A 72,089-nucleotide genomic window follows, 5' to 3' on the forward strand; every position below is an offset into this window, starting at 1 on the left:
TATGAGGTGAAAATTGTTCTTTTGAGGCCTGTGAAGAATTTTGTGGGGATTTTGATGGGCATTGCATTGAATCTGTAGATTGCTTTTGGTAAGATTGCCGTTTTTACTACCCAAGAGTATGGGAGGTCTTTCCTCTTTCTGGTGTCTTCTTCAATTTCTTTCTTCAAGATTTAAAGTTCTTGTCATACAAGTCTTTCACTTGTTTGATTAGAGTTACTCCAAGATATTTTATGCTATTTGTGGCTATTGTGAAAGGTGATGTTTCTCTGATTTCTTTCTCAGCCCATTTATCATCTGGCTACTGATTTTTTTTACAGTTAATCTTGTATCCTACTACATTACTGAAGGTTTTTACGAGTTAAAAAAATTCCTTGGTTGGATTTTTGGGGTCGCTTATGTAATCTATCATTTCATCAGCAAATAGTGAGAGTTTAACTTCTTCTTCTCTGATTTGTATCCCCTTGATCACCTTTTGCTGTCTTATTGCTCTAGTTAGAATCTCAAGAAGTATATTGAATAGATATGGAGAGAGTGGACAACCTTGTCTTAGTCCCGATTTCAGTGGAAGCACTATTAGTTTCTCTCCATTAAGTTTAATGTTGGTGGTTTGCTTGCTGTATATTGCCTTTAATATGTTTAAATATGTTCCTTGCATCCCTGCTCTCTTAAAGACTTTTATCGTGAAGGGATGTTATATTTTGTCAAAGGCTTTTCAGCGTCTAATGAGAGAATCATGTGGGTTTTTTTCAATTTGTTTATATCATGGATTACATTGACAGTATGTTGAACCATCTCTGGGATGAAGCCTACTTGGTCATGGTGGATGATTTTTCTGATGTGTTCTTGGATCCGATTTGCCAGTATTTTATTTAGTATTTTTGCATCAATATTCATGAGTGAGATTGGTCTGTAATTCTCTTTCTTAGTAATGATTTTGTGTGGTTTGTGTATCAGGGTAATTATAGCCTCATAAAAACAGTTTGGCAATGTTTCTATTGTGTGGAACAATTTGAGGAGTATTGGTATTAGTTCTTCTTAGAAAACCTTGTAAAATTCTGGTGCTGGGCTTTTTTTGGGGGGAGACGTTTGATAACTATTTCTATTTCTTTAGCAGTTTTAGGTCTATTTAATTTGTTTAACCAGCCTTAATTTAATTTTGGTAAGTGATATTTACCCAGAAAATTGTCCATTTCCTTTAGGATTTTCAATTTTGTGGAGTACAGGTTTTTGAAGTATGACCTAATGATTCTCTGGGTTTCCTCCATGTCTGTTGTTATGTCCCCCTTTTCATTTCTAATTTTGTTAATTTGGATATTCTCTCACTCTGCCTTTTGGTTAGTTTATATAAAGGTTTGTCAATCTTGTTGATTTTCTCAAAGAACCAACTCTTTTTCTCACTGATTCTTTGTATTGTTATCTTTATTTCTATTTTGTTGATTTCAGCTCTCAATTTTATTATTTCCTGCTGTCTAATCCTCCTGGGTGAGTGTTATTCTTTTGTTCTAAAGTTTTCAAATATTCTGTTAATTCACTAGTGTGGGATTTTTCCAGCTTCTTTATGTAGGCATTTAGTGCTATGAACTTGCCTCTTAACACTGCTTTTATTGTGTCCCATAAATTTGGCTAGGTTGTGTGGTCATTTTCATTGAATTTTAGGAAGTCTTTAATTTCTTTCTTTATTTCTTCCGTGATCCATTGATGATTCAGGTGAGCATTATTTAATTTTCATGTATTTGTGGGATTTCTGAAATAAGTATTGCTATTGAATTCTAATTTTAAGCCATGGTGATCCAATAAGATACATGGGGTTATTCCAATTTTTTTTATCTGTTTAGGTTTGCTTTGTTACCAAGTATGTGGCCAATTTTTAAGAAGGTTTATGAGGTGCTGAGAAGGTATTTTTTTATATTTGGATGGAATGTTCTATAGATTTCTGTTAAGTCCACTTGAGGCATAACATCTGTTAGTTCCCTTATTTCTCTGTTAAGTTTCTGTCTGGCAGACCTATTCAGTGGTTAGAGTGGGGTATTGGAGTCTTCCACTATTAATGTGTGAGGTTTAATGTGTGATTTAAGCTTTAGTGGTGTTTCTTTTACATATGAGGTGCCCTTGTGATTGGGGCATAGATGTTCAGTATTGAGATTTCCTCTTGATGGATATTTCCTGTAACTAATATGAAATGACTTTTTTGTCTCTTTTGATTGATTTTAGTTTGAAGTTTATTTTGTTAGATATTAGGATAGTTACACCAGCATGTTTCTTAGTTTCTTTTGATTGGAAATTTTTTTCCCAACCCTTTACTCTGAGGTGATGTTTGTCTTTGAGGTTAAGGTGTATTTCTTGTATGCAACTGAAGAATTGATTCTGTTTTCACATCCAATCTGTTAGCCTGTGTCTTTTTATAGGTGAGTTGAGTCCATTTATATTAAGGGATATTAATGACCAGTGGTTGCTATTTCCTGTTATTTTAATTTTCATTGTTGGTGATGTTATTGTGTTTGTTTTTTCCTTCCTTGAGATTTGCTGCTGTAAGATCATCTATTGTCTGTGATTTTGTGGAAATAGCCAACTTCATTGGGTTGGAGTTTTCCTTCTAGTACTTTGTATAGGGCTGAGTTTGTGGCTAGGTATTGATTAAATCTGATTCTGTCATGGAGTATCTTGCTTTGTCCTTCTATGTGATTGAAAGTTCTGCCTGGGCTGACATGTGTGGTCTCTTAATGTCTGCTTAACACTTGACCAGGACAAGGCTTCTATTTTTTCCATTGAGAAGTCAGATGTAATTCTGATAGGTCTGCCTTTATATGTTACTTGACCTTTTTCCTTTGCAGTTCTTAATATTCTTTCTTTATTCTGTATGTTTAGTGTTTTGATTATTATGTGGCCATGGAACTTTTTTTATTGAAAAAAAATTTTTCCCACTTCCTCCCCGCCTCCCATTTCCCTCCCCCTCCTCCCGCCCCTCTCCCACTCCCCCCCACTCCTCTTCTCCTCCCTCTCCAGTCCCAAGAGCAGTCAGAGTTCCCTGCCCTGTGGAAAGTCCAAGGTCCTCCCCCCTCCATCCAGGTCTAGGAAGGTGAACATCCAAACTGGCTAGGCTCCTACAAAGCCAGAACATGAAGTAGGATCAAAACCCCATGCCATTCTCCTTGGCCTCTCGTCAGCTCTCATTGTCCACCATGTTCAGAGAGTCCGGTTTTATCCCATGCTTTTTCAGTCACAGTCCAGCTGGCCTTGGTGAGCTCCCAATAGATCGGCCCCACTGTCTCAGTGGGTGGGTGCACCCCACGTGGTCCTGACTTCCTTGCTCATATTCTCCCTCCTTCTGCTCCTCATTAGGACCTTGGGAGCTCAGTCCGGTGCTCCAGTGTGGGTCTCTGTCTCTATCTCCATCCATCACTAGATGAAGGTTCTATGGTGATATGCAAGACATTCATCAGTATGGCTATAGGATAGGTTCATTTCAGGTTCCCTATCCTCAGCTGCCCAAGGAACTAACTGGGGACATTGCCCTGGGCACCTGGTAGCCATTCCAAGTTCAAGTCTCTTGCCAACCCTTAGGTGGCTCCCTTAACTAAGATATGAGTTTCCCTGCTCCCCTATCCAACCTTCCTTTATCCCCAATCACCCCGATTCCCCCAGTTCCCCTCATCTTCTCCTTCACACTTTTCTCTCCCCATATCCCCTCATCCCCATCCCACCCCACCCCCAAGATTCCAATTTTTTGCCCGGCAATCTTGTCTATTTCCCATAGCCAGAGGATAACTATATGTTTTTCCTTGGGTTTACCCTCTTGTTTAGCTTCTTTAGGATCACAAATTATAGACTCAGTGGCCCCTATCCATGGCTAGTAACCAATTATGAGTGAATACATCCCATGATCTTCTTTTTGGGTCTGGGTTACCTCACTCAGGATAGTATTTTCTATTTCCATCCATTTGCATGCAAAATTCGAGAAGTCATTGTTTTTTGCTGCAGAGTAGTACTCTAATGTGTATATATTCCACACTTTCTTCATCCATTCTTCCATTGAAGGACATCTAGGTTGCTTCCAGGTTCTGGCTATTACAAATAATGCTGCTATGAACATGGTTGAACAAATGCTTTTGTCATATGATAGGGCATCTCTTGGGTATATTCCCAAGAGTCATGGAACTTTTTTTATCCAGTCTATTTGGTGTTCTGTAGGTTTCTTGTAGCTTCATATGTTTATCTTTCTTTAGGTTGGGACAGTTCATCTATGATTTTGTTGAATATATTTTCTGTGCTTTTGAGTTGGACTTCTTATATCCCTATTATTCTTAGGTTTGATCTTCTCATGGTGTCCCATATTTCCTGGATATTTTAGGTTAAGCTTTTGTTAGATTTAATGTTTTCTTTGGCCATAGTGTCTATTTCCTTTATTGTATCTTCAGTACTTGAGATTCTTTCTTCCATCTCTTGTATTCTGCAGTTTATTATTGCTTTTGTGGTCCCTGATCACTTTCCCATATTTTCCGTTTCCAAAATTCCTTCGGTTTGTGTTTGTCTCTATTTTGGTTTTCAAGTCTTGAATAGTTTCCTTCATCTATTTGATTGCTTTTTCTTGGTTTTCTTTAAGAAATTTGCTGATTTCTTCCAATTCTTTGTTTGTGTTTCCCTCCTTTTTTTGAGGGAATTTTTGATTTCCTTTTTAAGGGCCTCAAACATTCCCTTAAAGTTATATTTTAGGTAATTTTCTTCTGTTTCGTCTATATGGGGTGTTCAAGTCTTGATGTTGTAGAGCCACTAGTTTTTGTTGGTCATGCTGCTTTGTGCTGTTGAGTGTGCTCTTACCTTGTCTACCCATCTTTTCCTTTGATCAGTATAGTTGGGTTTGTGTCTCTGGTAATCAATCTTCTAGATACCAGTAGATCAGAGGATCAGATGGTTGTTCCTCGTGGTGCAGTCTGGGCCACGGTTCCAGTCACCCCAGAGGTTATTAGGTGTTCCAGGTGGTTGCTCAGTGCTCTCAGGCATCACTCTGCAATCCCAAAGGTCATTCAGGCCTGCTCCCATAGAGGTTACAGACTGGGACCTGGTCCTGCAGAGGTGACTGTCTTGGACCACTCAGACTCCAGTAGTGGTCACTGGCTCCAACCTACTCCAAAAGAGGTGGCTGGCATTGACCTGCTCCAGCACAAGTTGTTGATTTGGGTCTGCTCCAGTGGAGGTCGCTGTCTCGGGCCTGCTCCCACAGAGGTCTCTGGCTCAAGCCTAGTCCCAGGGAGGTCTCCAGCTTGGGCCTACTCCCTTGGCGGTCACTCCATTATACCTGCTCCTATGAAGGTCATTGCCTTGGTCCTGCTCCATTGGAGGTCCACTGGATTGGGAATTTGTAATGGCAGGAGAAATATGATGGGAAGAGTAAAGAATATAGAAGGATAAAGAATGTAGGAAGAAGAAGAGAAGGAGAAAAAAGGATGTAGAATAATTAGAACAAGAATGAATTGGAACAGAGATTTGTAACAGAGAATTGGAATTGGAATTAGAATGGAGGCAGATAATTGGAGCTAAGAAATTATAGACAATTAGTATAAGAGAATTAGAATTAAAGAAAAAATATTTTAAAAAAATGACCCTCAGATACTGTGTAAAGTTGTTACAGAAAATTTTCAATCCTTGCTCCTGAGAATCATTCTCTGATTTACACTGGGTAGTGGTCAGGGAGATGGACTCCCAGATGGCTAAATGACCTTGACTTGACCCCAGGACCAGGGCCTGAAATCCCACCAATCCCTGAACTTGCCCCAGAATCAGGCTACAAATACCCACCAATCCCAAGTCACTCTGGAAAGCTCTGGGCCCTCCCTCAAGAATCCCTGTGTAAGCTCTGTACCTGTTCAGTTTGCAGGTGCTTCTCACCCTAGAGGCAGTTACTCTCCTAGATTCTTCCTTCCCAATAAATCTCTTGAGTGAGGTTTGTTGTGGGGTTGTGACACTCACACCTGAGCAGAGCCCAGCTGTAACAACTTTTCAGCTAGAGCAGAGAGAAGCTGAGCAGAACAGTAACACTGTTGCTGGGGAAACTCTCCCTGCTGGAGCAGAGTTCTTGCACTTGTGTTGGGGATCAGGGCTATAAAGTGCTGTGCTTACAGTGACTTTGTGGTATTCCTTGGCTCACAAATGCCAGGATACCTTTCTAGCCAAGCTGCAATGCTTACAGTTACTCAGTTGTGTGTTGTTTAATCTCTGAGTACCCAGAATTTTTTTAGTTTAACTACTCATTTATATTTTTCATTTTACTGGATGTTATGGAACTAGCTCTTGTAGACCAGGCTGACCTCGAACTCACAGAGGTCTGCCTGCCTCTGCCTCACAAGTGCTGGAATTAAAGGTGTGCGCCACCACCACCCAGCTTAGAATTGAGATATTATATGACTTTAATCTCTTTTAGTTTATTAAAACTTGTGACATAGCAGCTATCTTGGAAAATGTGCCAGATATTCTTAAAAAGAATGTATTCTACTGTATTAGGCAAAAAATGTGCTACCCAGGTCCAATTTTTATTATTTATTTTCTTTCTAGATTATCTGTCAATTGCTAGGATGTCAATTGCGAGATGTCCCATCCTGTTATTGTACTACTATGTCTTGTTTCAGGTCTGTTAATATTTGCAGTATTTATTCAGATTACTTAGTTTACGTGCCTATACACTTAAAGCTGTTATAAACTCCCCTGAATTAACCTCTTCATTACAATATGGTGATCTTTTCTATTGTTATTTTGGGCTAATAGCTATAATAAATGAGTATACCCATCCCTTCTCTCCTGGCTTTTATTCATTTGAAAGGTATCATTCCATTCCTTCACTGTCTGTCTAATTGCCCCTAAAGTCAGTCATGTCAAGGCACCACATGGTTGTTTACTGCTGGTGGGGGTTTTATTTATTTTTTTATTAATTAATTTATTTAATTATTAAAGATTTCTGCCTCTTCCCCGCCACCACCTCCCATTCCCTCCCCCTCCCCCAATCAAGTCTTCCTTCCTCCTCAGCCCAAAGAGCAAGCAGGTTTCTCTGCCCTGTGGGAGGTCCAAGGACCACCCACCTCCATCCAGGTCTATTAAGGTGAGCATCCAAACTACCTGGGCTCTGGTGGGGGTTTTAAAAATCCTACAAATCACTTCATTTCTTTTGATTAAATGGGCTAATGTAATTGTTGATGAAGCCAAGACTTCCTGTTGCCACCTTGCTCCATTTTCCTGTTGCTCTACTCCTTTGTAAATTGATCTTTCTTTGGCAGTGGTGCTCTTTTTTCCCCGTCTCTTTTGGGTAATTTTAATATTCTTTGTTATGGATAGCCTATATAGAAATTTGATATTTATGATCATTTTTTGAAGCTAGCTGCACATTTATTTTCTTTTAATACAAATTACTGCACTTTTACTCCTGTCTCTCCCATTTTTTTTGATCTGACAATTCAAAATATTTATATTACATATCATTAATATATTATCACAGCTATAGTTATATTTTATTACTTTTGTCTTTTAATCCTTATACTAGGATTATAAGTGGCTTAAACACCATAACGACAGCATTGGAGTAACCTAATTTTACTGGTTGTTATCTTTACCAGTAAATGTGTATGTTCATATATTGATGCTCCTTAAATTTTCAGATTAAAAATTCCTTAAACACATCCTGGAAGCTGATCCAGTGAAGACAATGTTCCTTAGCTTTGTTTTCTAGGTAGGACTTATCTCTTTTCCATTTCTGAAAGATAGACTTTCTGGGTACAGCAGTTTTTGTTAATAGATCCCCATCACCTCAAGAGTGTAGCATGTCCCATTCTACTCTCAAATTCATCATTTGTCCTGCAGAAAATCTGTTGACTTCCATCTGTGTCAGAGATGAGCTTTGGCAAAAATATCATTTACCTGGGGAGAGGCATGAGGATCAGAAAAAATAGTAAGAGGATGAAGATACAAGTAAAATCATAAAACAAAAAACATAGGATAGTTGTAATAGTCTTTCCTGTCCCTTTAAGAGACAAGCGACACCCACTCCCTCCCCCATCCACTGAGGCAAGCTGATTTTCAGCTTCCAGCCTGAGTCCTTTCCTTTCTGTCTCTATCTCGAAGAGGCAGCTTCTGTCTCTCCCTTCTCCCCACTTCTCCCCTTTCCCCTCTGTTTCTCTCTCTCTCTCTCTCTCTCTCTCTCTCTCTCTCTCTCTCTCTCTCTCCCTCTCTCTCTGCTCTCCCCCATTCTCCCCTTCCATAACCCACTAAATAAATATCCAACTTCACAACTTCACTATGCATGGCATGCATATCTGTCTCGGTCTCTCACCTGCCACATGGCTTCCTACCTGGGACCCAGCTGCCCTTGTGGCCTGCTGTGGTCTCAGGACCCACTGCCTGCTGCCTGTCACTACTCAGAGACTTGCAGCATGGTCTCATGACCCACTGCCCACTGCCTACTGCTGCCACTCAGGGACCTGCAACATTTTACTTAGACGATTACAATAGTATCAGGAAGGGGTTCCAGTGAATACTGAAATCCCATGTTTAATTTTTCATTCACTTTTATATCCCAATACAAAAGGAACAGTTGCTTCAACACTTTAAGACATCAAGCCATTAATCCATTCATTAGCAATCTGTTGTTTAGGCAGTGAACCCACCCTAGACCAAGTACCCTGAAGGCAGCCACTCCCAAGGTCAAACCTTCTCATTCAGAAGAAAGAGCAAAGTATGCTAGCATATCCTAACCATTAGTCAGGGTGGAGTGGAACTACCTGTATGGACCATCTTAATGTCAAAACAACCAAGCAATCACATCCTGGGTCAGGATGTGTAGTCCTGGTTGTTGTCAACAATTCTGAGCAACCTCAAACTCTCTGACCTTCAGACAAGGTGTAAATTGCCTTACATTTTTGGACCTTCACACATCTGGAATGTTTTTTGTATATGATGGGTTTCTTCTCATGGCTCCTTCAATATAATTGCAGCATTTGATTTTTGAAAGGTTAGTTATAATTTATATTAGTGAAATATTGTTGAGGTTGAAGCTTCCTGTGGACCTTTGGAGCTTCATGTACCTCTGAATGTTCACATCTGACCAGACTTCAGAAGGTATGAGCCATTATTTTCTTTGAATGGGCATTGTCCTCCTTTATCTCACTCTTTTTCTTCTATAATCCTATGATGGGAACTCTCTAGAGGCTACCCTGAGACCCTGTAGTATTCATGTGCTCCTTATGCTATTCCTGAGCTACTCTGCCATGCCTTACCACCATGATGGACTAGACCCTCTAAAACAAAGAAGAAAAATAAGTATTTCCTCCTGTAAATTGTTTATATCATGCATTACACCATAAGGACTTAAAAGTAACCAATACAGAAAGTGAGTACAAAATGAGCAGGGTTGTGGGTGTAAGTAAATCTGATCATTTGGCTTTAGGGCTTTGGAACTGGTTTGCAGAAAGCATTTGGAAGAGTTTGGAGATGCAGACTAGAGAAACCCTAGAATTCTGTAAGCAAAACTTAAGGAGAAATGCTGGTGGAAATTGGGCACCATTTTGTAGATGGAGACTACTCTTTAGTTTCCCAACCATCCAAACCCGAATAATCATACAGAAACTATATTAATTACTATTTGGCCAATAGTTTAGGCGTATTCTTAGCTTTGGCTAATAGTTTAGCATATTCCTAGCTAGCTCTTACATCTTACATTAACCCATTTCTATTATTTTACACTTTACCACAAGGCTCTTGGTTTGTCACCTTTTGCTTCTTCAGCAGCTACATGGTGTCTCCCTGACTCTGACTTCTCTCTCCCTTTATCTCTGCTTGGATTTTCCACCTTGTTATAGTCTGCCCTGCTATAGGTCAAAGGAGCTTCTTTATTAATCAATGGTAATAAAACATTCACAGCATACAGAGAGGAATCCCACATCACAGAATTTTAGTAGACTTGCAGTCAATGGAGGGAGCAAACTCATGTGGTTTTATATGGGGAAATTGACTCTTGTAGCTGGCCTTTTTTTTTTTTTTTACTCTTTACTCTTTGGTGGCCCACCACCCAGATCCCAAATAATCACATGGTCATTTAATCTTTCTAATGAATGGCCAGTATTAACTTGTCTTCTTTCCAGCCAGATTTTCTTAACTTATCTTGTCTTTCTGACTTTGGGCTTTTATCTTTCTATATACCTTTCTTTACTTCTTATTCTGTGATTTGCTGTGTAGCTGGGTGACTGACCCCTGGAGTTCTTCTCTCTTTCTCATTTCACTCCCTGATCTTCTCTTCCCAGATTTTTCCTCCTATCTTGTTCTCTCTGCCTGTCAGTCCCGCCTATCCTTTCTCCTGCCTAGCTATTGGACATTCAGCTCTTTATTAGACAAACCAAGTGTTTGAGGGAGGCAAAGTAACACAGCTTCACAGAGTTAAACAAATGCAACATAAAGGAATGCAATGCATCTTTGCATCATTAAACAAAAGTTCCACAGCATAAACAAACATAACAAACCTTCAACTAACATTTCACAACAGACTTTCTTGGAAAAGAAGACATTCGTGCTTCATTTGCACCAAGAATTTGTCTATATTTTCCCCATAACCTAAAAATTGGAGTGAGGCTGATTTAAAAGCAACAGATTAATTAATGTGATGGAGGACATTTCAAGATAGGATAGAGTTCAGGATATGACATTGTTGCTGCTGGATCCTTTCATCTTGACTTGACAGTGAGAACCGAGAGCAAAGGGGAGAGTAGAAAGATGTGTATGTGTGATTTGGCCCCAGAAGGAGATCATTACAAGTTGTAGGTGCACAAAAAATTAGATGGGTATGGTGGTACATACCTTTAATTTAATTTGGGAGGCTGAAGTAAGAAGATCATAATGTTGTCTTGGACTACATAGGAAGACCCTCTTAAAAAATAATAATAGATAAACCCCACAAACAAAGGGATGATAATTGTTAGAGAAATTGGTGCTGATAGAGAGGAATCAAGCACCCTTCACTGGGTCACTAGGAAAGGTGTCTTGAAGGCATTTGAGGAATTGATGATAAAATCACCTTCACTTAGAAGAGATTGACTCTGGGGCACATTGCTCACATAGATCACCCAGGGAAAGTTTTCTTGGGATCATCCCAAGCAAACATCAATGTTGGTTCAGGAGGGCCTGGCCACTGTTCAGGCCTGCTGATGCACTTATATTTTCTATGTGGTGCTGATTTGACAGGCAGGTACAGTGATATGGCATTATGGGAGCTTGCACTACGGTTTCTCAGGAAAGTCTGAGAGGCAAATCATTGTGTACCAGAGTCAGGTTACTTATAGGGGCCCTTGAGAGGGATAGGTGTGAAGCTGTGACCATCAAGCCTATGTTGCAATGGAGTCCTCAGCAGGTTGAAGAAGCCATCTGCCAAGGAAAACTGCAGACACTGAGTGGAACCAGCCCAAGAGTGAGGTCATTCAGGATGCAAATGACAAAGGCCGTAAGGAGGCCAAAAGGCTCTTTGGAGCTCAGATGATACCACCATGTGTCGATGCTGGACATGAAGATATAGAATGGACCGTTTGCCTTCTGGGTGTGTCTTAATCTTGCTTTGGTTCCATCTCTCCTTTCTGTGCCCCCATTTCTTCCCTTTGAATGGGTGAAGGTTAATTTTCAATGCAACTTAACTAGGTTTAGACTCACTGATGACATAATTCTGTTACTGCTGGGTTCTTATGAGTGGTGTTTCCAAAGGTTATCTATGGAGAGATGCTCCTTGAATATGGGTGGAACCATCCCATATTCATAGAATGAATAAAAGGGGAGGAAGAAAAGAAGGAGGCGTAGGAAGGAAAGGAGACTAGCGTTCGTCTTCTGAATCATGGCTGCATATACAGTTCAACCCTCAGTCTCATCTTCCCATTGTCATGCCATGCCATCATGATGGACTGTGTAAGCAAATTTTAAGTCAAAATAAACCTTTCTTTCATTACTTATGTTGATATTGTCAGGCATTTGGCATCAAGGAAAGCATCTAGGACAGTTAATATGGAATTTTAAGCAAGTAAATACGAGTAAATCTTAGCTGGAAAACACTAAGATGTAGACATGTGCATGGACTTTCTGAATTGCTCTCTAGAACCTAAGGAAATAATGTTAACACTGGCCAAGGAGTTCCACAAACTTAATATGCTTCTGTATGACACAGGAAACCATAAGTGAAGAGACACCTTGCCCAGTGAAAGAAAATCTTCGCTAGACACTCAGCAAACAGATTCATATCCAGAGTATACAAAGGACTCAAGAAAACTAAACAACAAGTAGACCAATGAAATAAACAAATGAATCTTACAAAATGGAGTAAAAATGGCAAATTAGCATATAAAGATGTTCAATCTCACGAGTCATCAGACAAGTACAAATTAAAACTACACCAAGAATCTATCTCACCCAAGTCAGAATGATCATCATTAAGAAAAGATGGTAACAAATGGTGATAAGTATATGGATAAGGGACTTTCATGCACCACTAGTGGAAGTCTCTTAAAGGACCAACGGAATTCATCAACCAGGCCATCCACGCCTGAAATGTTCTCATTTGATTCATTTTATGACAGGTGTTTCTAACTACAAGCTCAATACAAGAGTTCTGTTTTACTTTGCTAAACTTGGATGCTTTGACTCTTTCAAGGAATGTGGCTACCTCATCTAAGTTACCAAATTAATAAGCTCAGAGTTATACATAGAAGTCTGACTTCTCCCCAAAGGTCTGAAGTTCATGGTATGATTTTTTTTAATTTGCTGCTTTATATAAGTTTAAGATTACATCTTATCTCATTGAATGATTTGTGTACACTGAGAAAAATATTTTCTCTTCGAGCTGATTCAAGCTTCATGCATGAAGATTACGTTAAATGGGTGGATTGCACTGGTGTTGACATCTACTTCACAGCCAACTTTCTGTGGGTGCTATATATTAACTGGTGATGAGTGTATTTCAGTGTCCACCTAGAATTGTGACTTTGTGTTTTTTGTCATGCATATTGGCTTTTGTCTTACTTATTTCTGAAGTTGTAACTTTAGATCATACACATCTAGATTTCTTTGCGTTTTGGAGACAAGATTACCTTATCATTGTATAGGATACAATACATTGTATAGGATACAATACATTGTATAGGATACTTTCTTCCCAAAAGTCTTTTTTAATCTTTTTTTAAATTTCATTTTACATTCTAATAACAATATCCCTCCTACCCCTTCCCCTGTCCCCCTTGCCTACCCTCCAGCCCACCTCCATCCACTCCTCCCAAAGGGTAAGGGCTTTGATGGGGAGTTAACCAAGCCTGGCCCATTAAGTTGAGGCAGGAACAAGCCCATCCCCAAAAGTCTTCTTTATTCTGAAGAATACTTTGAAAATTGAGCTCAGATTAGTCATCTTTATTTTTCCATGAAATACCTTTCTATATCACTTTTACTTTAATACATGATACTCCTAAATTTTTCTTTTTATGGAAAATATACAGTGGTGTTTTCTTTTTAGTTCAGTTTGATCATAATGACTTTAGTGCGTCCTTAGTAATTGTCTGGAGAGCTACCATTTGCACTTTAAAATAATTTGATGTCATTTTGACCAGTATATCATCTGAGTGGTATAAAACCTTAATTTTGTTTTCCTATATGTGGTATAGTTCTTCCTCCCTGTCCTCACATGCCATTTCTGTCACATGTTGTCTTTATACATAAAGTTTATACATACATATTTCCCTTAATCAGAGTTTGAGATGCAAAGTGTCCAGAGGCTTCCTTTACCTTCATTTCCTCCATCTTTGTATTCTTCATTTATTTACACATGTTCAAGGTATGAGCTTATATCACATTCCATCTAAGTAGGGAGCTTTGGTTTATCCTCTTGGTTAAGTTTGTCTTATAGCAATAGGTTTTCTAATGTACTTTTTGCTGTGCTCTGAGTTTTCCTTTACTTCTGTGATTATTTTCACTGGGTCACTTTTTAGCTGTTTGTTGCAGCAATGTAAAGATCCCCTTCCATTGTCTTCTTGCTTCTATTGTTCTGACGATAATTGTGTCTACAGGGAGATGCTCTCAGCCTTTGTTTCTTCACATTTCTTTTTTTTTTTTTTGGTTTTTCGAGACAGGGTTTCTCTGTGGTTTTGGAGCCTGTCCTGGAACTAGCTCTTGTAGACTAGGCTGGTCTCGAACTCACAGAGATCCGCCTGCCTCTGCCTCCCAAGTGCTGGGATTAAAGGCGTGTGCTACCACCGCCCGGCTATTTTTTTTTTTTTACTGGAAACAGGGCATGAACCTTGCTCTGTGACCTCAAGGGCTTTGCATTCTCTCATCCATCTATATTCAGCCTATCGGAATTATTTTTTAATATATACTTATTTTGCCAATTGATTTTGATGGCTTTGGATGGCATCTGTCTTAGTTAAGCTTTGTCAGTCTTATCTGTCTTGTTGGCCCTAAGAAATGCATGCTTGGTATCATTGCTTTTTACCAAAGAATTCTTAATTATGCCCATATGGATATATAAAACATAAACCTTGTGAGACTGAGAAAGATCACTGGGAGAATGTCAAAAGAATGTTGGAGAGAGCATTGGGGAGAACATCAGAAGAATGAATAGAACATGGTGAGAAGATTTATATGAGCTGATTTATTTTATTTACCTTCAGGTCCCTTTTAGTAAGTTTTCACTTATTCCTTCTGAATCCTGAGAGGTTTAGGGGGCTGGCACCCCACATACACCTCATTAGATTCAGCAAATTCATCACCTGTTTCATCTGCATCTCTTCAAAACTCCCTTCATTTTCCCAGCATTCTCTCTGCCTCAAAAATCCTGCCTGGCTATCAGGCAATCAGCACTTTATTAACCAATGAGAGTAATGCATATTTACAGTGAACAAAAGGATTATTCCACAACATTCCTTCTTTTGTCTAGTTATTGCTACAAACAATTTAGAATAATAAAGAAAGGCACGTTGATAGTCACCTATTGCATTCAAACTTGTAGTCATGTTAGGTATGTTTTTAAGGTCCAACAGAGATGTATCTTAGATATACAGGTGTTTTTCAAACACTTCAGAGAGCTATAGAATATAGCATTTAAGATATTTTAATAATGTAAAGCTTTTTGTGACAAGACATGTCCGCTCCTGGCAGTACTAATCTACTTCAGAGAAGATGATGAGCATCAAAGGAACTCCATATGGAGTTTGCTTTCTTTGTGGCAAAAGTTAGCCACTGGGAAAGAAACTGCCATTGATTCAACTGCTGGCAGTATGCTGTCCTAATTGAGCAAGCAGGAAGCAAAAGAATGTGACTGTTGAACTTTGTTAAGACAAGGTTGGACAATCCTTTAATATTTCCACTTCACAGAAAAATCTGTCAGATACTCTACACCTGTAGGCCACCGATGAATGCCCCAATACTACAAAGGAATCCAGACAGCCAGTTGTTTTTGTCATTACTTAGTTTTGGAAATTGTTTGCTCTATATTTCCTGTTTATTCTGCTAATAATATTTCCTTCTCAGGTCTCTGAAGGAATTGACTAGCTCATTGGTTGTAAGTTTCCTTGTTACCAAATTCAGGAGGGAAATGCACAAAAGAGGTGTAAAGTGTTAAAGTTGAGATACATAAAAAGATAGCCTAGAACTGGTAATACAAGTTAGGATAGAAAGTGAGTTAGGTACAAAACTCTGGACTCACCAAGCTAGGATAGATAACGGAGTATGTCTCTGAGTTTGTCAAATGCAAATTGACTGGACATCATGAATGCAATTCTTAACTGCTAATTGTTCTTATTGAATATAGTTTTACTATGTTAGAGTTAAAACTGTACTTTTTTATTTAGACAAAAGGGGAGAAATGTTGTGTAATATTTTATCACATTCTGACAATAACGTTTACTTTGAATCATAGGGCAGAACTAGCTACTAACTGGCAAAAATTAGCCAACAGCTTTGGGAGGACTGAGACAGATAGACAGGAAGTAGTAAGGAAAGATGGGGCTTAGACAGGACATGAGTCCTTTTGGGTAGAGGAGTGGAAATGGTAGGAGGTCACTGGTCACTTCTCTGCCACTTCTCTGATCATTCAGGTTCTTAGCCTGATATATTACTCCTCCTAATTTTTATTGATAAAAATAATTAGATAAACATAACACTCCATCTTTAACAAAGCAACATTACTAAAATATAATTGACATCCAGAACTATCTTCCTGAAAGGTAAAAGTGATTTTAATAGGTTCACAGAGCTTTACAGTTATCTCCACCTTCACCATAAGCCATTGGCAATTATTACACATTTCGCTCCCCTCTCCCCATGTACCTTCTCCTTCCCACCCCAAAGTTCAATAAAGTAATTTATCTGTTTCCTACATCTATGTATTTTTCTGTTCTGGCTCCCTCCACCTGCCACCATCCTATTTCCCCACCTGACTCAAGCTTTGGGTAACCACTTCCTACTTTGTTCTTCTGTGATAAGTGAATGTTCACATTTGTATGTATGTATCTTACATGTTCTTCATATGCTAATTAATGCATTGTTAAATATCTCGATTGATTTCATATCTTATCTATTATGAATAGCTCTCCAATAAATTTAAGGAATGTAATCTGGTCTTCAAAGAGAAGAAAATTCTGTCACTTGGGTGGAACAAAATCAATGAACTTGTAGAATACCATGTTGAGATAAACTAGGCACAGAAAAATAAGGTATAAGAAATCTAAAAAGCTGATCACATAAATGTTTTCAGCCAGCTCCCTATTACTAATTACTAATAATTACTCTCTATTATCTAATACCTGAGATAACATCACAAAGGTAAAGTTTTAGATGTTTCAGTACATGAATGATATGACTTATGTGGTTTAGGGCCTGCTGTGAGGAAACATATCATGCTGGAAGCATGTGGTAGAGCAAATCCAGTCAGCTCACGGCCAGGAGAAAAAAGAGAGAGAGAAGACAGATTAGAACCCCATATCTCCTTCAAAGGCCTACCCTAGTGATCAATCAGAGGACCTCTCACCGGACTCCATTTTACCATCTCCAACAGCACCACTCTAGAGAACAAGAGTTTAGTACATGGGCCTTGGAAGACATTTAGGATCCAAACCATAGGGGCTAGGAGTAAAGCTCAGTAGTAGAGCTCTTATCTAGCATGCAACCAAGGTTTTGATTTGTGGCATTAAGAAAATCAAGATCCAACATGTAGAAGAGATTTAGGAAGTAGAAATGTAGTTGCAAGAGGCAAGGTGATTAGAGGATAAAGAGGGTTGAAGATGTTGGTCATGGGACACATAACCACATGTAAGTAAGAATAAGTTATTGCTACAGCATGAGCTGTAGCTAACTGTGATGACTAGTCTCCATGACAACCACAACTACAGCATGAGCTGTAGCTAGCTGTGATGGCTAGTCTCAGTGGCAATTACAACTACAGCATGAGCTGGAGCTAACTGTGATGACTAGTCTCAGTGACAACCACAACTACAGCATGAGCTGTAGCTAGCTGTGATGACTAGTCTCAGTGACAATTACAACTTGACTGCATCTGGAATTAACTAACACCCGAGTGACTGAGTGCAATGAATCAGTCAGTTGGCCTGGTCTCGCTGCCTTGAGAAGCATGTGTCATGGTGTTTTTGAGGTTTGAGTCTTTGACTCCTGGGGCACTAAGAACCCATGGCACTTCCTCAAGCAGTGAAGCATTCAGGCCATGTATGTGTCTCTAGTTCCATAGACATCAGCAAAGTGCAGAACTTGGCTGAACAATTGGTGTTGGGCACTAATCTTATAGACCCTGTCTAGCTTGCAAACCACCATTACATTCTGTTTTTATAAATGTATAAAAGTCTGATAGCTTGCAATAAACTTGTCTCAGTCTTGCTGAGCTCCCTCCAACCTGTCCTGATTCATTCACATCAACAGTATCAGGGGGCCTGGTGCTTACAGCTGGGGACACCTGTGAAGCAGGTTTCTTATCACGGAAGTGGGAAGATCCACCTTTAATCTGGGCACACCTTCTGTGGCAGCTCATATAAAGGACACAGAAGAAAGAAGCCTTTGCTTTTTGCCTGCTTGCTCTCTCTGACAAGTCTCTCATATATTCCACAGATATGCGTTCGTTCTATCAGTTTTTGTCCCTCTAGAGAACGCTGACTGATGATTCATTCTTACTTAAAAAAACAAAGAGAGTAAATATTAAAGTAGGAGCCTAGCCCCTATTTTACCACAAAAATGATAGCTATATTTGAAGTCATGCATACGTTAATTAACTAGACTCAATCATTATTCAATGTATATATGCTGTAGAACATCAGATTGCATGTGATACATAGCATTTTATATTTTAATTTAAAATTAATTTTAAAAATTATATGAATAAAAGCAATATGTGTAGGATTTCTTTAGGGGTGATGAAAATCAGACCAATTTGCAGTAACAGTTGCATAACTTTAAGACTATTCTATTGTCCATTGATTTGTTGTTTTGAATGAGAATGGTGTAAACTATAATTTCTTTTTTAAAGATAATAGATTTTTGAGAAAGTATATTAATTATAATCAATTAATGAGTTCAGTATAATATTTCCACACATACATGCAGCATACACTGATTACAACTAACCAAACTTTCTTTCTTATTTGCTTTCTTACATCCCCTAGCTTCCACATATGAGGGAATGGCAGTAGATTTTACATCGAACCAAAACAGCATAGAATGTATTGGCTCCTTCTAAAATACCTGCTTCCATGTGTTTCTCTGCCTCAGTGTGAATAAGAATCAAGTTTGGAAACCACTGAGTGTTTTTCCTCTGACTACAATGATGATGAAGATAAATTGGTAGCAGGTAATCAAAAAGATCATGGGACCATCTCTTGATTAAGATGGACAAATAATCCATAAATGAAGACTGTGTAATACTCCCTTATGTCTGATAAATTACAATTTTAATAGCCTATTTAAAAGAAAAGATCAGGCTGGACATGGTGGCTCATGCCTTTAATCCTAACAGTAGCAGTTGCAGAGGTAGTCAGATCTCAGTGAGTTAGAGGTCAGTCTGCTCTAAAAAGAAAAAAAAATCCAGGACAGCAGTGCTGTTACAAAGAGAAACCCTATCACAAAAAAAGAAAAAACAAGAATGAAAATTATAGTAACTCAATTATGAACATAAATAAGTAATTCCTAAGTTAAATATTGATAGATGTTACTTATGCTGTTAACACTTTACAGCAGATACCAGTGATATCTGGAGAATCTTATAAAAATTTTTATTTCAAATAAATGGAAAATCTAAAAGAAATAGAAAAAAGTCTTAAACACAAGTAACCTACCAAAATTATATGAAGATGATATAATCAGATTAAATGGATCTATAATAACCAATAGGACAGAGCAGTTAAAGTCTCTACACAAGCAAAGCTCAGACAGAGTTGCTGCTGGATTCTACATTATCTTTAAGGAAGTACTAACAACAACACTTCTCAAATGCTATTACAAAACAAAGAGAACAAACACTATGAAAATGCCAGTATAACTCTGGTACAAAAGCCAAATAAACAAAAAAATTATTGACAAATTCTCCAATAAACATAGATGACTAAGTTTTTCATAAAATATCTTTAAACCAAATTCAAGAAGAAATTTGGAAGATCACCCCAAGAAGGCAAATTTGATTCAATATATGTAAATCAATAAATATATAAATAAATGGTAAGAATAAATCAGATGATCTCCTTAATAGGCACCAAAGAGGCCTTTGAAATGATTCAACATCTCTTCATTGATGTGGAATGTCCTGTGTATATGTGTTTCTTTTATTGGTTAATGAATAAAGCTACTTTGGCCTATGGCAGGGCAGAATATAGCTATGTGGGAAAGCAAAACTGAATACAGAGAGAAAGAAGACAGAGTTGAGGAAGATGCCAGCAGACACTGGATAAGCAAGATGTAAGGTAAACAAATCACAAGACTCGTGGTAAATATAAAATAATAGAAATGGGTTTAAAAGTAAGAGCTTTTAAATAATAAGCTCAAGCTATTGGCCAAACTTTTATACTTAATATAAGCCTCTGAGTATTTATTCAGGAACTGGTGGGCAGGAAAGAAACCTCCATTTACACTTCATGCCAAGTCTTGAAGTAACTACAATATCCCAATATAATAAATACTATATATAACAAACTAATATTCAACATTATACTAAATGGGGAAATTAAAATTATTTCTTCTAAAGTTTGGAAGGAGATAAGGTGCCTACTGTAGGAAGATTAGGCCTACAAGACTGAGGGATGAACCACCTGCTGCCTGCCTGAGTGCCTAGTAACAGGCATCATCAGAGGTCCTGACCATGCATAGCCAATGAGGGGCGACCATGCAATGTCAACAGATCTGAACACAGCCTGGGTGTTGCGAGGAGGGTATCAAAGGTTCTCCCCATTGCTGAACAAAGGAGTCTGCTGTTTGCCTTTTCCCTGACTCCTTGTGTCTATGCTATTGACCCGGGTGCCTTCTCACTCTCCCAGCTAAAGGAGCTGTTAGCACCCAGCAGCATCTGGTGTCTGAGCAGGTCCTCGCCATCTCTCCCTCTTCACTCACAGCACTGGACAGCACCCTAAGATGGTGTGTTTCAGTGAGAAGAGCTATCGATGTCATATGTTTTTGGTCACTTTGGCAGGTAAGCATTGGGATCCCCCGTTTCTCTCCTTCTTTTGTGTTGTCTGTCATATTTGTCTGCCTGTTCAGTCAGGAAGGCACATTTTTGTTTGAGTTCACCTGGCACCTCCATATAAGGGCTGACCCCTCCAGAGGAAGAACCAAGGCTCAGCTCCCAAACACTGTCCCCCATCTGAAGACACTGTGTGGGCATACGGCTATGGCCTAAAAAGCCACGAAAGTCCCCCACTAAGCGTAAAACATAAAGGTCCAACATAATTTTCCACCTCTGTCTCCCTCTACAGAACTGGCAACCTCTCCTCACCTCTATCCTTCTATGTCTGTTCTCTCTATGACATGCAAAGATGAGGAGACAGACAGTTCGACCCCCATGAAACATGCTAAGGACAGCATGGCCACAGTTAAGACCCCACGTGCTGCTTCCCTGACAGCTCCTCTCCTGCTGTGGGAAGCTACACTTCGGCTGCAGTTCTCCTGGAGCCAAGTGCCTCAATGTCCACCTGCCCCTGAAGGTAAAAACTCCCTTGTGCTGTGGTATGACCCCCAGTCGTCACCCCCCACCTCCATCTCAGGCCTCAAAGGCTGGCAGAAGCCTTTCTGGTCAACCTGGGACAAAACGTCATTAACCAGCCCTGAATTCCCACCCCCAACACTGAACTCTCTGTTGGTGGATAGGAGCTGTGGGCTGCGTCCCGCCACCCGGCTGCCCGCACGGCTAGTTTTATACCCGAAATAATTACACGGAAACTGTATTCTTTTAAACACTGCTTGGCCCATTTAGCCTCTTATTGGCTAGCTCTTACATATTGATCTAACCCATTTTTAATATTTTGTGTAGTACCACGAGCTGGTTTACCAGGAAAGATCTTAACCTGCGTCTGTCTGGAGTGGGAGAATCATGGCGACTCACTGGCTCGGCTTCTTTCTCCCAGCATTCTGTTCTGTCTACTCCGCCTACCTAATTTTTTGTCCTATCAGGGTCAAGCAGTTTTCTTTATTAATTAACCAATGAAAGCAACAGATAAATACAAGACCCACCTCCATCAACTCTCCCTTATCCGAGGGTAGCTAATGAGTCGGGCCCAGTTTCGTCTTTCTTCAAACAACTCCTCACTCAATGGGCAATGCAACTATAAACTTACTTTAATTGGTATAGTTTGCTCAAAGCTGTGCCGGAGCCGGCAGTCTTTCTTAGCTAAAAATTGGCTTGCAATGATTAGGCAGTAGCTCAAGTATGAATGAACATACTTTTAATTAATATTTCAGTGACCCTTGACATGTTCACTGTATGGGGTAACTTTGTCCATCTCATGCATCATGCACAGACTGGCCAACAAGCCTACTACCAACACATAGGCCTTCAAAGCTCATATGGCATGCACCCCATGGGACCCTTCATCTTACTTCCACAGTCTTACTCAACAGTCAGAGGACCTTTTATTGATTTGCTTGCACATGTCAATGAGGTAGTGGAGCAGAGAGTAGACCCGGGCCCCACTGGAGAAATGTCAATCAAACAATTGGTTTGGGAAGGACTTCATGCCCTGTTGTAATAGGAGCGGCAGGGCTGCATCCCCGTCACCCGACCGCCCGCATGGCTAGCTTATGCCCCGAAATAATTACACGGAAACTGTATTTTTTTGGACACTGCCTGGCCCATTAGTTTTAGCCTCTTATTGGCTAGCTCTTACATATTGATCTAACCCATTTTTAATATTTTGTGTATCCCCACGAGCTGGCTTACCAGGGAGGATCTTAACCTGCGTCTGTCTGGAGTGGGAGAATCATGGCGACTCCTTACTTGGCTTCTTTCTCCCAGCATTCTGTCTGTTTACTCCACCCACCTAAGGGCTGGCCTATAAATGGGCCAAGGCAGTTTCTTTATTAAATAAAAGTAACTCCTCCATCAATGCCCCATCTGCAATGTGGTCACAGTGGTCCACAGTGAGGATATTCACAAGTGGGTACTGGCCACTAGAGACCTCGATCCCAGTAGCAGTTCCATTGCTGCCCTCACTGTTTCCCCGGATGCCCTCCTTGTGGGCAGGCAGCATGCCAATGACACATCCAAGGACCCCTAAGTGTCTTGCTGGGGATGCTGCAAACCAGGCCATCTGCGGTGTGACTGCCACTGAGCAGAACCTGGTAAAAGATGTGTGCCCAACCGTGGATCAGCCTGCTTCCACCAAGGAGGGAATAACCCAGGATGGGTAATGTATATACTCCCCTCTCTTGCTCTCATTGTCCCCCAAATAATTTGATTTATTCTTAGAGGAAGAAATTGGCACTTTAAATACCTTGATGAGACTCAGTTGTGACCCTCACTTTTCCTTATTTTATATAATGTCTTTTGAGATGAGCTAAGCATGCTAGGAGCTGACTAAATATATTAAGGACCCATGGACAAATAAGTTTCTATATTATTCATTACAGCTAACACACAAATTTTTTTTCAGTTAGATCAGATAAGGGCAGAAGTTATGACCTTTGACTCTTCATTTTTTTGAAAAAGTTTGGCATAATATAAAAAGGCTATTTGATCCCTCCTGGATACTCACATATGCCTTAATTGGTGGAGTGTTAATCCTTATTCTTTTTAAATGTTTCCTGCAGCATATTTGACAGTAGTGGGCAGCAACTGAGGTGACTCTTCAGGTGTTAATGGCTCTTAAGGATCCCTTTCACAGTCTACCGCAGGAGGTTATGCATGCCTGATTATCTGAAGTTCAAAAGACTATTGCCTAGTCCCCGCACCCTGGCAGCTCTCCAGGAATGAATGCTCTTTGAGGGATGGTAGTCCATGACAGGTAAGAGCTTGCTTGGCAGGTTAACCTAAGACAAGTACAGTTCAGTTGCTGAGCCCTTCTGAACAAGGAACTCTGGCTCCCACTGAACATCCATTTAATAAAAAAAAAAAGGTGGATATGTAGGAAGGAAGATAATGCTTTCAAGTCTAAGAGATGAGCGAACCTGGAGTCTGCCTGAGGCCCTTGCAACAGGCATTATCAGAGGTCCTGATCATGCCTAGCCAATGGGGCAACCACGTGATGCTGCCTGAGGGACTAGCATCAGGTGCTGTCAGAAGTCCTGATTGTGCCTAGCCAATGAGGGGACCATGCAATGTCAATGGATCTGAAGGCAGCCTTGGTGCTGGGGGGAGGGTATATAAGGCTCTCCCCATTGTTGAATAAATTACGTGACTCCTGGTGTCTATGCTATTGATGCTATGCTTTCCCACCCCACCCCCACCAGGGAGACTTTAGGACCTAGCAACAGTCAACTATCTCCGTTGTTCTTCAATTAATGGAAGTTTGAGCTACAGCAATAAGAGAAAAATTATAATGAACCTTTCTTATCTGGGCTGATGCTGATCTCTCTCTCTCTCTCTCTCTCTCTCTCTCTCTCTCTCTCTCTCTCTCCTCTCTCTCTCTCTCTCCTGTCTCCAGAGGCTGATCTCTTCCCTCCCCTTCCCCCTTCTCTCAATAAACTCTCCACTTAAACTCTGTCTGTATGGCGTGTTTGTCTCTTGTCCACCACCCACCATGGATTCTCACCCGCTGTGGTTTGGACTCACCCACAATATCAAAGGTATTTTCTCAGTTGAGATTCACTTTGCTTAAATGGCCCTAGACTATGTCATAGTAATATAAATTTAGCTAGAACAAAATATTTTCCCAACAGCAGAGCACATGCACATATAAACTCACAGAGACCATAAACATATGTGTAACACCTGTTCAGACAAAATCCCTGCAACAAGAAGATGCAGGCACAAAGTCCCACCCTAGCCAAGAAGCTAGTCTTAAATGTAGTCTTGACTGTCCTGGAACTAGCTCTGTAGACCAGACTGGCCTCACACTCACAGAGATCTGCCTGCCCCTGCCTCCCTGAGTGCATATTAAAGGTGTGTGCCACCACTGACTGACTTCAATTTTCTTTAATGGAATGACATTGACTGTATCAACCATACTCTAAGGCAGGCCCCTGCTCAGGAGTAGTTGGGTAAAACAATCAGACTCTGTGTTTTAGTGGCTTTTTGTTTTCTCTTCTTCCTAGGAGAGAGAAAGAAGATTAAGAAGGGTTGATGAGGTGGTGGAGGATCTGGGAGGAGTTGTGGAATGACAATGATCATGATAAATCATTTCTATATGAACTGTGTGTGGTGCACACCCTTAGTATCAGCACTCAGGAGGCAGAGGCAGGCATCTATGTGAGCTCAAAGACAGCCTGAGGGAATTTCAGGACAGCTGAGCTACCTAGAGGGACCCTATTTCAAACAAGGAAAATACTGTGTGCAGTTTCCAAAAAATGAATAAAAACAAAAACACTTTGGAATAAGTCTAATCAAGGAATTAAATGACATCTACAATGAAAATTGTAAGACACTAAAGAAAAAAATTGAAGGCACTAAAAGGTGGAAGTCTTCCATGCCCATGGATTGTGGGGATGGCTGAAAGCATTACTAAAAATATTACTGAAAGCAGCCCAAAACTGCAAAGCAATCCACATTAAGATTTCCTCATAGAACTAGAGAAAATAATCCTAAAATCCTTATGGGAGTGTAAAGACCCCAAATAACCAGAAAAAACTTAAACAGATAAGGTAATGGTAAAGATATCAAATCATCTGATCTCAAATTATGCCACCTATTTTAAAATTATTTTTAATATTTTTTTAAAAACATGGTATGGGCCCAAACAGACATGTAGATGAATTTACAGAGTAGAGATCTCAAAAATAGCTACAGTCACCTAATTTTTTATAAATATGTCAACAGTATACATTAGAAGAAAGTCTTTAGCAAGTGGCACAGGGAAAATTAGTTATTAGCACACTAAAGAATAAAACTAGACCCATATATCTCACCCTACACACATGCACACATATGCACACACACACACACACACACACCAGTTCAATATCAATCAAAGACTTTAATATCAGACCTGAAGCTTTGAAATTGTTGGAAAAAATCAACAAAGCACTTCAAAACGTAAGCATAAAGACATTCTGAAAATGGGTCCAACGACCCTTAAAATAATCCAAAAGTCTGATAAAATGGAATTGTACGAAATTATAAAGTTTCTGCATACTAGAATAAACAATTGCAAGAATGAAGAAACAGCCTACAGACTAGGAAGGTATGCTAACTATTCATTTGGAAGTGGGAAAACATTTATAATCTGTAAAGTATAAAAATAAACTCTAGAAAACAAGTATTCTAACAAATAAGTGTGCTGAATAGTTCTCAAAGAAAATGAACAGCCAACTGATATTTGAAATAGTGTACAACAAACTCAACTATCAGGGAAATCTCAATTAAAACTTCATTGACATCATTTCTCACCCCAGTTAGAATGGTTGATATCAAGAAAATAAATGACAAGGGCAAAAGAGAGTGCTTGCTGCTCTTGCAGAAGACCCAAGTTCAGTTCCCAGCATCTACATCTGTCCACTCACAACATCTGTAAGCCTGGCTCCAGGGTATCTGATGCCCTCTTCCACAGACAGCACACACACATGTGCACACACACATGCGCACAAACACACACACACACACTCACATCACAAAAATGAATCTTTAAAAATAAAGAACAAATGCTGGCAGGATGTGAGTAAAGAGGAGTCCTATACATGTCTGGTGAGATGTAACTATGGAAGTCAAAACGCTAAAAGTAGAATTACTATATGACCCAGCTATACCGTTCCTGGTATTTAGCCAAAGGACTCTATAACCTATTCCAGAGATATTTGCACATGTTTATTGTTGTTCTGGTCCCAATAGCTAAGAAAAGGCACCAGTCTAGCTGTCCTTCAAGAGGTGTGTGGATAGAAGAGGAATGTGCCTGAGCACAATGAAAGCTTATTCATCTACAAACAAATGAAGTTGCTACGTACATGGGAAGATGGGTGGAACTGGAAGGTTATGGTGAAGAAAATAAGCCAGACTTGTGTTTGGATTATTTGTTTCACCAGAAAACTCTTAGCTCTGATAAACATTTTTAGTAAAGTCACAGGCCACAGAATCACCACAAAAAAAAAATCAGTAGCCTTCCTGTATCCCAGTAATAAACCCACCAAGAAAGTAATGCATTCTCACATATATAGAAACTGAATTTAAATGTGTGGATGGTTGTTCGGTGGGTGTGGTTGTGAAGGATAAAAAACTAGAAGAGGAGCCATAAAATGGGGGAGGGGTAATGTTAAAGGAAGAGGAGAAAGTGAAAAAAGAGAGGGCAAGAGAATCGTGGGACCTGAAGACAGTAGGGAGGGATTGAGGAGACAGCTCAGCCAGTGAAGTCTCCTGCTGGCACACCCAACAAGTTGAGTCTGGTCCCAGGAAATCCGCATGGTGGAAGAAGAGAAGGAACTCTTGCAAGTGGCCCTCTGCTCTCCATGCGTGCACACAAATCAAGTAAGAAAATGTATGTGAACAATTTGCAACCAATTTGCAAACAATTGTGATTAATGACTGACTGCAAACAATCAATTGAAATAACTCACTACCTTCGGCAGGGTTGAGGAGAACCTGGGAGAATGGGATAGTAGAGATGGAGGAAGGACAGAGATGAGAGCAAGGAAAGAGATATCTTGATTGAAGGAGCCATTATGGGGTTAGCAAGAAACCTAGCTCGAGAAAAAAATACCAGGAATCCACAGGCATGACCCCAGCTAAGACCCTAAGCAATAGAGGAGAGGGTGCCGGAACTGGCCTTGCCCTGTAGTCAGACTGATGATTATCTTAAGTATCACCATAGACCCTTCATCCAGCAACTGATGGAAACAGAGGCAGAGACCCACATCAGAGCACTGGACTGAGCTCCCAAGGTCCAGTTGAAGCATGGGAGGAGTGAGAATATGAGCAAATAGGTCAAGACCATGAAGGGTTCATCCACTGAAACAGTTTACCTGAGCTAATGGGAGCTCACCAACTCCAGCTGGACTGGGAAGGAACAAGCATAGGACCAAACTAGTCCCTCTGAATGTGGTTGACAGTTGTATGGTTGGGGCAGACTGAGGGGCCACTGGCAGTGGCACTGGGATTTATCTCTACTGCATGTACTGGCTTTCTGGGATCCTATTGTCTTTGGATGTATACTTTGCTCAGCCTAGATGTAGTAGGTAGGATCTTGGACTTTCCACAAAGCAAAGTGTCTTACCCTCTCTGAGGATTAGAGGGGGATGGGGTGGGAAGATGTGCAGAGGGAATGGGAGGAGAGGAAGGAGTGGGAATTTGGATTGGTATTTTTTAAAAAAAAAAAAATCTAATAAAAAAAGACAAAAGGAAAATGAATGTAAGAATTTTTTAAAGAAAAAGAAAGCAACGGGAAACTGTTGGGAAAGGGAACAGGAATCAGGAAGCAAAGGGTTGGGAGGGCAGTGATGGAAGGGAACAATTAAGAACAAAGTATAATGAAATGCCATGATGAAACATGTTATTTTGTGTGCTAACTGAAGAACAATTATCAGGAAACAATAAAGTTTTTAACACTCTAAGGAGGGCAAATGTAATAAATGCAACAACAGAATCATACTGTATAATTTATTGTTCATAAGTAAAGAACATTTCAGTGAATTTATTTCTAATGAGCACATACTTCTTGTCTATCTCCTCCATACATCAGAAGAAAGACAAATAATCATTGATCTCAATAGAAGCAAAAAACATTTGATGAAGACTCCTCCCAGAATTCTTCTGATAAGGTGTTCATTCAAAAACAAAGTAAAGCCATTATCTATAATGCTGAAACATGGACAACTTCCTGTGTTGGAGAATAAAGAAAAGTCGGGAGGATAACACAGCATACAAGGTTGCCTGCCACTAATCTTGAACACCTCAGGTGGCTTGAGGGTTCCAAATATCCCAAAAGGCTCTATGCAAAGGCCAGGCCCTTTCTTAAATCCTCAAGATTCTGGCTATTAACTTAAAAATGAGATATATAAAATTATATAAAAATTCTTCTCCTTCAAGATAAAATAATTAAATGTGCTTTAAAATTTTGATAGCATCTATGAATAAGACACTAGATCAAGAATACAGTTCAATAACATATATTTAAAAATGAATCGCAATATGGCATAGCAGCCTATGTACTGGAAACAATCAAGCGGTAAGTGAGCTTGACACTTGCAGCAGCAGCCAACAAAGGCCGTGTGTGCTCACCACCAGGATCAAATGCAAACGCCCTGAGGACCATCCTGGCTGTAACTGTGGTGCTACTGATCTCATGGGCTGGAACAAGGCTGACCAGGGACTGACATTTGTACAGCAGACATATTCGTGTAGTTATGATTCGGACGGGTACATGTGCTGAGAATCTACCACAAATATACTCTCAGCTTCTCGACCCATAACTTCCACACTTAAAATGTATTTATTGGACAATAAACAGGGTAAGACATGTCTTAAGCTTCACCTATGTGCACTGCACTTACATGGTTTCCCACCTCTCCTCCCTCCAACTCCTCACACATCCACAAATTCCCTCTCAAATTGTGGCCTCTTCTCTGTAAATGCTACTGTTACACAAATAATATGTAAATACAGCCTGCTCAGTTCATTCAGTGCTGTGACTCATATGTGTATGTCCTTATGACTGACCACTTGGAATCAGATACTCGTGTAGAGAGCTCGTCCCTAGAGAAGACTGAGTCTCCCTCTCTCCACAGCCAGTAATTAGGTCTTCATTTACCATTTTAGTATTCCTTAAATGATAGTAAAAACACAAGAAAGTGTCCTGGGGGAGCTGTTTTGTGTTCTCTCTCTCTCCTTCTCCTTCTCCTTTTCCTACATCTCCCTCACCTCCCTTCTCTTTGTGTGTTTGTGTATGTGTGTTCTTTTCTTTTGTTCTGGTGGAGTTTTTGTTCATTGCTGCTGAGGGATACAACATGAAACCGACAACTTGTAATTAAGTCAAAACGAAAAAAGCAATTTCAGAAAGAAATAGTTTTTGATCATAATAATTTAATCCATTCACCTCTCGAAACTCTTGCAGTTAATCCTGCAGTTACTTTCACAATCAAAAGCATCTTTCCGGAAAGTCTGTCACTGTCTTCTGGGTATGTGCCACAGATTGTGCCCGTCACCTACCAGGTCGTTGACAGTCTCACGGTGTTGAGGCTTTGTCACCATGTGGACTGAGTGACAGAGGTGTCTGACTCGCAGTGTGAATAATTTCTTATCATCAGTCCTCTCACGGATAGTGTTGTTTGACCATTGAGCAAATAGTCTAAAGTCGGTGTGTTATCTGTAGTCTATGGACATGGCTAGGTACAATATGCAATGTCAGATGTCCCAACTGTCTTTAGATGTCTATGTGTCTATTCTGTAATGGTACCCTTGTGTCTTTTAGGTTCTTTTTTTTTTTTTTTTTTTGAAAGTGACAAAATCTAATCCCTAGTTAAAATAAAACAGTAATAAACATTAAGATTACAATTCATTGAGTCCAGCATCACAGAAGGATTCATTATCAATATGGTAGTGAAACAGGTTTTGATCCATTTGGCTCAAAATTCCAACCCCCACCACTTACCTCTCTGAGACAATTTTCATTCTTTGGAGTACGGATAACTGAAATATTTACTCAATGCTTTTGTTGTGATAGTTTAAACGGGATGGTGTATTAAATGGTTTAACACAATGACAGAATGTGAGATTCATGTCTGTATACCTGGCCTTTAAAGAATAACTCGAGTGATCTTATAGCAGGGGCTCTTGCACACATTGACCACAGGTGACAGATGACTGTCTTAGAATCTCTCCTCAGTTTCAAACTCCTCAGAGACAGAATGATCTGCCATTGACCCTGTGCTCTTTTCTCTACTACCTACCAGACCAAAGGAATGAGTACCAACCAAGGTTGAGAAAAGACCTGAGACACCATGGTGGATGATCTCTCTGAAGCCACTCTGAATGAGTAGCGTTTAGTTTCAGGAAGAATGTTGACAACAGACTGAGAAAGAAGCAACAGTCTCTACCAGACTGTGTTTAGTGACTAAATACAAGAGAAAATGTTAGACAACAAGTTTATCTTATCCTCTGCATACGACAAACTGGTATCATCCCAAGAAAGTAACTCCGCATTTTGAAGTGCCTTTAAGAAAAGAGATAAGGATCTGCAGAGACGCAGCTCTCCAGCACCCTCAGCATCCGGGCCCTGTTTAACAGAGTTCTAGTCACTTCTGCATCATTCTGGTTTTCAACCCATTATCTGAAATGCCACAGATATTTTCTTAGCATTCTCCTCACGGCCGCCTTCACCTCCTTGTTCTTCAGGCTGTAGATGAGGGGGTTCAGCATGGGGGTGATGACACTGTACTGCAAAGAGAAGATCAGCTCTTGAATGGATCCTGGATTTGGCATGAGATAGCGGAGTAATCCCGAGCCGTAGAAGAAGCTCACAGCCATGAGGTGAGACGAACAGGTAGAAAAGGCCTTGCGTCTCCCGGAGGTGGAGCTGATGCCCAGGATGGTGAGCAAGATGCGAATGTATGAGAAGAGAATCAGGAGGAAGTTTCCAAAGAAGTGGATGAAGCTGGAGCAGAGGAGGGTGGTGACGCTTGCAGACACATCCGAGCAAGACAAGGGGTAGAGAGAGGGCAGCTCACAGATGAAATGGTGGATATCCTGAGCCGCACAGAAGTCCAAATTCAGAGCAACAAGGATATTGATAAGAGCGTCTAGAAAAGCCAGGCCCCATGAGCCCCACACCAGCCCTGAACAGAGCTGTCTGTTCATCACTTGACCATAGAGCAGAGGTGAGCTGATGGCCACAAAGCGGTCATAGGCCATCACTGCAAGTAGGCAGGACTCGGTACCTCCCGTGGCAAACACGAAGAAGACCTGAGCTAGGCAGCCCTCCACTGAGATGCTCTTCTTCACAGACAGGAGGTTCTCCAACAGCTTAGGCACTGTGACGGATGAGTGGCAGAGGTCCAGCAAGGACAGGTGTCCCAGGAAGAAGTACATGGGAGTGTGGAGGTGGGAATCCATCTTGACTACCAGCAGCAGCATCAGGTTCCCCATGAGGGTTAGAAGATAGATCGCCAGGAAGAGCAAGAAGAGTGGAACCTCGATCTGGGCGTCACAGGACAGCCCGAGGAGGATAAACTCCAGGACAGCGCTGTGGTTCCTCATGGCCCTCAACAGCTCCTTGGAAATGTGAGAAAACTTGGTGCCACCTCTTCTTATGCCTAACACACGTGGAAGCGTCAGTCCCTCTTTCTCAGTCACTTTCACGGTACTCATGGTACTCGGCAGCTCTAGAGATCACTTAAGGATGGGAAAACTTCTCCCTGAGACACAAAGACCAGAGTGGAAATCTTACCGGGACGCTTTCAGGCGTGCCACGCTGAAACTGCTCTGTCTGAATCGGATGTGACGAGTGAGAGCGCTGTGAAATTCACGGGATTAAAGTCTGCGCTCTTAAAAAGAAGCTGGTGATGCAGCTTCACTGCTCTCGGAGCTTGGCTCGCTCGGATTCCTAGCCCCACTTTTCAAGGGACACAACTCTGAGACTGTCGCCACTGTGAGCTGGGCTGTTGTCCCAGCTAGGTACATTCTGAGCAACTCTTTTCCCAGAAGGTCCTGCCTGGAAGAACATTTTCAGAAGGGGACACACAAAAGTATCTCGTTCTATAAATGGCTCAAAGTTGCTCAAAATGTATTATTTCTAAATTAAAAAACGTACTGATGGGTGAAAGGGCATATGGAGAACAGCCCGCAGGTAGCTCTACTCAGAGCGCTGGTCTGGCTAGGGACCAGCAAGGGATTTTCACAGCCATGGCTTGCATTAGAGCAGATGTAGCAGCGAAGGCAATGGACAAAAGTCTGTCAGCTGGAAAGATTGGTGCCCTGTTCTGTACCACCACAAACCTCGGAGCTACAAGGAGCAGGCACACGGATAGTTCCACGTACAACTACTTACTGCATCTTGTGTGTTTGGAATTCACCTAAGTCTCACCAATGTCCTCATCCTTCCCACCCCTGATACATGCATGACGTTCTCCTACTAGCCTGCCTGAACCTGCAGATCGCATCTCAGTCTTGCATATGAGAAGACAAGCTAAAACCTAGCTACTGTGGAGGGCTGCAAGGGGGTTGCTGATTTGAGTCTGGTGCTAAAGACGGCAGAGGTGCTGAAGAGTTGCCCAGAATTCTTTCTTCACCCCAACTCATATTTAATTTTCTTTAAAAGAGGAAGAGAAATTATCCTGAGGAGCAAATCAAAGCTTCTTACATAACGGAAGGAGTTTCTGTACCGGAGAGGAAGCTACGACTGCTGACCTAGGAGACAAACTGCAGACAAGAGGGCTAAGAGGCCGGAAAGCGCCTGTCAGAAAAGGCTAGAATGGAGGACACTGGGGAAAGCAGCAGCAGAGAAAAGCATCGGGAGAGGGGGCAGGAGAGGGGAAGGGAGAGAAACAGCAATACCATGCTCATGCTCGTCTCCTCCCTGGGCAGATGCCTTCCATCTTCCTAAGGTGTTTGGCGTGTCTCTGAGTGCCGCAGGAAAGCGTGAGAGACTGTGCAGAACTGTCGGATCTCAGGGGCTGACACTGCCATTTCTATTCAAGATCGTTTCTGCATAAAGGCGTGCGCTCAACCCTCAGCTAAGCCTTTCTGAACTTTGACAGCATAAATGGCCCCTTTAGATTTAACTACAAAGAAAAGGGAAACCTTAAAATGTCAAGCTCCTAAAGAGCATGACTGCAAAGTTTTCACACTCCCTCCAGCAAAACTACACAGCTCTCTCTCTCTCGCTCTCTCTCTCTCTCTCTCTCTCTCTCTCTCTCTCTCTCTCTCCTCTCTCTCTCTCTCTCTCTCTCTCTCTCTCTCTCTCTCTCTCTCTCTCTCTCTCATCTAAGATACTGCTAAGAGACCACCTTAACAAGCAGCTCAGGTCTAGCCATTAAGAAGGGTAACTATGCTAAGGTGGCCAATGGGACAAACAAGCAATGACCTGAAATCCCAGGGGACAGCCAGGTCTCCTGCTGGCTAGAAAGCACCTCCTGGGGTGAATTTGTGCTCTTTGGCTAAAACTGTTACTAAGTGATTCTCCTGGGAATTCCATTGAGGTTAAGTGATCCACAGCCTATTTTATTTATTTTTATTTTATTGATTTTTATTGAGCTCTACATTTTTCTCTGCTCCCCTCCCTACCCCTCCCCTCCCCTTCAACTCTCTCCCAAGGTCCCCACGCTCCCAATTTACTCAAAAGATCTTGTCTTTTTCTACTTCCCATGTAGATTAGATCTGTTAGTCTCTCTTAGTGTCCGCATTGTTGTCTAAGTTCTCTGGAATTGTGATTTGTGGGCTGGTTTTCTTTACTTTATGTTTAAAAACCACTTATGAGTGAGTACATGTGATAATTGTCTTTCTGGGTCTGGGTTACCTCACTCAAAATGATGTTTTCTAGCTCTATCCATTTGCCTGAAAAATTCAAGATGTCGTTATTTTTTTCTGCTGTGTAGTGCTCCATTGTGTAAATGTACCACATTTTCCTTATCAAGTCTTCAGTCGAGGGGCATTTAAGTTGTTTCCAGGTTCTGCCTATGACAACAAAGCTGCTATAAACATAGTTGAGCATATGCCCTTGTGGCATGATTGAGCATCCTTTGGATATATATCCAAAAGTGGTACTGCTGGGTCTTGAGGAAAGTTGTTTCTTAATTTTCTGAGAAATCACCACACTGGTATCCAAAGGGGCTGTACCAGCTTGCACTCCCATCAGCAATGCAGGAGTGGTCCCTTTACCCCACATCCTCTCCAAAATATGCTGTCATCTGTGGTTTTTATCTTGGTCATTCTTACAGGTGGAAGATGGAATCTCAGAGTAGTTTTGATTTGCATTTCTCTGATGGCTAAAGATGTTGATGGAGATCCTTAAGCGACTTTCAGCCATTTTAGATTCCTCTGTTGAGAGTTCTCTGTTTAGGTCCATTTTTTTATTGGATTATTTGTTCTTTTGAAGACCAAGTTCTTGAGTTCTTTGTATATATTGGAGATCAGACCTCTGTCTGATGTGGGGTTAGTGAAGGTCTTTTCCCATTCTGTAGGCTGTCATTTTGTCTTATTGATCATGTCCTTTGTTTTACAGAAGCTTTTCAGTTTAAGGAGGTTCCATTTATTAATTGTTTCTCTCAGTGTCTGTGCTACTGGTGTTATATTTAGGAAATGGTCTCCTGTGCCAGTGCATTCAAGTGTACTTCCCACTTTCTCTTCTATGAGGTTCAGTGTGGCTGGCTTTATGTTAAGGTATTTGATCCATTTGGACTTGAGTTTTGTGCATGGTGGTAGATATGAATCTATTTTCATTCTTCTACATGTTGATATCCAGTTATACCAGCACCATTTGTTAAATATGGTTTCTTTTTTCCATTTTATATTTTCTGTTTCTTTGTCAAAAATCAGGTGTTTGAAGGTGTGGATTAGCATCTTCGATTCAGTTCCTTTGGTCCTCCTGTTTGTTTTTATGCCAATACCAGGCTGTTTTCAGTACTGAAGCTCTGTAGTAGAGTTTGAAGTCAGGAATTGTGATGCCTCCAAAAGTTTCTTTATTGTACAGGATTGTTTTGGCTATCCTTGGTTTTTTACTTTTCCAAATGAAGTTGATAGTTGTTTTTTTTTTTTTTTTTGAAACCTATAAAGAATACTTCGGGGATTTTGATGGGCATTGCATTGAATCTGTAGATTGCTTTTAGTAAGATTGCCATTTTTACTATGTTAATTCTGCCTACCCAAGAGCATGGGAGACCTTTCCACTTTCTGGTGTCTTCTTCAATTTCTTTTTTCAAAGAATTAAAGTTCTTGTTATACAAGTCTTCCCTTGTTGGGTAGAGTTACTCCAAGATAATTTGTGCTATTTGTGGCTATTGTAAAGGGTGATGTTTCTCTGATTTCTTTCTCAGCCCATTTATCATCTGTGTATAGGAGGGCTACTGATGGTTTTTTGAGTTGATCTTGTATCCTGCTACATTACTGAAAGTGTTTATGAGTTGTAGAAGTTTCTTGCTAGAATTTTTGGGATTGTTTATATAAACTATCATATCATCAGCAAATAGTGAGAGTTTAACTTCTTCTTTTCCAATTTATATCCCCTTGATCTCCTTTTGTTGTCTTATTGCTCTAGCTAGGACCTCAAGAACTATATTGAATAGATATGGAGAGAGTGGACAACCTTGTCTTGCTCCTGATTTCGGTGGGATCGCTGCGAGTTTCTCTCTATTTAGTTTGATGTTGGCTGTTGACTTGCTGTATATTGCCTTTATTATGTTTAGGTATGTTCCTTGTATCCCTGCTCTCTAAGACCTTTGTCATGAAGGGATGTTGTATTTTGTCAAAAGCTTTTTTGGCATCTAATGAGATGATCATGTGGTTTTTATTTTTCAGTTGGTTTCTATGGTGGATTATGTTTACAGATTTTCGTATGTTGAACCATCCCTGCATCTCTGGGATGAAGCTGACTTGATCATGGTGAGTGCTGGTTCTGATGTGTTCTTGGATTTGATTTGCCAGTATTTTATTTAGTATTTTTGCATCAATGTTCATAAGTGAGATTGGTCTGTAATTCTCTTTCTTAGTAATGTCTTTTTGTGGTTTGGGTATCAAGGCAATTGTAGCCTTATAAAAAAGAGTTTGACAATGTTTCTTCTGTTTCTATTGTGTGGAACAATTTGAGGAGTATTGCTATTAGTTCTTCTTTGAAAATCTTGTAGAACTCTGAGCTGAAACCATCTGGCCCTGGGCTTTTTTTGGTTGAGAAACTTTTGATGACTATTTCTATTTCTTCAGCAGTTATAGGTCTGTTTAATTTGCTTATCTGGTCATGATTTAATTTTGGTAAGTGATATTTATCCAGAAAGTTGTCCATTTCCAATAAATTTTCCAATTTTGGGTAGTAGAGGTTTTTTGAAAAATGAACTGATGATTCTCTGTATTTGCTCCACTTCTGTTGTTATGTCCCTTTTTTCATTTCTGATATTGTTAATTTAGATATTCTCTCTCTGCCTTTTTGTTAGTTTGGATAAAGGTTTGTCAATCTTGTTGATTTTCTCAAAGAACCAACTCTTTGTCTCATTGATTCTTTGAATTGTTTTCTTTGTTTCTATTTTGTTGATTTCAGCTCTCAATTTGATTATTTCCTGCCATCTAATTCTCTTGGGTGATTTTGCTTCTTTTTGTTGTAAAGTTTTCAAATGTTCTATTAATTCAATAGTTCGTTTTTTTTTTCCAGCTTCTTTATGTAGGCATTTAGTGTTATGACCTTTCCTCATAATGCTGCTTTCATTGCTTCCCATAAATTTGGGTATGTTGTATGGTCATTTTCATTGAATTTTAGGAAGTCTTTAATTTCTCCCTTTATTTCTTCCTTGACCTATTGATGATTCAGGTAAGCATTGTTTAATTCCCATGTGCTTGTGGGCTTTCTGGAATTAGTATTGCTGTTGAATTCTAGTTTTAAGCCAAGGTGACCAGATAAAATACATGGGGTTATTCCAATTTTTTTGTATCTGTTGAGGTTTGTTTTGTCACCGAGCATGTGATCAGTTTTTGAGAAGGTTCCATAAGATGCTGAGAAGAAGGTGATTCTTTTCTGTTTGGATGGAATATTCTATAGCTGTCTGTTAAGTCCATTTGAGTCATAACATTTGTTAGTTCCCTTATTTCACTCTTAGTTTTTTGTCTGACAGACCTGTCCAGTGGTGAGAGTGGGATGTTGAAGTCTCCCACTATTAGTGTGTGGGGTTTGATGTATAATTTAAGCTTTGTAAGTGTTTCTTTTACATATGAGGGTGCCCTTGTATTTGAGTCATAGACGTTCAGTACTAAAATTTCCTCTTGATGGATTTTTCCTGTGACTAATATGAAATGTTCTTATTTGTCTCTTTTGATTGATTTTATTTTGAAGTTTATTTTGTTAGATATTAGGATAGCTACACCAGCTTGTTTCTTAGGTCCATTTGATTGGAAATTTTTTTCCCAACCCTTTACTCTGAGGTGATGTCTATCTCTAAGATTGAGGTGTGTTTCTTGTATGCAGAAGAAGAATGGATTCTGTTTTCGTATCCAATCTGTTAGCCTGCACCTTTTTATAGGTTAGTTGAGTCTTTTTATATTAAGGGATATTAATGACCAGTAATTGCTATCTCCTATTAATTTAGTTTTTGTTGTTGATGATGTTAATTTGTGTGTTTTCCCCTTTTTTGGGATTTGCTGCTATGAGACCATCAATTGTCTGTGTTTTTTATAGATGTGGCCAACTTCCTTGGGTTGGAGTTTTCCTTCTAATATTTTGTGTAGGCCTGAGTTTGTGGCTAGATACTGGTTAAATCTGGTTTTGTCATGGAATATCTTGGTTTGTCCTTCTATGGTGATTGAAAATTTTGCTGAGTATAATAATCTGGGCTGGCATCCTTGTTTTCTTAATGTCCGCACAATGCTTGACCACGACCTTCTGGCTTTCACTATCTCCAATAAGAAGCCAGGTATAATTCTGATAGGTCTGCCTTCATATGTTACTTGGCCTTTTTCCTTTGCAGCTTAATATTCTTTCTATATTCTGTATATTTAGTGTTTTGATTATTATTTGGAGAGGGGACTTTCTTTTATCCAGTCTGTTTTGTGTTCTGTAAGCTTCTTTTATCTTCATAGGCATATCTTTCTTTAGGTTGGGAAAGTTTTCTTCTATGATTTTGTTAAATATATTTTCTGTGCTTCTCAGTTGAACTTCTTTTACTTCTACTCCTATTATTCTTAGGTTGGTCTTTTCATGGTGTCCCATATTTCCTGGATATTTTGGGTTAAGCTTTCATTAGATTTAATGTTTTCTTTGACTGTTGAGTCTATTTCCTCTATTGTATCTTCAGCACTTGAGATTCTCTCTTCCATCTTTTGTATTCTGCTGTTAATGCTGTGTTTGTGGTTCCTGGTCGTTTTCTCATGATTTCTGTTTCTATAATTCCCTCAGCTTGTGTTTTCTTTATTGTTTCTATTTTAGTTTTCAAGTCTTGAATAGTTTCTTTCATATGTTTGATTGCTTTTTCTTCATTTTCTTTAAGGGATTTGCTGATTTTGTCCAATTTTTTGTTTGTCTTTTTTTTTCCATTTCTTTGAGGGAATTTCTCATTTCCTCTTTAACAGCTTCAAACATTCTCCTGAAGTTATTTTTTATGTCATTTTCTTCTGTTTCACCTATATTTGGTTGTTCAAGTCTTGCTGTATAGGCTCTCTAGATCTTATTGGTGTTGTGTTGCTCTTTGTGGTGTTGCATGTGTTCTTACCTTGTCCACTCATCTCTTCCTCTAATTCGAGTAGTTGGGGCTGTCTGTGATTCTGGTGATTAATCTTCTAGGTGCCAGTAAATCCAAGGCTCAGATGGTTGTTCCCCATGGTACAGTCAGTCACTCTGTGTTCCTGGAGGTCTCTCAGCACTCCTGCTCCTGGGTTTTGCTCCATTCCTGTGGAGTTTTCTGTCCCAGGCCTGCTCTAGCCTAGGTTTTCAGTTCAGACCTGTTTCTGTAAATGTCCCTGGTCTGGATCCACTCCCGCTCCCATGGAGCTTACTTCTTGGGCTGCTCCAGCCTAGATAGCTGGCTCAGTCTCACTCCTATGGAGTTTACTGCCTCAGACCTGCTTTGACCCACGTTATTAACTCTATCCTAATCCTATGGAATTTGTTGCCTCAGGCCTGCTCTGGCCTAGGTTACTGGCTCAGACCTGTTTCTGTAAATCCTGGTCTGGACCCACTTCTGCAGAAGTCCCTGGCTTGGGGTTAGTCCTGCAAAGGTCTCTGGCTCTGATCTACTCCCTCTGAGGTCCCAGATTCATGCCACGACCCACAGAGGTTTCTGCCTACTCCCTTTGACATCCCTGACTGATTCCCAGACCCACAGAGGTCCTGGCTCAGGCCTAATTCCTCAGAGGTCCTAGACTTACTCCTGGACCCACAGGGGTCTTGGCTCAGGTCTGCTCCCTCAAAGGTCCCAGATTCATGCCCAGATCCACAGCAGTCTCTGGCTCTGTCCCACTTGCTCAGTGGTTGCTCCCCTGTACCTGCTCCTATGGAGTTCGCCATCTCAGGTTTGCTCTGATCTAGGTTGCTGGCTCAGTCCTGCCTCTGCAAATGTCCCTGGTCTGGATCCACTCCTGCTTCCCTGGAGTTCACTTTCTCAGGCCTGCTCCAGCCTGGCTCAGTCCCGTTCCCATAGAGCTGGCCGCTTCAGGCCTACTCTGGCCTAGGTCACTGGCCCAGTCCTGCTTCTGCAAATGACCCTGGTCTGGATCCTCTCCTGCTCTCTGGTGTTCACTGTCCCAGGCTCGCTCAGGCCCAGGTCACTGCCTCAGTCCTGCTCTTTTGGAGTTCGCTGCCTCAGACTTGTTCTGGCCTAGGTCACTGCCTCAGTCTTCTCACAGCTTACTTTAAACCATCTTCCTATTGCTATACTTCTAGATCTACTGTTTATAATATACATATGATATAGCATAATTATTATGTAGCAGTTATAATTTGCATTTACCAACTTGCTCACATTTTTACTGAATTTTTTTCAGAATTGAAAAGCTCAATAGCTGAGCCAAGATCACAGTGGGTGATTTTGCTATCAACCTGACACAGCTGAGGATGTTCTAAAGTACCAGGGGTTGGGTGTGAGGGAACACTCCCACCCCCCACCAGCATCTCCCTTCTTGAAAGGGTCTTTCCAAGGTTCTGGTTAACGAAAGTCTTCTAGTGATATTCACCTCTGTTTTAAGTCACTATATGATTCTTTTCTTGTGGTTTTTATCATTTTAATTATCCATATTTATTGATTGTGATGCAGCAATCTTATATGTGCATGGTGTGCAATGATTAAGGGACATGGATTCCTAATGGTTATTTTTTTTAGACCAGGTCTCATTACATAGTTCTGACTGACCTGGGACTCATATAGTTCCATCTGCCTCTGCCTTCCAAGAAGTGTGTGCTATCATGTCTGTCCTAATGGATAGGTTTTTAAAAATATTTCAAAGGTATAATCCAATTATTATTTCCTTGTTTGACTGATATTTCTCTTAAGAAGTCATTTTGTTAGTTTAATGTCATTTTTCCTTGAGTTAATTTTCCTCTTATACTTTCTCACTACTTTTTTTAATGTTTTCTGACTCAATTTTCAATACTGCATTCACTGTGATCAAATACAGACATTTTCATTTATTTTGAAACTGCTGCATTTGTTTCAGATTATTTTTCAAAAATAAGAAGTTTTGAGTTCAAAGATTTCTTTGTACCATTCTTAACTTCCTTTTTATACACTATACTAAAGTCAAAATGCAGCTGCTGTAACCAGAAGGATGATGCCCTCCCAAGAGATGGATACACCCTAATCTCTAAAACCTACAAGCATGCAGGTAAAGGACCTGCATGGGAAAGGGACTTTGCAAATGGCATTAAGGCTACAGGCTGAGGGAGGTGTAGGCCCATATTTCTATATGGTGTGGCAGCCAGGCTCTGAAGCCATGGGCCCCACTTGAGTTGGTCACATAATGCAGACAGGCTGTCACTGCCCTAACAATAGCCAGGATGTGCTGCTCCTTTCTCCTTTGTTAGAAATGTAGATCGCCTGGGGAGAGGTGTTTGCTGAAGCTGATGACTAAGTTGCAGGTGTTTCCCTAGCCATGTGTCCCCTGGAAAGAGAATATTAATGAGGTATCCACCTTGGGTTACCTGGCGGATAAGAGATGTTTTGTAAAATAAACACAAGTAGATCTTCAGGATGGAGAGAAGCCTGAGATGCCCTTCTGTGATGATGGTGTAAGCTGTGTCTGGTTATTTCTCACACCTCCGTACTGGTGCAGTTAGGGAAAATAGTTTTCTATGTTGGGGCCTTCGGTCCCTCACAGGGAGGAAAAACAGCAGCCACACACAGGTCCAGCCAGCTGAGGGCAGTCAGAATTTGAAGTCCAGGGATTTAAAGCTATGGAGATCACTTTCCTCCCCACTCTAACCCAAGATGAAAAGGTTGATAGTAAGGCTGAGCACTCCCTTCTCTGTCCTCCCCCTGGCTTCTGTCCCTGAGGCCCAAAGGTGGGGATGTCCTCTGTATCCTGTACCACTGCTGCTCTGAGGAGCTGAAACTGTAACAGTGGCCTTCCAGAAATCAAGCTTCAAGATTCTCTGAAGGCACCAATAGGATTTCTCTTACATCATGATTTCATCTGAATGCTAGAACAAGAAATAGGCTTTATTTCTAAAGATAATGAGGGGCTGTGAGTAAGCATTGACCCAGACCCAGATCTAATGGGTCTTTTAGATATGTTTACATAGAGAAATGGGTTAAGACAGAGACCATTCCTCTTTTTCTTTATCTGTGAGGGCTTGCCTTAAATCAGAAAGGTACCTCCCTCGAGAAAAGTATCAACAAGGTGTTCTATTTTATTTTATTTTTTTAAAAAAAGGGGATAACAGATGTAACTCAAAAACTGGAGAGGTGAACAAAATGTTTGTATCAGCAGTATACGCTGTGAAATGTGAACAGATGAGAACTCTATTTTCTTTACAATACCACTCCCGGCAATGAATTAGCTTCTACATCAAACTGAGAAGTTCAGAGAGTGCCTTCTGTGTGCTTTGTGGCATTATAAAGACATTTCCCAATGTGACTTGTCAGCACTGATCTTGAAGGGCTCTCTAACAAGCCTGAACATGGCAAACATAGCATCCGCAGGTTCTGCCTACCCCCCTTTTCCCTCTCCCTTGCAAAACCATTGGATTACATTCCTAAAGCTAGTCCCCAGGGTCTATTCCCTTGTTTTGCCACTGACTCATTCCTGAGACCAAACACCAAGGTCCAGCAATCAAAAATCATTATTTGTCTACACTGACTACCTGTCCAATCACGACTTATCAATTCATCCTAGCACAGACTTCTCCATTTTTTTCCTTAAAAACTACTTCTGCAGAGACACTTGCTGCTGCCTTTTCTTGATCCAGGACAGCCCGCCTTCCTTGACTCTCGGAGGCAATACTCCTTTGTGCTGAGAACTTGGTATCTGGGTATCTTCTGTACCAACTCCAGGGGGCGCCAACTACTGATCTTGTGGGGATTGCTCACAATAATGTTGGGATAATCCTTTCACACACTGTGTCTCTATCCTTCCTCACCTGCCTAAGGCACCTTCTGATTGGTTTAATAAAGAGCTGAATAGTCAATAACTAGGTATGTGAGGAAAGGCAGGACTTCTGGGGAGAGATAGCACTCTGGGAAAGGGGTGCAGAAGATTTGCCAGCCAAACATGGAGGAAATCAGACATACGGTACTGAGGAGAGGTAATGAGCCATATGTCAGAATGTAGATTAATATAAATGGGTTAATTTAAGCTTTAAGAACTAGTTGGAGGGGCTGGAGAGATGGCTCAGAGGTTAAGAGCATTGCCTGCTCTTCCAAAGGTCCTGAGTTCAATTCCCAGCAACCACATGGTGGCTCACAACCATCTGTAATGAGGTCTGGTGCCCTCTTCTGGCCTTCAGGCATACACGCAGACAGAATATTGTATACATAATAAATAAATATTTTTTTAAAAAAAGAACTAGTTGGAAACAAGCCAAGCTAAGGCCAAACTTTCATAATTAATAAAAAGTCTCCATGTCATTATTACAGAGCTAGAGATATAAAGAAAGGCCCATTTTACAATAATGCCTAAGGACAGAAATCTCTAGAAGCACTTAACACTGTGGATTAGTTCCTTTTCTGTTGCTGTGATGAACACCAACACCAAAGGAAGTTTATAGATGGAAGAGTTTGCTTGGGCTACGGTTCCTGCAAGGTAAGAGTCTGTGCTGGCATGGAAGCATGGCAGCCAGCAGACAGTGAGAGTTCACATTTCAGCCATGAGTGTGAAGCAGAGAAGACTGAACTAGAATTGACATAAGGCTTTTATTCTCAAACCTTGTCCCAGTGATATATTTCATCCATCAAGGCTGCACCACCTAAACCTCTCCAAACAGTGGCACCAACTAATGCGTTCAAATGCTCAAGACTGTGGGGGACATTTCTTATTCACACCACTCACCAATTGTTCAGAATACATTGACCAGTTTAACTCGAAGGACATTCGCTTGCTATTAAGGGCTGATGTCTTGATGGTAAACAACGAAGAATTGATGACTGGATGGTTGCTTGTTGCAGCCTTCATTGTTTGTTTATTTATTTACTTATTTTTTATTTATTTATTAAAGATTTCTGCCTCCACCTCCCATTTCCCTCCCCATTCCCCAATCAAGTCCGCCTCTCTCTTCAGCCCCAAGAGCAATCAGGGTTCCCTGCCCTGTGGGAAGTCCAAGGACCACCCACCTCCATCCCAGTCTAGTAAGGTGAACATCCAAACTGCCTAGGCTCCCACAAAGCCAGTACGTGCAGTAGGATCAAAAACCCATTGCCAATGTTCTTGAGTTCTCAGTAGTCCTCATTGTCCACTATGTTCAGCGAGTCCGGTTTTATCCCATGCTTTTTCAGACCCCAGCCAGCTGGCCTTGGTGAGTTCCCGATAGAACATCCCCATTGTCTCAGTGTGTGGGTGCACCCCTCGTGGTCCTGAGTTTCTTGCTCGTGCTCTCTCTCCTTCTGCTCCTGATTTGGACCTTGAGATTTCAGTCCAGTGCTCCAATGTGGGTCTCTGTCTCTGTTTCCTTTCATCGCCTGATGAAGTTTAATATTCAGGAGGATGCCTATATGTTTTTCTTTGGGTTCACCTTCTTATTTAGCTTCTCTAGGATCACGAATTATAGGCTCAATGTCCTTTATTTATGGCTAGAAACCAAATATGAGTGAGTACATCCCGTGTTCCTCTTTTTGAGTCTGGCTTACCTCACTCAGGATAGTGTTTTCTATTTCCATCCATTTGCTTGCAAAATTCAAGAAGTCATTGTTTTTTACTGCTGAGTAGTACTCTAATATGTATATATTCCATACTTTCTTCATCCATTCTTCCATTGAAGGGCATCTAGGTTGTTTCCAGGTTCTGGCTATTACAAACAATGCTGCTATGAACATAGCTGAGCATATACTTTTGTTGTATGATAGGGCATCTCTTGGGTATATTCCCAAGAGTGGTATTGCTGGGTCCAGAGGTAGGTTGATCCCAAATTTCCTGAGAAACTGCCACACTGCTTTCCAAAGTGGATGCACAAGTTTGCATTCCCACCAGCAATGGATGAGTGTACCCCTTTCTCCACAACCTCTCCAGCAAAGGCTATCATTGGTGTTTTTTATTTTAGCCATTCTGACAGGTGTAAGATGGTATCTTAAAGTTGTCTTGATTTGCATTTCCCTGATCACTAAGTAAGTTGAGCATGACCTTAAGTGTCTTTTGGCCATTTGAACTTCTTCTGTTGAGAATTCTCTGTTCATCTCAGTGCCCCATCTTACAATTGGGTTGATTAGCCTTTTACAGTCTAGTTTCTTGAGTTCCTTATATATTTTGGAGATCAGACCTTTGTCAGTTGCGGGGTTGGTGAAGATCTTCTAAAGTCAGTGGGTTCCCTTTTTGTCTTAGTGACAGTGTCCTTTGCTTTACAGAAGCTTCTCAGTCTCAGGAGATCCCATTTATTCAATGATGCCCTTAATGTCTGTGCTACTGGGGTTATACACAGGAAGTGGTCTCCTGTGCCCATGTGTTGTAGAGTACTTCCCACTTTCTCTTCTGTCAGGTTCAGTGTGTTCGAACTGATATTAAGGTCTTTAATCCATTTGGACTTGAGTTTTGTGCATGGTGATAGATATGGATCTATTTTCATTCTTCTACACATTGACATCCAGTTTTGCCAGCACAATTTGTTGAAGATGCTCTCTTTTTTCCATTGTATACTTTTAGCTCCTTTATCGAAAATCAGGTGTTCATAGGTTTGTGGGTTAAAGTCTGGGTCTTCTATTCGATTCCATTGGTCGACTTCTCTGTTTTTATGCCAATACCAAGCTGTTTTCAATACTGTAGCTCTGTAATAGAGTTTGAAGTCAGGGATGGTAATGCCTCCAGACGATCCTTTATCGTATAAGATTGTTTTGGCTATCCTGGGTTTTTTGTTTTTCCATATAAAGTTGATTATTGTCTTCTCCAGATCTGTGAAGAATTTTGATGGGATTTTGATGGGGATTGCATTGAATCTATAGATTGCTTTTGGTAGAATTGCCATTTTTACTATGTTGATCCTCCCAATCCAAGAGCAAGGGAGATACTTCCATTTTCTGGTGTCCTCTTCAATTTCTTTCTTCAAAGACTTAAAATTCTTGTCAAATAGATCTTTTACTTCCTTGGTCAGAGTTATCCCAAGATATTTTATGCTATTTGTGGCTATCGTGAAAGGTGATGTTTCTCTGATTTCCCTCTCTGCTTCCTTATCCTTAGTGTATAGGAAGGCAACTGATTTTTTGGAGTTGATCTTGTATCCTGCCACATTACTAAAGGTGTTTATCAGCTGTAGGAGTTCTTTGGTAGAGTTTTTGGGGTCGCTTATGTATACCATCATATCATCTGCAAATAACGAAAGCTTAACTTCTTCCTTTCCAATACGAATCCCCTTGATCCCCTTATGTTGTCTTATGCTATTGCTAGAACTTCAAGCACTATATCGAAGAGGTATGGAGAGAGTGGACATCCTTGCCGTGTTCCTGATTTTAGTGGGATGGCTTTGAGTTTTTCTCCGTTTAATTTAATGTTAGCTGTTGACTTGCTGTAAATAGCTTTTATTATATTTAGGTATGACCCTTGTATCCCTAATCTCTCCAAGACCTTTATCATAAAGGGGTGTTGAATTTTATCGAATGCTTTTTCAGCATCTAATGAAATGATCATATGGGTTTTTTCTTTCAGTTTATTTATATGGTGGATTACATTGATAGATTTGCGTATGTTGAACCAGTCCTGCATCTCTGGGATGAAGCGTACTTGATCATAATGGATAACTTTTCTAATGTGTTCTTGGATTCGGTTTGCCAGTATTTTATTGAGAATTTTTGCGTCGATGTTCATGAGTGAGATAGGCCTGTAATTCTCTTTCTTGGTTGGGTCTTTGCGTGGTTTTGGTATCAGGGTAACTGTAGCTTCATAAAAGGAATTTGGCAATGATTCTTCTGTTTCTATATTGTGAAATACAGTAAGGAGCATAGGTATTAGGTCTTCTTGGAAGTTCTGGTAGAATTCTGCATTCAAACCATCTATCTGGTCCTGGGCTTTTTTTGGAAGGGAGATTTTTGATAATAGTTTCTAATTCTTCGCGACTAGCAGGTCTATTTGGATCGTTCACCTGGTCTTGGTTTAGCTTTGGTATATGGTACTTACCTAAAAAAATGTCCATTTCTTTTGTATTTTCCAGTTTTGTGGCATACAGGCTTTTGTAGTAAGATCTAATGATTCTCTGAATTTCCTCTGTGTCTGTGGTTATGTCCCCCTTTTCATTTCTGATCTTATTTATTTGTGTGTTCTCTCTCTGTCGTTTAATTAATTTGGATAGGGGTTTGTTGATCTTGTTGATTTTCTCCAAGAACCAACTTTTTGTTTCACTGATTCTTTGGACTGTTTTCTGAGTTTTTATTTTGTTTATTTCTGCCCTCAGTTTGATTATTTCCAGTCTTCTACTCCTCCTGGGCGCGTCTGCTTTTTTTTTTTCTAGAGCTTTTAGGTGTGCTGTTAAGTCCCCAATGTATGCTTTCTCCATTTTCTTTAAGTGGGCACTTAGTGCTATGAACTTTTCTCTTAGCACTGCTTTCATTGTGTCCCATAGGTTTGAGTATGTTGTCTCTTTATTTTCATTAAATTCAAGGAAGACTTTAATTTCTTTCTTAATTTCTTTCTTGGCCCAGGTGTGGTTCAGTAGTTGACTGTTCATTTTCCATGAGTTTGTTGCCTTTCTGGGGGTAGCATTGTTGTTGCCTTCTAACTTTAATCCGTGGTGATCTGATAAGACACAGATGGACATTGTTTTTTTTTTTGTTTTTTGTTTTTTTTGTTTGTTTGTTTGTTTTGTTTTTTTTTTTGTATCTGTGGAGGTTTCCTTTGTTTCCGAGTATGTGGTCAATTTTTGAGAAGGTTCCATGAGCTGCAGAGAAGAAGATATATTCTTTCCTATTTGGGTGGAGTGTTCTATAGATGTCTGTGTCTGTTAAGTCCATTTGCTTCATTACCTCCAACAATTCTCTTAATTCTCTATTAGGTTTCTGTCTGATTGACCTGTCCATTGGTGAGAGAGGTGTGTTGAAGTCTCCTACTACTAGTGTGTGTGTGGTTTGATGTCTGCCTTAAGTTCTAGTAATATTTCTTTTACATAAGTGGGTGCTTTTATCTTAGGGGCGTAGATATTCAGGATTGAGACTTCATCCTGATAAATTGTTCCTGTTATGAGTATAAAGTGTCCATCTCGATCTCTTCTGATTGATTTTAGTTTGAAGTCAGTTTTGTTAGAAATTAGTATGGCCACCCCTGCTTTTTTCTTAGGACCATTTGCTTGAAAAACCTTTTCCCAACCCTTTACTCTAAGTAGATGCCTGTCTTTGTGGTTGAGATGTGTTTCTTGCAAACAACAGAATGTTGGATCCTGTTTTCGTATCCAATCTCTTAGCCTGTGCCTTTTTATAGGTGAATTGAGACCATTAATATTAAGTGATATTAATGACCAGTGGTTGTTTACTCTGGTTATTCCTATTGTTTTGGTAGTAGAGTTTGTATGTCTCCCTTCTTTGAGTCATGCTGGTGAAGGGTCGCTAGATACCTGAGTTATTGTAGGCAGTGTTGGCAATGTTGAATTCCTTGGGTTGTGATTTTCCTTCTATTACTTTCTGTAGGGCTGGATTTGTGGCTACGTATTGTTTAAATTTGTTCTTATCCTGGAATGTCTTGTTTTCTCCATTGATAGTGAATGATAGCTTGGCTGGGTATAGTAGTTTTGGTTTGCATCCATGGTCTCTTAGTTTCTGCAGTACCTCTATCCAGGACCTTCTGGCTTTCACAGTTTCCATAGAGAAGTCAGGTGTAAGTCTGATCGGTTTACCTTTATAAGTTACTTGCCCTTTTTCCTTTGCAGCTCTTAATATTCTTTCTTTAATCTGTATATTTTGTGTTTTGATTATTATATGGCGAGGGATGTTTTTTGTTTTTTTTTTTTTTTGATCCAGTCTGTTTGGTGTTCTGTATGCTTCTTGAATATTCAAAGGAATATCTTTCTTTATGTTGGGAAAGTTTTTTTTCCATAATAATGTTAAAAATATGTTCTGGGCCTTTGAGCTGTGACTCTTCTCCTTCTTCTATCCCTATTGTTCTTAGGTTTGGTCTTTTTATTGTGTCCCATATTTCCTGAATGTTTTGTGATGAGAATTTGTTGGCTTTGCTGTTTTCTTTGATCAGTGCGTTTATTTTCTCTACGGTGTCCTCAGAATCTGAGATTCTTTCTTCTATCTCTTGTATTCTATTGATTATGCTTGTTTCTGTAGTCTCTGCTTCTTGACCTAGATTTTCCAAATCCAGCTGGTCCTCAGTTTGTGTTTTCTTCCTTGCTTCCATTTCAGTTTTCAATTCTTGAACTGTTTCCATTACCTGTTTGATTGTTTTTTCTTGGTTTCCCAGGGTATTGTTTACGTATTTATTCATTTCTTCAAACTTTTTGTTATACTTCTCATCCATTTCTATAAGGGCGTTTTTTACATGTTGTTTAAGGGACTCTATTGCTTTCATAAAGTCAATTTTTTCCACTTCTTTTGTGTTAGGGTGTTCAAGCCCTTCTGTTGTAAGATCATTGGGTTCTGGTGTTTTCATGTTGTTTTTCAGATTGTTGGGTGAATTCTTGTCTTGGCGCCTGCCCATCTCCTCCTATCGATGCTATCTAATGGGTCTTTTAAAGCAGGATCAGGTTTTCCTGCTTGCCAGGGGCCCCACTTACAAGATGCCCTCGCTCCGTTTCCTGGCTCCTGCCATGGGCCGAGATCCCTCTCACCACTCAGAAGGGTCTTCAGGAACAGGAACAGGCTCCCCGTTCGCCAGTGACCTCGCCAACAAAAGGTCTACCACTCTGCAGGCCAGCCACCAAAACAGAGAAACTCCCACTGCCCTCTGTCCCGAGCTCCCAACCCAGAGCCCAAACAGGCTAAACTGGGTGATTCCGTGGCCCCACGAAAGGGAGGGAGAGTGAAGGAGGCCCCTGGGTGCAAGTTGGGATGGGCCAGGGAGAGAGAGGTCGCAGCAGAGGAGGAGCAGCCCCAGCAGAGGGTATCAGCCCTCGCAGACTAACCGGAAGGTCAAGGGGGTCGGGGAATGCCCCTGCTCAGTTTCCTGTGTCCCACTGTGGGCCAAGAACACTCTCCCCACCCAGGAAGGTCTTCAGGGACAGGATCAGTCTCCCCGTTCGCCAGAGGACCTCACCAATAAAAGGCCTCCCACTCTGCAGGTTAGGCCCCAAGAAACCTACTTGATTTAATTGTAGTGGGGCGATCTGCTCTCAGTGTGGGCTTCACTGTTTCATGCTTGGCCTATCCCACATCCGCCGTGTCTGCACGCTGGTCTCCGCCGCTTCTGCGCGTTGATCTCCGCTGCGTGCGTCTGCCCGCTGGTCTCCACCTGGCGCGTGCGTCTGCCCGCCAGTCTCCGCCCAGCATGTGCATCTCTGCAGCCTTCATTGTTGAGTGACATCCAGCTCTAGACTATGGATTTACTGTGATAGTATTTTGATATGCCAACAGTTCAAAATTCACCTGAATTCATTTGTGAGTAAGAAAACTGAAGCAAAGTTTAGCTACCACTGTAAGTGGATCTGGGATCCAAGCAAGTCCCGAGATGTTGATCCACAGGAGGGAGCCCAGAGCTTACACTGAAGAACTATATTCTTCATCTATGAGTTAGAGGCTAAGGGCAGCACCAGCCAATGGTATAAAGTCATGGATGTGATATGCTGTCTGTATGCTAAGCAAGAGTACCAGTAGTTGTTATCACACAGCATGTTGTCTGTGGTTGTGAGCTGTATTGACTGTGAATGAACTAAATTTCCAGTTTACACTCCTTTAAGTCTACCAGGTGGTACTTTGGGGGTGAGGGAAGAAACCCTGAAGTGGGAAGAAGAGAATCCTGTGGTAGATGGGAAGCCTTGCTGCTACTCCTATAGAAGTCACTTTAATAGTAGGCTTTAATATTTAGGACATGATTATTGGCCTTCTTGGGGGTGGGCATAAAATTCATAATTAATATGATGAAAAGGATGTTTCAAAGGAGATGTGAATGCTGGGCATAGCTCGTGGTATAAACTGTAACTGCAGTAGTGATATGTAACCCCCAGAAGAGCTGCAGTACTTATTCTGTTAGTTTATGTCTATGATAATGTTCCAATTTCTCTCTGCTCACGGGGAGACAGTAGAGGTTTAGCCAGTGATGGGAAGCATCAGGACCAAAATTGATTATGAAAATGATATTGTATTTGTTACTTTTGTGTTACCATGAAAAAACACCATGAACCAAAGTGACTTATAAGAAGAGTTTATTTGGCTTGTGGCTTCAGAGAGATGAGAGGGTGAGAGTCCATCATGGTGAGGAAGAATGTCAACAAATGACCTGGCAGCTGGAGCAGGGAGCTAAGAGCTCACATCTTTAAACACAATCTCAGAGCAGAGAGCAACTGAACCAGAAGTGGCCTGAGGTTTTTGCTCTCAAAGCCCCACCTGCAGTGACATACTTCCTCCAGCAAGATTGCACTTCGTAAACCTCCCCAAACAACACCACCAACCGGAACCAAGCATTCAGATGCCCAAGACTATGGGAAACATCCCATTCAAACCACCATAATTATGCACGGTGTGAAACAGAGGCAGAGGCAGCAGAGCAAAGCACACCTTGACACTGGAGAGGGAAGTGCTGATGTCTATGTCATATACATATATGAATATCCATGTTCTGCGGATCACAAAAACTAAGTAATTTATCCAAAATCTCATAGCTAGAAATTTACAGACAGTAAAGAGTCAGGTTTATCCTCAAGTTTATTCATCTTCAAAATATTTTGCACAGTACTTGCTTCACGCACACACACACACACACACACATACATACATACACACACACACACACTATACATGGGTGGTGTGGGACAATGGTTTATATTCTGTCAATTATATTTTAAACACCGATTGGCCAGTAGCCAGGCAGGAAGTATAGGCGGGACAACCAGTCAGGAAGTAGAGGCGGGTCAATGAGAACAGGAGAATTCTGGGAAGAAGGAACTCCTGGTTGGCAGTTGTGAGCCCACCACAGAAGACTGCCCCACTGAAAAACATACTGAGCTGTATAGATAAGAATAACGGGCTAATATAAGTTGTAAGAGTTAATAAGAAGCCTGAGAGATACTAGGCCAATTAGTTTATAACTAATGTAGACCTCTGTGTGATTTCTTTGGGACTGTGGAAACCAGGCAGGACAGAAAACTCAGTTAACACATGGGAAAAGCAGGTGTTGTGTCATGTATCTGTATCTGTCAACAAATATGTCTATGTGCCAGTCTGTGCATACATGTATGCATGCAGCTATTAGCAGCTAATATGGAGGAGGAGCAATTTTATGCCTGGACTGAATTCTTCCTTTGATCTGGGTAAGTTAGACTGTGTGGTCAGGGAATTCCAGTCATTGTTAAGTAAAGCAGAGTTCTAAACTATGGTAAGCAAAGCCAGTGGGGTGTCTCAGTGAGATGACACCCCACAGGGTACAGGGTCCTCTGTGCCTGCCATTAGAACAGGGCAGTAACAGTCACAACTAGGCAGGTTAGGAAGGTGTGGAGACGTGAGATTTAGCTGAGACCATCCAAAAGTCAAGGGCATTGTGTGCAGGCTACTCTCTCCTCTTCTTTACCTCTTTGTAACATTAGGTAGGATGAGAGGTCATTAAAATAAGTTCGAAATTGAGGGGAAAAAAACACAAAATTATGTCTGGGTTTTCTGTTTAACATTTAAATCATCTCTTTTAAACATCAAATTTGAGGCAGAAGAACAAGGAATTCGCAGTGAGAGTGTCTCCTAGGAATGACAGAAGACACGCTCATAAAGTCTCACCAACATGACTGCCCAAACAAGAGCTGAACAAGGAAAGCAACAAGAGATTTGCTACCAAGGATGGGGAAAGCCCACAGTGAACCAGACAACTAGAAAAAGCTGAGAATGGCAGGCATGCTCTTCCCCAGGGAAGAACACACCAACTGGTAATCCAATAGCAAATGGTCAAGTCTGGAAGCATACATTCAAGTAACATTATACACATATATGCATGTAATAACCATGGTGAAATAAGCCATGGATTTGAAAGAGGGCAAGGAACAGATATAGTGCAAGGCTTGGAAGGAGAGAGGGGAAGGGAGAAATGTTGTAATCATATTACAATCTCAAAACTTTAAACAAATGGTTTTCATTCAGGATTGTATAACCATTGTCACTTCCTGATTGAACAGTGCAAAGTGCGGGCTGTAAGTGCGGCACAATGGGAAAATAAACATTCCAGCTCCTTCAGACCTCCTTGCTAGACTCCAACTGCCCCCTTGTGGCACACCTGGAGAATGACAAATTCCCCCTTTTACACATTCCTTCAAAACGGTTTTAATAGGCAATGTCACAGAAGCCATGTTAGCACACAGGAAAAACTAGGATCTTAGAGAGAAACAGGCAGAGACATGAGCAGTGCATTCAAGAAAGTTTTGTTTCATGTCCCTCAGATCTATGCACAGAGACACAAGAAAATCATTTAAGTCATGAAGGAACTTGGAGTGGAGAAACTCCAGAACAGTAAAATGATGGACATTTACAGCAAGTCTGGACAAGAGGCTCTGTTCTTCGTGTGTTACATAAGTGTGTGTGTGTGTGTGTGTGTGTGTGTGTGTGTGTGTGTGTGTGAAGTTACTGGGCCTTTTATCAGTAACTTTCCTTATCCATAGAATAATCACGGTCATAGTAAGTACCTCACTGAATTTTACATTTAAATAACATTTTTAAGTTCTTTTCCATGTTTCACATCTTCAATGTTTTGTTTTGCCATATTTCATCCAATATGAGTGTGTGTGTGTGTGTGTGTGTGTGAGAGAGAGAGAGAGAGAGTATGTGTGTATGTGTGTGAGTGTGTGTGTGTGTATCTCACAAAGCTCTGAGGTGCACTGTTAGCAATTTATATTCATTAAGTCACAGTTTTTAAGCCTACAAAGTCCTCTCTATATCTCAACCAAGGAGAACAAGCACATTTATTTAAGCATGACAGACCTCAGAGATTTTTTTCCAGGTTCTTGGGATATAAAGGTGGATGATATGGGCCCTGCTTCTAATACACACAGTGGCGAGGGGAAAGACATTGACAGCTACAGTGTGACAGATTGTCATGTGAGCTCAGGGAAGGACGAGTCAGTCTGTATCAGAAGGTGAGGAAAATCTTGTAGATCAATCCCTCTCAGTACATGAGCAAGTGTAAGGAGGATGGATGAAAGAAAAATCATCCAGGCAGAGACCATAGTTGAGTGTGCAATGTTAGGGGTTGGCAGTGTAGATACAGGGGCAAACAGGGTCAAATCTAAATCTTTTCTCCACTCCTCACCTTCTGTGTGACTCTGGGCAGCCAATTTCCCCTTTCCTTGTCTAAAACACAGCTCCCATCATAGTTATGAGGGGTGAGGGGAGGGCATGTTTAGCATACTGGCTAATCTGTGCTATTATTGCCTTCTAAGTAGCCAACAACTAAAAAAGGTAAACTATAGGCATTGCCGGTATCTGTTCTCTTTTGGAAAGCAGAATAAATTGTGTTCAATGCACACATCACTTGTTAGATACATTTAAATCTCAGAAACATGAAACTGAAAAATGTGCAGCTTGGGACCAACAAAAGGATGCTGTCATCAAGGACCAACGAAAGGATGCTGTGTCACTAGGGACCAACAAAAGGATGCTGTCATCAAGGACCAACGAAAGGATGCTGTCACTAGGGACCAACAAAAGGATGCTGTCATCAAGGACCAACGAAAGGATGCTGTCATCAGGGACCAACAAAAAGATGTTGTCATCATTAAGAGGCCTATTCTACAAAGAGTTGTTAATGACTTGCTAACATTTTGGGTTTGATCCTATTTTTAGAAACTGTGCTCTCTTGTGTCTGTTTGTAGCAACATTTATCACGTCCTTGGAACACAATGAACATTCCCATAGACTGAAATCAAATGAAATCTGATCAACTGAGGGGACACTTGGTCATTAGGGCCACATATTAGAACTCCAGGAATTTATGCTTGGTATTGAACTAACGCCAAAGAAAAGTCTCTGCCTGGGTCCTGAGAACATGCTTGCCTTTGACGATACAAAACAAAAGCAAATGTAACATCAGAAGTATCAGCACCGTTTAAGAAGTCATCAGAAAGGCAAATTCACACTGGACCTACTAAAAAAGAACTCCAGGGCAAAAGTGCAGCAGTCAGGGTTTGACCACGTGAACCAAGACTTGAATGTTTCCTAATGACCTCCTGGGCTGTGCTGAAGTTGACGACCTGAGAGTCGCCGCCATCAGAGCCATGCTATCAGCCAGGGAGTAATAGACACTTGGCTTCTGTGAGTCTCTCTCTCTGGTGAAAGAGCCGAGTCTGCCTCAGAGCTCTGAGATTATGACCCTTCCAGGCCCTGCCTCCTCTGGCATTAGCCCATCTTTCTGTTTGGCACTCTCTCCAGTCACAATGGCAGTAACATGTCCTGGAGAGAAACGACTGTGGTCCCACTGAGCATCATTAAGGAAAGGTCAGGATGGGTGAGGCGGGTATGACTCTGCCCAGGTGTCTTGAGGTCTCATTACTGCAGATCCACTGCCTTTGCTGGTTAGGTCTCAGGGAACCTAGCTTACGGAGCCGTGCAGAAGCACCTCCCCAGTGTCTCATCCAAGGAACAGCTGCCAGGGACAAGAAGAACCTGTCCATCCCCTCCCCTCCCTCATCTAGAGACTTCCAAAGAAATTGGCGGGAGGCCCATGTTGTCTTCAGTGTCCACTTATCAAAAGTTCCGGAAAGCAGAGAGGGAGGGGAGACACCCTGGGGGCTCCGAGTGAGCTTCCACTTGGAAGACCATATCAGTCACCTGTGCTAATTGCCTCACCCTGAAATTATTCATGCTAACTGGGAGAATATTCTGGTTTAGAGAACATTTGTTGACAGATATAGGAGAAGCATTAGAACATACATATAATACAGATATATATATATATATATGTATATATGTATCCATCAGTTCTGTCCCTCTAAAGAACCTAATACAGAAGAGTTTAGGGAGAGAAATGAGGGTGAATAGAACTAAAATAGATTGTATGAAATTCTTAAATGAAAACCTACAACTGTAGAAGTTTCCCAAAATGTATATGCATATAAAGGGATTAAATGGAGTTACCACATACTGGGGGAGGCAATACCTCGACTACTAGATACCATGATATCATGTTACCAAATAAAAACCCCAGTAAGAGGAATGGGTTGCACCTTTTTGAGTCACGGGCCAAAGGGATCCGTTCGTCCCTTGCTCCCTCAACTCTACAGGATATTGCCAGTGCTATTGCTTTTCACCCACAACTTGGTAATAAGATCTGATTGCTGGAGATACCACCTACTAATACCATACAAGATGGAGAAATTTAGCTGGCACTCAGCTGAAGCTTCTCCCCTACTAGCTAGTGCTCACAGTGCTAGACGATACAATAAATGCTATAGAAGGGGAAAGGAATCATCCACAGTTGCACACGTGTTAAGGGTGTAGCCCATCACTTTTTAAAATATTTATTTATTTATTATGTATACAATGTTCTGTCTGTGTGTATGCCTGCAGGCCAAAAGAGGGCACCAGACCTCATTACAGATGGTTGTGAGCCACCATGTGGTTGCTGGGAATTGAACTCGGGACCTTTGGAAGAGCAGGCAATGCTCTTAACCTCTGAGCCATCTCTCCAGCCCCCAGCCCATCACTTTTTTAATTATTAGATTTAAGGTCCACTCCATGAGATGGAATCCACACCTGACAATGTTAAAGTGGCCAAGAATAGGACATGGTCTCTAGAGGAAAACACCTACTTGTGTTATTCTGCTAAATTATGATAGCAATAAAATCACTCCCAATGGCATATAGATCAGTGGCTCTCTCAACCCTCATCAAAGAAGCTACTTGAAGATGGTATTAACACAGAGACCCACATCTGATCAACGTGCAGAGAATGAGAGACTTCGCGTGTTCAGCCCAGAATGGAATGTCTCTCACATCTCTACCTTCAGGACTTGGGGATCTACGTGGGGGAGGAGACAGAGGTGATGAACAATGGTAAGGAAACCACATTTCCCAGACACCACAGGGCAGGCAGATATGAACTCACAGCCTGCACAGCCCTGCTCAAGCTAAAGCCGGACGAAACCCCAGCACAGAGGAGGGGAAGTGGACACAAAGCCCCACCCTCACCGAGAAGCTATTCACAAACAACAGCTGTTGTGAGAGAAGGAAAAATCTGTTTTCTTCAATGGAGTAACACTGGGTATATCAACCACACTCCGGGGCGGGGCTCATGCTTAGGAGCAGCTGGCAAGAATATATCAAACTCGTTGTTTTCTAGTGGGTTTTTGTTTGTTTTTGTTTTTTCAGAGAGAGGAAGAACATGAAATTTCATGGCTAGAGAAGAGGAGAGGAATCCTAGGTTGGTATAAAACAAGTCCTCAATAGAATCCCAGGAGAAAATTTTCCCACACTGTAAGCAGAGTTTTTCATCGGGACTGAAATCAGTTCTCTTCCGCCAGCTGCTTCCCAAATAACCACTCGGAGATTTAGTATTAATTATAAATGTTCCACTGGTAGCTCAGGCTTGTTACTAGATAACTCTTACATTTTAAATTAACCCATATTTCTTATCTACCCTCTGCCACATGGCAGTATCTTCTTTCATCATGGCTCATTCATGTTGCTTCTCCCTGTGTCTCTCATGACTTCCCATACTCCACTCTTCTTCTTCCCAGCTTTCTCTCTGCTCCAAAAATCCTGCCTAGCTAACAGAAAATCAGCTCTTTATTAACAATGAGAGCAACACATTTTCACAGTCTATAGAAGGATTATTCCATCTCATCAGACTAAGGAAAGATGCAACCATTCAGCTACAAGAGGCACAAAGAATACCAAAAGACAAGACTGAAGGGAAAATCCCTATGCTGTATTACACTTAGAAACTCTAAATACAGAACTTAGAAAAAGTAGTGAACACTTCTGGATAAAAGACACAAGTTACATATAAAGAAAACTCCATCAATAATAACAGCTGACTTTTCAGTGGAAACTTCAAAAATTAGAGGAGCTTGGAACCATGTCCCCCAAGTTCTAAAGGTCACAGATACCAATCCAGACTACTATACCCAGCAAAACTACCTGCCATCATTGACACAGAAAGAAAAACTTTCCGTGATATAAAGAGACTAAAAGAATCCATGCCCACCAAACTAGCTACAGAGAATACTAGAAATAATCCATTAGACTGAATAGAGAAATTGGCATACCACAGATGCTATGCAAAGAAAACAAATGGCAAAAAAAACAAATGACAATAATCAACATGAACCTTTTAATAATAACTTTAAACACTGATGTCCTCAATTCACCAATAAAAAGAACAAGTTAGTTGAATGGATTGAGAAACAAAAATCAGTCGGTTGCCTTCAAGAAACTCGGCTTACCTTCAAGGATTGGCACTGCGATTGAATAAAAGGATAGAAGATATTCTACGCAAATGCGACCATGCGACAAGCAGGCATCACTGTCCTAATCTCTAACAAGATAGGCTTCAAAGCAAAATTAATCAGAAGAGACTAAGTAGGACACTTCCTGATCAAGGAAACAATCAGCCAAGAACACATCACAATCCTGAGTATACATGCACCAAACTCAGGTACATCCAATTCCGTTGAAAACATTATTGGCCTTCAGGTCACAGATTAACCCCAACAGAATGATAGTGATTGATTTCAATACCTCACTTCTTCCTGACAGGTCATCCAGATAAAGACTAAACAGAGAGGCACTGGAGTTAAATGACATCAAATTTCCCTAACAGACATCTACAGAATATTTCACCTAAATATCACAGACTACGCATTTCCATGGGGCCCCACCCTACCCAGAAAAACCTTCAGTCGAGGGCTGCAGGAGAACAGAAAGGCATTGTCTTCGGTGATGCAGCCTCTGGGCAGTTGCTTATGCTCTAGCAGACAGCCTCACGCCAGGCCCATGTGTTTAAACCCACAGGTCACAAAGCAAAAACACAGCCGCAAAAGTGAAAAGAGTCAGGAATAGCTTCTCCCTTGGCATCTTTTGGAGAAACTGACCTACTTGGTATCTTCATTTCAGACATTAGACCTCTGTAATTGTGAGAAAATGTATCCCCATTGTTTTAAACCCTCAAGATTGTAGTAATGTGTTACCACATACCGAGGAAACTAGTAGGTAGCAAAATGCACTGCTACACAATAATACAAAGGAATAAACTACTGATACACACAGGAACATGAATAAATATAAAAATACCCACCCACAAAGCACGACGTTATATAACAGTATTAATCTAATCTGTTAAAAAAAAAACTGCATTTCATGGGAGAGGGGGAGGGAAATGGGAAGAGAGGAGGAGGTAGAAATTTTTAATTAAAAATAAATAAATAAATAAATGGAAAAAAACTGCATTTCACAGAGACAGGAAACATATCAATAACTGCTTAAGGGTGAACAAAACAACAAAGGCAAACAAGGTGAGCTATGAATTAAAATGAAACACAAGGAAACTCTGGGTGTCTGGGTAGATTTATGACATTGCTTTTGCTGATATTTTCATGCAGTCTACCTATGTCTAGGCTTACAAAATACGTGGTCTATGTTGTATGTCCATTGTATTTCAACAAAGTTCTCTCAGCTATAGTCTAAACCAACTCACTGTGTGTGTATAGAGCTGATAACTTAGATGTTTTTCTTCTCGGTTCTCCTTTCTATGGGTAAAGGGCTATCCTGATAACAAGTGGGGCCGTCCTTCTACCCTGCCCACTGACCTAAGACCATAATGTAACAGTTCCCACCCCATGAGAATTGCCCATGTGCTCTGTCAATTGGCTTCTATATACATTGAGTTTCTTCCATTTGCGTAGGTCCTGGGTTCAACTCTCCCTACCTCCATTCCCTAGGGACTCCACCAAACCCCACTTTCTTCATCGCCCACCCCTTTGTGACAGTAGCCTATGCCTAGAAACACTTTCTTCTTGGTCCCCCATGGCCACATCTGGCAGGGACTCAGGTAGCGAATCACATTGTCCTTCCTGTCCTCCTTTATGATCTGTCTATTCACACCCCCAGCCCTGTGATGGCCAGTTTACAAGTTTCCCTCCTCCTGCCCCAGTTCCATTTGCTGGAGATTCCAGCTCCTGGTTTGGACCCCTACCCCTTTCATTCTTGTTTCTCCAGAGATCTCATTTCCTTACTGCAAACTAGTTGTAGGATCCTCTTCCCACAACACCTCCAACAGCCTGTGAACCCCACCCCAGGTGTGAAATGATCCTCTTAGCTCTTTCCTGAAGCCCCTCAGCCTTTCCCTCTTTCCCTCTCTGTCACCCACTGATCTACAGAAGTATCCTCTACTGGGCAGTCCACAGCCATCACATTTTTCTAAGATCCAGAGAGGGCAACAGAAACCAAGGAACAAAATAGCCACCCAAAAAAGACAAGACCAGATAGCAACATCTACAATCACATCATCATCCCAATGTCTGACACCCCAACACCATACAAAAACACAACCAATAATTCCAGGCAGGGCAATATGTCTCCACCAGAACCCAGCAACCCTACTACAGTAGACCCTGAGAAAATAGAATATAACTGAAGCACAAGACAAGAACTTCTAAGTGACAATTATGAATAATAATAATAATAACAACAACAGGATGTGAATAAATCCCTTAATGAAGTCTGTGAAAACACAAACAGTGGATTGAAATAATGAAAACAGTTCAAGACATGAAATTAGAAATAGAAACACTAAAGAAAAATCCAAACTCAGATAAAACTGGAAATGAAAAATTTAGGAAGTGAAAGAAAACCTTAGTAGTAAGCCTCACCAACAGAGTAAAACACAGAAGAGAAAATCTCAGGCATTGAAGACAAGCTAGAAGAGAACCAAAGAAAACATCACACTTAAAAAGCTCCAGGCACAAAACACCCAGGAAATCTAAGACACTATGAAAATACAAAATCTAAGCATGAAATCTGAGACACTATGAAAATACAAAATCTAAGCATAATAGGAATAGAGGAAAGAGAATAAACCCAGGTCGAAATATATTCAGCAAAATCATAGAAGAAAATGTTCCTAACTTAAAGAAGGAGACACCTATTAAGGTACAGGAGGCATACAGACCACCAAATAGACTGAACCAGAAAAGAAATTCCCCATGCCACATAATAATCAAAACACCAAACATACAGAATGGAGAAAGATTATTAAAAGCTGCAGTGGGAAAAGACCAAGTAACACATAAAGGTAAACCCATGAGAACAACACCTGACTTTGCAATAAAGTCTCTAAAATTCAAAGGGCTGGATGGATGTTCTACAAACTCTAGGAGACCACATATGCCAGCCCAGACTACTATACCAGCAAAATTTCTATCACAATAGATTGAGAAAGAAAAAAATAAATTTAAGCAGTGTACATTTACAAACCCAGATCTACAAAGGGTGTCAGAAGAAAAATTCCAGTCTGAAGGGGTTAGATGCATAAAAAATAAATAATCACAGAGAAGTAAATCATAAGGGGGACCCATACTATAATCTTGGTGTTAATAAAACAAGAATCAATAAACACTGTTTATTGATAACTCTCAATATTAGTGGTCTAGACTCCCCAATAAAAAGACACAGATTAACAGATTAGATGGCAAAACAGGACCAATTCTTCTGCTGTATCCAAGAAACATACCTTAATATCAAAAATAGATATCACTCCAAGGTAAAAGGAGATAAGAAGATATTCTAAGTAAATGGACTCAAGAAGCAACAAGATTAGCTATGTTAATACCTGACAAAATAGACTTCAAACCAAAACTAATCAGGAGATAGGAAAGAACACTACACATGCATCAGGAAAAAAAATATCCACAAAGAGGATATTACAATTCTGAACATTTATGCACCACGCATAAGAACAACCAAGTTCAAAAAAGGAACACTACTATAGCTTAAATTACATATTGATCCCTACACAGTGATTGTCAGAGACTTCAATGCTTCACTCTCACCAATAGATAGGTCACCCAGAGAAAAACTAAACAGAAATTCTGGGGCTAACTGAAGCTATAAACCAAATGGTTTATAAACAAATATTTACAGATCATTTCATCCAAACAAAAAAATATACTTCTCAGCATATCTTGGAAATTTATCCAAAATTGACTACATACTCACAAAGAAAGTCCCAACAAATACAAAAAAAAAGCTGAAATAATATCACATATCCTCTCTGACCACCATTAGAGCTGAATATCAACAACACAGAAAGTAACAAATTCATGGCAACAGAACAACTCACTACTGAATGAAAAACTGAATGAAAAAAAAAATGGGTGACGACAGAAATATAAAACTTTTTAGAACTGAATGAAACTGGAGATACAACATTCCCAAGCCTATGGGACACAGTGAAGGTGGTTCTAAGAGACAAGTTCATAGCACTAAGTGCCTACATAAAAAAAATTGAAGAGATTTCATGTTAACAACTTGATGGCACACCTGAAAGTTCTAGAACAAAAGGAAGAATTAACACAAAAGAAGCAAATGGAGAGAAATGATCAAACAAACCAAAAATTTTAAAAAAATATACAAAGAACCAATAAAGCAAAGAGTTGGTTCTTTGAGTAAATTGATAAGATTGATAAACCCTTAGCCAAACTAATTAAAAGATGGAGCAAGAAATTTCAAGTTAATAAAATTAGGGATGAAAAGAGAAACATTAATAAGCATACTTTAAAAATCTGTACTCCATAAAACTGGAAAACCTAAAAGAAATTGATGAATTTTTTCAATATATACAAACTTCCAAAGTTAAATCAAGATCAGATAAGCAAATTAAAGAGACCTATAACCATCGATGAAATAGAACAGAAACTGAAAGTCTTCCAATGCAAAAATCTCCAGGGCCAGATAATTCAGCACATAATTATACCAGACCTTTAAAGAAGAATTAAAACCAATATTCCTCAAATTGTTCCATAAGAGAGAAATTGAAGGAACTTTGTCAGTTCTCTTTACAAGACCACAATTTTCTTGTTACCTAAATCATACAAAAACTCAATAAAAACATATAGGTTACTTTCCTTATGAACATAGATGCAAAAGTTATCAATAAAATACTTATAAACTGAATTCAAGAACACAACAAAATTATCACCCACCACAATACCATCCCACAGATATAAGGATGGTTCAACATACATAAATCAATAAATGAAACCCAAGAGACTTGACTCTAGAGGGGATCCCAGGTGTCCATGGGGATGTCCCCAGCTAGGTCTTTGGGCAGCAGAGGAGAGAGGATGCCTGAACTGGCCTTGCCCCACTATCACACTGATGAATATTTTGAATATCACCATAGAATCTTCGTCCAGCGATGGATGGAGATAGAGACAGAGACTCACATCAGAGCACTAGACAGAGCTCCTAAGGTCCAGTTGAAGAGCAGAAGGAGGGAGAAGATGAGCAAGGAAGTCAGGGCCGCGAGGGGTTGGTCCACCCACTGAGATAGTGTGCCTGATATTTGGTGATTGGGAGCTCACCAAATCCAGCTGGACTGGGACTGAACGAGCATGTGATCAAACCAGACTCTCTGAATGTGGCTGACAATGGAGACGAACTGAGAAGCCATTGATAAAGGCACTGGAACTTGTTTCTACTGCATGTACTGGCTTTTTGGGACCTTAGTCTATTTGGATGCATACCTTCGTAGGCCTGGATGTAGGGGGAAGGGCCTTGGACTTCCCACAGGGCAGGGTACGCTGCCCTCTCTTAAGGCTGGAGGGGGGAGGGAGAAGGGTGAGTAGGGAAACAGAAGGGGAATGGGAGGAAGGGAGGAAGTGGAAATTTTTGAATGGAAAAATAAAAGAAAGAAAGAAATGAATCCACCACATAAACAGACTGAAAGACATAAACCTCACGATCATTTCATTAAATGCAGAAAAGGCATTGACAAAATCAAAGTCCTGGAGAGACAGGATTCAAGGGACACACCTCAGCTCAACAAAGGCAGTTTACAACAAGGCACAGCAGCATCAACCTAAATGGAGAGAACTCGAAGCATTCCCACTAAAATCAGGAAGAAGGTGATGATACCCACTCTCTCCATACCTATTCAATATATTGTTTGAAGTCTTAGCTAGAGCAATGAAACAGCAGAAAGAGACCAAGAGGGTACAAATAGGAAAGGCAGAAATCAAAGTATGTTTATTTGCAGATGATATGTTTATATGCATAAGTGACCCTAAAATTCCACCAGGAAGCTTCTATAACTAATAAACACTTTCAACAAAGTAGCAGGATACAAAATTAACACAAAAATAGTGCCCTTTCTATATACAAATGACAAATGAACTGAGAAAGAAATCAAGCAAACAACATCTTTCACAGTAACCTCAAAAATATATTGGAGTAACTCTAACCAAGCAAGAGAAAGACTTCTGTAATAAGAACTTTAAGACATTGAAGAAAGAACCTGAAGAAGATATCAGAAGATGAATAGATCTTCGATGTTCATGGAATAGGGCTGATAAAGGGGAAATGCCCATTCTATCAAAAGCAATCTACAGATTCATTGCAATCCCTATCAAGATTCTGAAACAATTCTTCACAGATCTTGAAAGTACGCTTTTTAGCTTCATAAAGAAACAAACAAATAAATTTTTAAAATGCCAGTATAACTAAAGCACTCCTAACAAAAGAAATGTTGGGTGTATCATCATCCCCAATCTCAAATTGCACTACAGAGCTGTAGTCATAAAACAGTACAGCATTGGTATAAAAACAGAAATGTTGACCAACAGAATTGGATTGAAGACTTAGGCATAAATCCATACACCAATGCACACCTGTTTTTTGATGAAGAAGTAAGAAATACACATGAACAAAGAGAATCTTCAGCAAATGGTGCTTGTCAAACTGTATGGTTGCACATGGAAGAATGCAAACAGATTCATATATAACACTCTTGCACAAACTCAAATCAAAGATCTCTACATAAACCAGACACACTGAACCTAGTAGAAGAGAAAGTGGGGGATAGCCTTGAACACACTGGCACAGAACAAAGACTCTGCTGTGAGGTACCGGAAATATTTACTAGCCACAGGTGAGAGTGCAAACTTGTTCATCTGCTATGGAAATCAGTGTGGTGGTTCCACGGAAAGCTGGAAATAGATCTACTCAAGATCCAGCTATACCATACCTGGGCATCTAGCGACTCTTGCATTCTACTACAGAGATGGTTTGTCAACCATGTTCATGCTGTTCTATTCATAATAGCCAGAAATTGGAAACAGTCTAGATCAACAGATAAATGGATAATGGAAATATGGTATATTTACACAATTGAATATTGTTAGTCTGTTAAGATTCATGAAATTCACAGATAAACCGATGGAGCTAGAAAAATGTCATCCTGGGTGAGGTAACTCAGACCCACAATGACAAATAAGGCAGGTATTCTTATCTATGTGAATGTTAGCTTCTAATCCTTTGATAGGCATGCTCATATCTGAATAACCACAGAGGTTAGGCATAGAGTAAGGAGCTAGGAGTTGAGAGGAAGCCTCTTCCAAGGCAGGGGAAATGGCATATATAGTTAGAGAGAAACAAGGAGGAACCACACTGGGGGTATTAAGCTGAGTGTGAGAAGAAGAGGAGTTAGGGAGGGACAGTTAACACTAAGGACCATTTGAGGGGTCATTTTGTTCTATTCTTGTTTGTGTGTTTTTATTTGCCTGTTTGTGTTCTTCAGAGAGAAAGAGGGTGTAGCATTTGGGGGGTAGGGAAATGGGGAGGATCTGGAAGGAGATGAGGGAAGGGAAATTGTGGTCAGAAAATACTATATGAAATAATTTTGTAGAATAAAGTTTCAATAAAATAAAATTTCAATAAAAATAAAATTTTAAAGATAAAGAAAAATGCAAATTAGAGTAAAGGCTTTTAAGTATTTGTGGCTGCTGTGTTAGATAAGGGCTAGAGGAAGAAGCCTCTGTGGAAATGTCATTTGAGTAGAGACCAATGAACGTTTAGAAGAATGCCCTGGAAAAAAGGGAGAAGTACAGTCTTAACACTTAAAAGGAAGAAAGTAAGTGTAAATGGAAAATGAGCAGGAGATGGTGAGGAGAAAATCCATCTGGAGCTAGCCTGGATGTGTCCTGAGTGTGGAGCACCAGCCTGGATGTGTCCTGAGTGTGGAGCACCAGCCTGGATGTGCCCTGAGCGTGGAGCATCAGCCTGGATGTTCCCTGAGCATGGAGCACCAGCCTGGATGTGTCCTGAGTGTGGAGCACCAGCCTGAGTGTGTCCTGAGTGTGGAGCACCAGCCTGGATGTGCCCTGAGTGTGGAGCACCAGCCCGGATCTGTCCTGAGTGTGGAGCACCAGCCCAGATGTGTCCTGAGTGTGGAGCACCAGCCCGGATGTGCCCTGAATGTGGAGCACCAGCCTGGATGTGTCCTGAGCGTGGAGCATCAGCCTGGATCTGTCCTGAGTGTGGAGCACCAGCCTGGGTGCGTCCTGAGCATGAAGCAAATGAAACACAAGATTTTTGGAGAGGAAATGATGTGATCTATGAAGTGCTCATTCTGACTACGGCAGAAATATAAAAATGGTCTCATTGAGAGGCTTCACAGCAGCTCAGGAAACAAGCAAGGCTTGTCTAGAGGCCATGAAAAATGATACACACACACTTTGTGTTACATCCATTAGGAAGATCTAATGTAAGACAGAAAGGGGGGAGGCAATGAGTATGAGGCTTTTGACCTGAGTTGTCAGGTGAACCATCTCATGTAACCATTGAGAATGGGTCTCTGGGTGGGTGGAATTAAGAATTTAATTTTGGATAATTTTGGAGAAGTTGTTTCCATTGATTTGTGGAATATGCCTGGCCAAAAGGGATAAAAACCTATATGATGAGGGAAAATGAAAGAGGAACTTGGACTCTACGGAAACTGAGGTAAATAAGAAGGGCTATCATGAAGGGAGGGGTCCTGGTGCTCAGACGAGAGTAGACTCTAGCTAGTTTCTTCTTGGCACTAATCCTATAGGCAATCATAGTGGAAGATGATGTTCAGACAGCCCATGGTGCTCTCACTAGTGACAGCAGAAGTTCTAGAATCAGCCCAACCTTTTCCATAAATCCTGATGGAAATAGGCATGAGGGTCACCAGCTGTCCAAACCTCTATCGGTAGGGTCTGTCCTGCCATTTCATCACAGGTTAAATGCACTGTGACTCCACTTCAGTTTCAGATAGATCTTTAGCTCTCGGCTGAGGCAGTGTTGAATCTTTCCCACAATCACCTAGGCAGATTTGGGGCTCTGGGATGTCCTATCTCAGATCCTGTCTACCTAAACACAAGTCAAAGTTCCTCCTTTGCTGGGAATGTCCCACATTGACACTACACTTCTTTTAGGCTGCTCCTTCCCAGAGGGTCTTGTCACATGAGCAGCAAGACCTTGGTCCTGATGCTTCTTAGAATACTTTTTTGGCATATTAGATTTGTGTTCATTATCATTCATCAATTTTTGGTGATTTTCCAAGTCAAAACCTTCTGGAGTTCGGAAAAAAAGGTTTATCTTTACAGAAATCTTGAAGAAAATCATATTTTTCATGCCCTCTTTTCAAATTCTACTTTGGGGCTCATTTTAAAACTCAGTGAATGTTTTATAGAATTAATAGAGGAAAACAAAGGAGCCAAAGTCTCCAGAAATTAAGCTTAACATTTTATACTTTCTCTTCATTTCACTCTTACCAAGCAGAGGTAAGAAGACCTGAGGTGAGTCTAGGAGACAGCTGATTGCCCCATCACTATGACGTCACTATGACGTCATGGCCAAAGTCACAAAGTGTTGGGAGGGGCAGGTGAACATCAGGGGACCGCTGTGATATGAGTCTCAGAGGGAAGAAAGCTTAGACGGGGAAGGGGTGCAAAGTGTGGCCAGGTAAGTGTCTGGGCTAAGTGGCCTGGTTTGATGGTTTGGAAGGTGAGGAAGAAGGTCCGTTAGGAAAGCAGAGTGGGACCCATCAAAGTAGGGTTTGTTCCTTACCCATATCACCACTCAGGCCTCGGCCCAAGCGTATTGACTTCGGTTTTCCTTCCCCCTTTTCAGAGCTCTTGAAGGCTAGAGCTCACTGACCTCCCGCCCATCTTTCCACCTCAGCAGGCGACTAATTTCAAATTCGCTTGTTTCAAATGTTTGCCTGGATTCCATCTCAGCTCAAGGAACCTGCCATCCCCCTTCCTGCAGTCTTAAATATGATTTTCTCCGGTTATGAAGGGGAGCTTTTCTAGGTCAGACGCCTCCCACTGCTCAATTTTATCTTTCTTTATGCATACCACACACACACACACACACACACACACACATACACACTCACTCTGACCCAGTCAAAACAAGGGCATTCACTACTTAAGCCATGACACAGCTTACTGCTCAGAGAGCCACTGCTTTCTTCTCTCCACACATCTAAGGGAGTCTCCTCTTATTTATTTCAGGGTCTAACCCGCCTCCATCTTCAGCTCCAGAGGCCTGGCCATATCAAGAACAAGGGCAAGAATGACTTCTGAACAGCAGAGAAGGTAGGTGGGGCCACCGACGTCCCTCAAGGGCCCTTTGGTTAGATTTGTCTGTGGGAGGAACAGCAGCTCCCCTGCTTCCCATTTCCATCTGGCTGCACCTAGGGTGGGGTAAATGGGGCCTTCTGTGTTCCCCTTATCTCCCTGGTGGGAGGGCAATAAATAGTCTCTGCATTCTGTGCAAGAAGGTGGCTAGTTATGGCATTCCCCCGAGGGTTGACTAGTTATGGCATTCCCCCGAGGGTTGGCTAGTTATGGCATTCCCCCGAGGGTTGGCTAGTCATGGTATTCCCCTGAGGGTTGGCTAGTTATGGCATTCCCCCGAGGGTTGGCTGGGTACTACATCCTTAGGACTATCATTCCAGGGTCGATGTTCTCTGAGTCTTTTATGTCCTCTACACTATGAATCATAGCCAGACATTCAACACTGTGTTTCCCTTAGACTAGGGTAGTAAATAAATAAATAAATTTTTCAAAAAGAACAGGCGTTTCTGTTAAGTAAAAGAAGCTAAATACAAGACCCAGAAAACATTAACTAAAGCAAAGGGAAAGTTTGCTGTGGGCTTATATGTCAGGGAAGTTTCAGGAAGAAACTGGAACTTAAGTCCTTGAAGTACATGACAGATGTTTTGAGGTAAGAGTTTGTAGGAACTTGCAGAGGGCAGGCAGGTCATAGGTTTGCAAACCACCTGTCCTCAGTGCCTCTGACCTGAGGTTGAGCAAGGAACCGAGAGGCTGAATCCTAGCAAATGGAAAGAGCTGTTTTCTGGACAACTGCTCACCCCAAGATTGAAATGGTGACTCTCTTGAGGTTTTATATGAATAAGCACATAAGCCACGCGGAGTACTGAGATCTCTACTGAAGAACAGGCTTATTTGTTTCATTGTGACGTCGAAGTGGACAAGACACTGAAAACTAACACAGATCACAGTAAGGCTTGAAATGAGCTTCACCGTTACAAAGGCTTTCTTTCTGTCATTCTCCAAACCCCAGAACTGAGGTCATTTCCCCTTGTTTCATAGATGAGGAAGCAAACTCATCCAGGCAAAGGAACTTAACAAAAGGGCTAGAATTCTGGCCCTAAATCCCATTCTTTTAACTGTTATGTAATCAGCTACAAAACAAGCAGGTTGCAGTAACTAACACTGTTTACCGCAATCAAAATACTATGGTGGACTCAAAGGGCCTGAGTCGGCATCCAAGCTATTCTCTGTTAGCAAGCGTGTGTCGCAGCCTGGATTTGCTGCTCAGCAGAGTAGGCCACCCACAGCTGCTTCACGGGATGTATACAGACAGAAGTCTGTGGGTCAGTGCCCACTTCATGAAGGCTCCATTTCTTTCTGCCTTAAGTTCAGGTCATTCTCCCACGAATCTCTGCCTCCTGCTTCTTGTGTACCTCTCTTTTCTCCATTCCCATTTCTGTCTCTCTATCTTCCTGTCAATACTACAGAGAGAGAGAAGCTGTCCCACTGCTATGACCAAGCATAATTAGTCATCATTTCTGTTTAAAAGAATCTGGATTAAAAATCAGTGTGGGGCCGGGCGGTGGTGGCGCACGCCTTTAATCCCAGCACTCGGGAGGCAGAGGCAGCTGGATCTCTGTGAGTTCGAGGCCAGCCTGGTCTACAAGAGCTAGTTCCAGGACAGGAACCAAAAGCTACGGAGAAATCCTGTCTCGAAAAATCAAAAAAAAAAAAAAAATCAGTGTGGGACAGGGCAGGGTACCCTGCCCTCTCTTAGGACTGGAGGGGGAGGAAACAGGGTTAGTGGGGGAGCAGGAGGGAAATGGGAGGAGGAGAAGAAGTGGAAATTTTGAATGGTATTATTTATAAAGCAATAAAAAGAAAAAAATCAATGTGGGAGGGGAAAAAACGGCTCAGTGGTTAGGAATATGCAAGTTCAATACCCAGTACCCATGCCAAAACAGCTTATAATCAGGGCAACTCCAGTTTCAGGGTGATCTGATACCTCTGGCCTTCAAAGGAACCCACACTCATATCCATACACACACACACACACACACACACACACACCTACATATAATTAAAAATAGAATACCTCCGGGCAGTGGTGGCGCACGCCTTGAATCCCAACACTTGGAACGCAGAGGCAGGTGGATCTCTGAATTCAAGGCCAGCCTGGTCTACAAGAGCTAGTTCCAGGAAAGAAACCCCATCTCAAAAAAACAAAAAAGAAAACTCTGAACACAAAGCCTGGGTGGACCCTAGTTCTGTTCTCTCTATATGCCCTGGAACAGATGTATGAAACCCCATGGCAGGAAAAGAACTGGGGTATTTTAGAAGAGCCTTGGCTTGAACTGGAGTGAGGGACAGCTGTCCTCGGGTTCCATGGAGAAATAAGAGTAGCAGAGGTCTTCCCATGAGTCACCCGACGACTCCCAGGGAGGTTTCTACCCTGTGGCATCCTGAAAACTTGTCGTTAAGAGTCCTCTCTTAAGTAAAGATCTTCTGGGCTCACCGTTCTTTGGGGATCCTTTGCTATCCTCTGTGTTCCCAGATTTCCTGGGGTTACAGGTCTTCATGCTGTCCCTTGGAAAGGCTACTTTCTTGGGGCAGGAACAGTTCAAGCAGGACCTTAGACAGAGCCGCCAGGGTCCTCAGGTTCTTAAACGTCTTTCCTCCAACTTTCAGCCTCTCACCAATCCCACCTGAGGGGCTCTATCCAGAGGTGCCTGAAACCTTGGCTCTTCTGGATTATTCCCAATCCCCTGGTTCCTTTGGTATGTCATCCCTACATAAATCCTCATGTGGCCAGGAGACCTGAGATCGGGTTGTTTGGGAGTCAATAGAATGGTAGATCGTTGGGAGCCAATAGAATGGTAGATCATTGGGAGCCAATAGAATGGTAGATCACTGGCTGCCCGTGTTTCACCCATCTTCATTCTGCTCCCTTCTGTCACTCACCTACCCCGTGTTCATTCATTCCCTCGCCAGGCTGGCTCTGGCATGCTTCTAGTGTAGCAGGCTTGCTTGGACCACCAGCCCTCAGATCATGACATGGACACTTATTAATTATGAGTGTTCGACCTTAGCTTAGGCTTGGTTCTAGACAGCTTTTTTTTTTAACCTAACCCATTTCTATTAATCTATGTGCTGCCCTAAGGCTCCTTTACCTCATCTACATACTGTCCATCCTGCTGTCCTGCTTCCTCCATGCCTGGCCGGCTCCCCTTTCTCTCTGCCCACTAGTCCCACTTATCCCTCTGCCTAGCTTTTAGACCAATCAGGTGCCTTATGCAGGCAACACACCTTTGCATAGTTAAACAAATGCAAAACAAACAAATGTAACTCATCTCTACACAGTTAAGCAAATATTCTATTCCACAACACAGCAATGTTTAAGAATAAGTCCTTATTGGGCTATCATTGTGCTACTGGTTTTTTACCTATAGCTTGTTTTATTTTGACGCCCTGTGTCCCTGACTGAGAGAGGCCTCTGCACTGTAACACCCGCTTCCCCTTGCATCTTCTTTCTCCAGAACTGTATTTTCTAATAAGTGAGACTTTTGAAGAAAATAATAAGAA

The 72,089-nt window shown here is 41.0% G+C and overlaps 1 protein-coding gene across 1 annotated transcript; it reads right to left on the reverse strand.

Moving 5' to 3' along the window:
- Positions 1 to 30,877: 30,877 nt before the first annotated feature.
- Positions 30,878 to 31,807, reverse strand: LOC130889128 (olfactory receptor 8S1-like). Its single transcript, XM_057792680.1, has one exon. It carries the CDS (start codon positions 31,805 to 31,807, stop codon positions 30,878 to 30,880), a length of 930 nt encoding a protein of 309 aa, XP_057648663.1.
- Positions 31,808 to 72,089: the final 40,282 nt, after the last annotated feature.

The sequence above is a fragment of the Chionomys nivalis genome, chromosome 17, assembly GCF_950005125.1.
Source record: "Chionomys nivalis chromosome 17, mChiNiv1.1, whole genome shotgun sequence".
NCBI lineage: Eukaryota > Metazoa > Chordata > Mammalia > Rodentia > Cricetidae > Chionomys > Chionomys nivalis.

Bases quoted from the DNA above. Each gene is read 5' to 3' on its own strand.
- LOC130889128 (XM_057792680.1), bottom strand. From the start codon at position 31,807: ATGAGGAACCACAGCGCTGTCCTGGAGTTTATCCTCCTCGGGCTGTCC.